This window comes from Perca fluviatilis, chromosome 13 (genome assembly GCF_010015445.1).
Source record: "Perca fluviatilis chromosome 13, GENO_Pfluv_1.0, whole genome shotgun sequence".
Lineage (NCBI taxonomy): Eukaryota > Metazoa > Chordata > Actinopteri > Perciformes > Percidae > Perca > Perca fluviatilis.
Genome location: NC_053124.1, coordinates 38,565,512 through 38,622,489, shown reverse-complemented (window position 1 = coordinate 38,622,489; position 56,978 = coordinate 38,565,512). Strand labels below are relative to the sequence as shown.

The 56,978-nt window shown below is 42.6% G+C and overlaps 2 protein-coding genes across 2 annotated transcripts; both read right to left on the bottom strand.

Moving 5' to 3' along the window:
* Positions 1–7,608: 7,608 nt before the first annotated feature.
* Positions 7,609–9,893, bottom strand: LOC120571044 (gastrula zinc finger protein XlCGF57.1-like). The gene has a single exon (XM_039819744.1). The coding sequence runs from the start codon at positions 9,776–9,778 to the stop codon at positions 8,186–8,188; it is 1,593 nt and encodes a 530-aa protein (XP_039675678.1). The 5' UTR covers positions 9,779–9,893; the 3' UTR covers positions 7,609–8,185.
* A 19,059-nt stretch (positions 9,894–28,952) lies between these two features.
* On the bottom strand, positions 28,953–48,669 carry LOC120571058. The gene is made up of 7 exons (XM_039819760.1): positions 48,616–48,669; positions 47,835–48,008; positions 46,870–47,031; positions 46,667–46,774; positions 33,291–33,386; positions 29,634–29,876; positions 28,953–29,117 (listed from the first exon to the last, which is right to left on the bottom strand). Exons 2-7 carry the CDS (start codon positions 47,980–47,982, stop codon positions 29,065–29,067), a joined length of 810 nt encoding a protein of 269 aa, XP_039675694.1. The 5' UTR covers positions 47,983–48,008; positions 48,616–48,669; the 3' UTR covers positions 28,953–29,064.
* Between the last annotated feature and the right edge of the window lie 8,309 nt (positions 48,670–56,978).

Here is a 56,978-nt window from a genome sequence, read left to right as displayed (position 1 = left end):
TGATCTTATCTAGTAATGAAGTGTTAACCACGGGTAACGCTTCTTTGAGTAGCCTCGTTGGGATGGGGTCTAAGAGAGAGGTAGATGGCTTAGCTGAGGATATCTTTAACATTAATTGTTGAAGGTCTATAGGATAAAAGCAGTCTAAGTATATGTCGGGAATAGTCGTTCTTTCTAGCAGTCCTGCGTTTAAAGGTGAACCGTTAGAAGTTGAGGTCAAAAGGTGATAGATTTTATCTCTAATTGTTATAATTTTATCATTAAAGAAGCTCATGAAGTCATCACTACTCAGAGCTAGAGGAATAGATGGCTCAGTAGAGCTGTGACTATCTGTCAGCCTGGCTACAGTGCTGAAAAGAAACCTTGTGTTGTTCTTATTTTCTTCTATTAGTGATGAGTAATAGTCTGATCTGGCCTTTCTTAGGGCCTTCCTATAGATTTTGAGACTTTCTTGCCAATCCAAACGGGATTCTTCCACTTTGGTGGAACGCCATTTACTTTCGATGTTTCGCGAGATTTGTTTTAATTTGCGAGTTTGGGAGTTATACCAAGATGCTAGTTTCCTTTGCTTCATCATCTTCTTTTTGAGTGGAGCAACAGAGTCTAAAGTCGTCCGTAGGCAGGTCATAGCACCGTCTACAAATGTATCAATTTGAGAGGGACTAAGGTTAACATAAAGGTCCTCTGTTATGTTAAGGCATGACATAGAGTCGAATGCTGTTGGAATATCTTCTTTAAATTTAGCTATAGCACTGTCAGATAGGCATCTAGTGTAGAAGCTTTTATCTAATTTAGTATAGTCAGGTAGTAAGAATTCGAAAGTAATTAAAGAATGATCTGATAATACCGAATTCTGCGGAAATATTATTAAATCCTCAATTTCAATACCATATGCCAGCACAAGGTCGAGAGTGTGGTTAAAACAGTGCGTCGCCTTGTGCACACTCTGACTGAAACCGACTGAATCCAATAATGAGTTGAAAGCAGTACTAATGCTGTCATTGTCAATGTCCACATGGATATTAAAATCACCTACAATAAGTACTTTTTCTGATTTAAGGACTAAACATGATAAAAACTCTGAGAATTCAGATAAAAATTCAGAATACGGACCTGGAGCCCTGTAAATAACAACGAATATAATTGGCTGTAATGTTTTCCATTTTGAATGTTGAAGATTAAGAATAAGACTCTCAAACGAGTTATAATTTAGCTTAGGTTTAGGATTAATTAACAGGCTTGAATCAAAGATGGCTGCAACTCCCCCTCCTCGGCCTGAGCCTCTAGGAATTTGAGTATTAATATGACTGGGAGGAGTGGCTTCATTTAGACTGACATATTCTTCATGGCCCAGCCAGGTTTCAGTAAGACAAAATAGATCAATTTTATTATCTGATATCAAATCGTTTACCAATACTGCTTTAGAAGACAGAGATCTAATGTTTAATAGTCCACATCTAATTTTCCTATTTTGTTCTATCGTTGCAGTCATTTCAATTCTAATTAGGTTGTTAAGTATAGCGCATCTTTTGTTTACCTTTGATTTAACCGATCTGAGCCGGGGGACAGACACCGTGCTTATTAGACTATGAGTGGGCGACTGCTCCAACGGAAGAACAGAGGGGCGCGTAGCACTGCCCCTCTGATTACTAATATCAAACTTGGGTTGTCATGGTTTATGTCTGATAAACTCGGTCAGATTTTTTGATATGAGAGCGGCACCGTCCCAGGTGGGATGAATGCCGTCTCTCTCAATCAGACCAGGCTTTCCCCAGAACGCCCTCCAGTTATTCACATAGCCCACATCATTAGCTGGGCACCACCCCGACAACCAGCGGTGGAAGGATGAAGTACGGCTGTACATTTCATCACTGGTCAGGTTTGGCAGGGGTCCAGAGAACACTACTGAGTCCGACATTGTCTTTGCGTATGCACAAAGTGACTCAACATTAATTTTAGTGATCTCCGATTTATGACCATTACCACCTACGTGAAGTATGATCTTACTGTATTTACGGTTCTTTTTAGCCAGCAGCTTTAGATGGGTTTCTATATCGCCCGCTCCAGCCCCGGGGACACATATGACCGCAGCCGCTGGGGCCGCCGGCTTCACATGTCGCAGTATAGAGATAATAACCAGAGTTGGCTTCTCAGCGGGTGTATCACTGAGTAGGGAGAAACTGTTAGAGAGGCGAAGATGCTCCGGTTTAGAGCGACCGTCATCATGTGCACTCCCTGGTTTAGATCTAGATCTAACGCTACGCTTCCCTCGGACAGTCACTCGCCCGGCTGCTCAGGGCCTGATTTAAACAATAAAGCAGAGTTGAGTACGTTTTTGCTGGAGCAGCAAACTAGCGTTTGGAACACGGGAACAGGCAGGTGTTATTTTATTGTTCACATCAGTATTATGCTTAGCTTGGCTGATTAGAGGTTTTAATTTGACTTGTAACTTTGCTTCATTTTGACTTCTACTCTAGCGGTCTCCCAGAAAAACTTCCCTGTGGTGACTGCAGCGGATGCGGAGGAACCCACAGTGCTCCCCCACCCCTCACAATATCCTAACAGCCCAGTGTCAAAGGTGGACTCATTTCTGGGCTCCATCATTTTCCAGGACCTGAAGTGGGAGTCCAACATCCTTAAAAAGGCTCAGCAGATGATGTACTTCATACGGCAACTGCAGAAGCATGGCCTACCACAAGAGCTGTTGGCCATCTTCTACACTGCTGCCATCCTCCTGCCTCCTCCCCTCTGGCAGGCGCTACAGATTTCTGCACACAAGAACAACCAGACACAAGAACAGCTTCTTTCCCTCTGCCATCACTCTCCTGAACTGCTGATACGTGGGGTCATCCCCACTTTGGCCATTCACCTACACATTACATAATTTATCATTCCAATATGCATCTTGCACAATACATTTGCACTCTACTCCATGTGTACTTGTATTGATATGTCTTATTTGTATAGTGTGTTTTTTGTATATTGTGTTTATGTGCCTATATGTATGTTGTCTCTATTGTACAATATGTGTCTATATGGCCAATAAAAATGATTCTGATATATTTTTTTTTTATTTTTGGTACCATGGTTGTTAAAGTTTGTTAAAGGATAGGGAATGTAAAAAAGAACGTTCCATAAACGTTCTGGGTATGTGTAATGTAACCAAAAACTTTCCATGGGAACCAAAACCTAACCAAAACCATAACCTTCAGGGAACGTTCCGTAACCAAAAACTGGGAACCATAAATTGTTAGCTGGGAGATCTGCAATCTGCATGTGATCTCACTCCAAGCTTTTGATAAAACTTGAGAACCCTGCCTACAGCATTTCTTAAACGCCATTTAGTTACTGTAAAGCTGAGAATAGAGCCGCTCTGCTGCGCAGATGTCAGTATAAACAGAGAGAGAACAGAGAGAGAGAGGAAGAAGTAAAGGGACCAAACCTGCTCTGTGTAACCGAAGCTGAGACTTTTATATTAAATAAGAACCTTTGTTTATCTAGACAACAGCCCCGAAATCACCATCACCAAACACACCAGACTCCATGTAAATAATCAGGACTTTTAGCGTGTATAGAGCCAGCATATCTCCACCAGACTCCATGTAAATAATCACTACTTTTAGCGTGTATAGAGCCAGCATATCTCCAAATGTAAATGGGTGAATTAAGGGTTTATTTCAACCAAACCAGAGTGGTGATTGTTGGAACAGTGGAAAGATGAACCAAGACGGCTTTTGGTAGTTTTATTGTGTTTCTGTCCACTTTGAATGCAGTGTGTTTTACGATGATAAAAGTCCTGATTATTTACATGGAGTCTGGTGGGTTTGGCGAAGGCCTGTTAAAGAGCGAAGATTACAATAGATCTTATGAACAAAAGCTTATTTCCATACGTCCTATCGTCATATCGTTGCTGAGAGAAGAGATCCCAGGAAGGAGAGAAAGATCAACTGAAGGTTTAATGACCAAACCTGCTCTGTGTAGCCGAAGCTGAGGGTTGTAAACAGCGTCCAGTAGCTCCCGTTGTCGCTCGTTCTCCTCTTTTGAACGACAAAGTTCCTCCTCGTACTCTGCTATCGTTCTTTCAAACAGCCCAAATATCTCTTCAGCAGCCGCAGTTAGTCGCTGCTCCACCAACGCTCTCAGCATCTGGACTTTACACATTTTACCTCTTTCTCTACACAACAAACACACTCTGCTAACACTCCTTTCTGCTAGACGCCATCTTGTTCAAAGTGTGAAGTTAGCCGCAGTGAAGACTACAGCTTCCGGTGCAGATTAGTTGCTGAGCTTCAAAATAAAAGTCCGGAAGGGTTTTAAGCTTCTTTAGAGCGAACCCCAAAACCTACTTGTTTAGAATGGCTTTTAAAACGTAGCAGTGGTGTGACAATTTCCCTCTCCTCCTCCTGTTTCTATGTCACCTTTTCTGATTTTACGGTTTTCTGTTTCATTCTTTTCATTGTATGATATGTTGTATTATTCTTGGTTCCTGATGTAAAGCACTTTGGATACCTGCTGGTTGCTGTACAGTGCTATATAAATACATGTTGATTGATTGATTGATTGATTGATTGTTGATTTAGAAAAACAGCAAGATAAATCATTAAAATACACATCTGAAGAAACATATTTTATTGCATTTTCAGAGCTCTGAAAAAACTATAAAAGATGATGGTAGATGATGTTTCCCTTTCCTTTTAAATCTGGACCCAACTTGCCCATGGATTTGGGTCTACTTGACCGAGAAGTTTTCTTCTTGGAGTGTGTTGTGTTCTGTTTTTGTTGTTTGTCTGAAGGTGAAGTTAATGTTCATGTTTTTATTTGACAGTTCATCGTCATATAAAATTAGACTAATCTGTCAACTACTTTAAACCTACCTATTTCCTTCTTTTCCAAATATTCTAACAACTTCACCTCCTTATTCAACACATTCTCACTCCCATCTCGTAAAATATGGACGTTTGGTCAGGTGACCTTTGTGGTTGTTATTGACGCTAAAAGTCTCCTTTAGCGTCACATAACACACTTTATCTAAACGCGCTTGGTCGGGACTATTGCCGTCCCTTTTGACGCAGTTAGGTCGTGGGTGGGCTTACGTTTCCGTGACACACGGGCCGGTTGGGACAGGTTTGTCCGGACACACAAGCTGCATCTCATAGCCCTTAAATTGCCTCCTCGACTCCTCCACTAGTCACCCTTCCTCGCGTCTTAGTCCCTTGCACCAAGGAGGCACGGGAGAGATCATGGAGGAGAGGGCAGAGGGAGATGAGAAGTCGAGGAACTATCAGATAAGAGGGTGATGAGATTCAGCTAGAGCAGTGGTGTCAAACTCAAAGCCTGCGGGCTGAACACGGCCCCTCGCAGGTTTTAAAACGGCCCGCATAACAACTTAGGATCACGATACATTTATTCTAGTTGTGCGCCAAACCCCAAAAAGAAGGGAAACTGTTACACAACACTCAGAGCAGAATTTTGGCATATTTGCTGACCTTGAGACTCAGAAATCCCCCCAGCAGCAGAGAGTCTAATATAAATAATTAACAGGTTGGCTGCTTTTAAAAATGTAATCTTTGTTTTGCTTGGTTTGCTAAACTCTAGGATGACTGAAGAACTTTTTTGCTGACTTTTGTAGAGCTTTATGTCGACAAAAAAAAAGTGACAAAAGTGTCAGAGAAAGTCAAAAACTACGAAAAATAACCCTAACCCCCCCTACCGGCAAAATAAGCGACATGCAGCAATACAGTCAAAGATATTTGACTTTTCCCAAAAAAAGCATGTCTGGCCCCTGATGTGATTCTCATTTTCCAGGGAGGCCCTCAGTTAAAACGAGTTTGACACTCCTGAGCTAGAGGCTCTGCCGTCGTCTTAGTAACACCTCCGGTCCAGCTATGCTCGGGACCTTAAATGTCCGAACTCTTTACAGAAGTATCTGTCGGGCACATATTGCTTCAGATTTATTTAAGATGTCACTCAATGTCTCTCAGTTGGACTGATTTATATACTTTGTTAAAAAAAAAAAAGCGCCAAAAAGGTCAACAAAACAAAAACGTTAAAAGAAGCAAAAATGTTGAAAAAGCCCCCTGCTTCAAGAATAAAAGATTATGATGTTACTTTAGTGTCATTCAGTTTTAGAAAAGAAGAAATGTTGGAAATATTAAAATAATTTCAACAAAACTGACATTATTGGTAATATTTTATTATCTTTCTTGGTAGTTACAAAGTGACATGCTCATTAAACTAACATGAAAAATGATCACAATAAAATATATATTCAGCTGTTTATGAAATGTGAATGTGTCAATATATATATATTATACAACAAGTATATCCGACCAGACAATCTGATTGGTCAGCTAGACATTTAGAACGTCCTCAAATCAGCATGACAGCACACCCAGAGCATAAGTAACTATGCCATACTTCAATACAACTTTAAGGTACTTTTAATTGAGTATTTTTATTTTCTCCTACTTGCCTATTGTACGTTATACTGCTCTATTTTTACAGCTTTAGTTACTTTGCATATTCATATTAATCATACAAAACATTATGAATAATTATGAAGATGAGACTTTATCGATCCGGTGGTGAAATTCACAAGCTAGCTGCCAAGTCAAACTTCTGCTGTTACTTTGTGAAAGTAACTCAAACGTAATGCAAAAGTAGTGCATAGCATTACAATTCAGAGACAGTAATATTGTAATATAACTAATTACTCTCAAATGACAGTAACTAGTAATCTATAATGTATATACATTTACATTTTGGAAGTAACTTGCCCAACACTGTTCACAAGTTCCCAATTCGAAAATCAATCAGGTTTGGAAATGTCAGTCCCAATCCCTTGTATATATATATATATTTTTTTTTTTTTTATTATATATATATATATATATATATATATATATATATATATATATATCTTATATCTTTGATACATCTCTTATATCTTTGATATGAAGAGATTCTCAGAGCATTTGACAAGCAGGAAGCAACCATCAACAACAAAAAGTTCCAAGAAACATATAAAGGGTCGAAAGCGCAGAAAAGACACTTTTTTTAAAACGTTTTTGTAGATTTCTTTCGTGCCGTTTGTCACTTTTTGCTTTTTTCTTCTACACTTCCGTTAGTGATGATGGACATACTACGGGCAGGTTTTTAAACTGTTGGATGTAAAAGAGATTCCTCAGAGAACTTCTGCTGTAAATTCTCAGATATTTTATAATGCACCAGGTTCATGTTTACATTAAGAACTGAGCCCCAAAAAAGTTAGTTTACTTCTACATCCTACAACATTTTTGGGGCAACAATAGAGATTAGCTGTTGTTATGGAGACGTATTAGGTCTGGTCTCTCGGTGTGTTCTGAGGAACTTTTTGGACCAACTCGGGGAGAAATAGAACCGACGCCTATTTTTCATGCACGCCAGCGTGTTGGAAGCGTTTCCAGGCAAAATAGAATAGGGAAAGACGTTTATATGTCGTTTAGACATGAATACATATTCATAATTGACATGTTGATGTTTGAAAGTCTCAAGGTTTTGACATTAATGCAGATATAAATGTAATTTAAAATAATAATAAATAATTATCGATTTTCAAATATTGCACCTGTTAATCCAGAAGGAAATTCTGTAGCCTATTTTACTGTAAATAAAGCCTATATATACTGAACTGACGTAATCAGATCAGTATATATTTATGTTTATGGAAAACATCCATGTGTACAGACAAGGCCGCTCACGCCACGCAGCCAGTGTGCAGCAGGCCTTAGAACACAGTACCGAGGCGAGGAGCTAAACCTAGACGGAAAACCCCCTTAGTTGTATTCACGGAAGTCACTTATATTTTATTCATATATCTTATATTTTAACTTGTATACTAGGGCTGCACAATATTGTGTTTCATCGTCTACATCGCGATGTGCGCATGGCCAAAGGCACTCTTCTTGCAAATTTACAAAAGAAAAAAGCCTTTATTTAAAATGGAAAAATACTTAAACGGTTATTTCATGTCGAAATCTTAGTACATTAAAAAGCAAATAGAACTGGGCAGCTTGCTGAGTGCCTTGGACCTTTTTTCTATAAAGATCTATTTTAAGAATCCGTTTTTTTTAGCTGAGTGAACAGGTTTAAAACCTCGACAGTTACCTTCTCTGGTTTAGATTCGAGGACGTATCTCCTGCCACCGCTAGGGCGCTAACATATGAAACGCTCCTGTGGCTTGGATTAGAGGGGGGGAACAAACAAACGTTATCGTCGTGTGGTTTGGCGGACTGGTTGCTACCAGGTCATCGGCGCTCGGGCGGGGCAACAGAAGTCGTCTCCTGGCGGGTTTGGATGGACCGCGGTCCTCTCCATCAGCTCGTCTCGGTTTGGTTCGTCTCTGGCGGCGCTGCCGTGCCGACTGAGGACGATCACACTCGTGAGTTTGGAGCTGAGAGTGCCAGGTGAATCTTCGCTTGCAAAACCCACAGCTGAAGCGTTTCTCTCCCGTGTGCACGGCCATGTGTTTGTGTAAGTTCCCGCTCTCCGTGAAAGACCTCCGACACACCGAGCAGCTAAACGGTCTCTCTCCCGTGTGAGTCATCGCATGTCTCTTCAGGTGAGTCTTGCGGTTAAATCTTTTCCCGCACTCGGAGCAGCTGAACTGTTTCTCAGCAGCGTTGCACGTCCAATCAGGCTCTCCGGTCTCCTCCCAGTCGTCACAACTGACTTCGATCTCCGCTACGATAGACCGTCCGGCTTTATCTCCAGTCTCTGGTTGTGAGATCGTCGCTGGATGGGAGTTCCTGGCTGCTTCCGTTTCCGTCCGACCAACACATTTATGTTTCCTGAGCTGATACGGCCAAATAAATCGTTTGTCACAAACGCCGCAGCAGAACATTTTCTCTCCCGTGTGCCGTGTCATGTGGTATGTCATGTGCGCGTTCTGTATAAATCTTTTACCACAAACGGAGCAGCTGAAAGGCTTGTCCCCCTTGTGGATTCTCATGTGATTCTTCAGATTAGATTTCTGTCTAAATTGTTTCCCGCACTCAGAGCAGCGACTGACGGAACGAGATGATTTGTCCGTATTACGCTCAACATGTTTCAGAGAGTTTAAAGCTGACTGGGAGTCTTTTGTCTCCTTCCAATCAGCACTGTTATCAGTGTCCGGGTCTCCCTCCTGATTGGTGCACAGTTCCTCCTGTTCCTCTTTAATGCTTGGCGCCTCCGGCTGCGTTGTTGCGTCACTGACACAGGAAGTAAAAGGCGTCTCCCCTGTGTGATGTTTCATGTGGTACGCCAATTGTCCCTTCTGTATAAATCTTTTCCCACAAAGGGAACAGCTGAATCGTTTGTCTCCCGCGTGGATTCTCATGTGTGTTTTCAGATTTGAGTTTTGGGTAAATCTCTTCCCGCACTCGGAGCAGCTGAAAGCTTTTGCTTCTGTGTGAGACTTAATGTGTCTCTTCAGATCTTGGCTTTTTCTAAACCTTTTGTCACACTCGGAGCAGTTGAAAGGCTTCTCTCCTGTGTGGATTCTCATGTGTATCTTTAAACGTTCACCCCGGGTAAAAGATTCCTCACAAACTGAGCAATTAAAAGGTCTCTCTCCTCTGTGATTCATCATGTGTGTCTTCAGATGTTCTTTGCGGCCAAATCCTTTACCACACTCAGAGCAGCTAAAAGGTTTTTCTCCTGTGTGGATTCTCATATGTTTCTGTAAATCTCCTCTCTGTGTAAATGATTTCTTACAAACAGAGCAGCTGAAAGGTTTCTCTCCTGTGTGAGTTCTCATGTGTGTCTTCAGACTGTACTTGAAGCCAAATCTCCTCCCACACTCAGAGCAGCTGAATGTTTTCTTACGTCTTGAATCCTGTTTCAGAGAGTTTAAAGCTGACTGAGGTTCTCTGGTCTCCTTCCAATCAGCACTGTCATCAGTCTCAGTATCAGAAGAGTCTCCAGTCTGGTCTTCAGTCTCTGGTTGTAAAAGTAGATGTGAGTTCCTGGCTGGTTCTGGTCCTCCACAGTCCTCTCCATCAGCTTCTGTTTCCATGTGTTCAGTCTGTCTCTGTTGAAGCTCTGTTCAAGTGAGATAAAAGACAACTAATTTATTTGTGGGTCAGCGGAAGCTGCGAAGCAAAGTTTTTTTTTTACCGTAACATAATGAGAGTTAGAACAAGTTAGACATTTTCAGTGATAGATCCTTCACAAACTGATCAGTCGTGTTGTTTTATACTCCTAAAATAGAAATGAACCAGGTTCTCCTGTACTTTTATGCTCTTTACTTTTGCAGCTTGTTTCCGTTTTTCCCCCTAAAACCCTGTTACCGTTGTTCCTACCTTCCTCTTCATCATCTTCACTCTTCACAGGGACAGGAGTGAATGGGAACTTGGTGATATCAGCCTCCTCCAGCCCTTGAAGCTGCTCTCCCTCCTGACTGCTCCACAGTTCCTCCTGTTCCTCTTTAATGTGTAGGGGGGGCTCTGGCTCCTGCTGGTCCACACTGGAGCTACACTCCTGCTGCTCCTCTTTAATAACGATCTGGCTTTTGTCGTCTGGAGGCAAAGCTGAAACACAGACAGATATTAACGTCAGCTAAAGCTAACAGGCTGATTACATTTCTAATCCCCAGAGCTAAACACAATCTCATATACTGTAGGAAAAGATATTTTGTTTAAAGTGTAACTCTCGCAAAAATGCATCCTAGGGTATTTTTGTGAATGTACGTGAGTCAAACTTTAGTTTAAAAGCATAATTAGGACCGAATCACCACTTTTAATTTTCACCGTATTCTCGTTTTTGGGTCAAATGGCCTTTTGAATGGGATTGCTAGGGGCTCTCTCATGCTAGTCTCAAAATAGCTATTTTCGAAATACTAAGAAGGCTCGACATAACATGAGACTTTGCTTCAAGTATCACCAGGGGCTCTACACCTTAACGCAAGCACTGACAACATTGTTTGTGTACACAGATTTACTAAAAAGAGAGTTTTTGAGCAACTCACTGCAACTCACGTACATTCACAAAAATACCCTAGGATGCATTTTGGCGAGAGTTACGCTTTAACAGCGCTGATCCAGAACGAGAATCTGCAGAATCCAGCCGACTGTTTTTCTGCCTGATGTGAAGAAGTGTTAAGCTTTAGAGCGTGACTATTTTATATTAATGAAAGTCCGTTACATTCAAGCAGCTGCCGAATGAGTTGATACAAAGCTAAAAACTCTCTCTGTGTTTTCTGAACACGGCTATGTTTATTAAATGGTGTCGTCCGGCGACATTCGTCAAAAAAAGCTTCAAAACTGTTGAAAAAAATGACAAAATAAGAGACAAAAAAGTGACAAAATAAGACACACACATACACAATTTTATCCAGTTTGTATCAGATTGGTTTAAATTTATCATTTATTATAATAATTTCTGATGTTCTGTTTTGTCTTTTTCTTCTTAAAAAAAACATTAAAAACTACTGACTACAAAAAGAAATAATAGAAACACTTTGTTGTAAAAAAGTAATGTAACTAAATACATTTACTCCAGTACTGTACTTCAGTCCAAATGTTGAAGTACTTTACTTGAGTCTTTTCATGCCACTTTCTACTCTGCTACATTTCAGAGAGAAATATTGTACTTTAGTTACTCCACTACATTCATCTGTTACAGCTTTAGTTACTAATTACTTTAGTTACTCCACTACATTCATCTGTTACAGCTTTAGTTACTAGTTACTTTAGTTACTCCACTACATTCATCTGTTACAGCTTTAGTTACTAGTTACTTTAGTTACTCCACTATATTCATCTGTTCCAGCTTTAGTTACTAGTTACTTTAGTTACTCCGCTACATTCATCTGTTCCAGCTTTAGTTACTAGTTACTTTAGTTTCCACTACATTCATCTTCCAGCTTTGTTACTAGTTACTTTAGACTCAACTACATTCATCTGTTCAGCTTTAGTTACTAATTACTTTAGTTACCCACTACATTCATCTGTTCCAGTTTAGTTACTAATTACTTTAGTTACTCCACTACATTCATCTGTTACAGCTTTAGTTACTAGTTACTTTAGTTACTCCACTATATTCATCTGTTCCAGCTTTAGTTACTAGTTACTTTAGTTACTCCACATTCATCTGTTCCAGCTTTAGTTACTAGTTACTTTAGTTACTCCACTACATTCATCTGGTACAGCTTTAGTTACTAGTTACTTTAGTTACTCACTACATTCATCTGTTACAGCTTTAGTTACTAGTTACTTTAGTTACTCCACTATATTCATCTGTTCCAGCTTTTAGTTACTAGTTACTTTAGTTACCCGCTACATTCATCTGTTACAGCTTAGTTACTAGTTACTTTAGTTACTCCACTACATTCATCTGTTCCAGCTTTAGTTACTAGTTACTTTAGTTACTCCACTACATTCATCTGTTACAGCTTTAGTTACTAGTTACTTTAGTTACTCCACTATATTCATCTGTTACAGCTTTAGTTACTAGTTACTTTAGTTACTCCACTACATTCATCTGTTACAGCTTTAGTTACTAATTACTTTAGTTACTCAATTACATTCATCTGTTACAGCTTTAGTTACTAATTACTTTAGTTACTTAACTACATTCATCTGTTACAGCTTTAGTTACTAGTTACTTTAGTTACTCAACTATATTCATCTGTTACGCTTTAGTTACTAGTTACTTTAGTTACTCCACTACATTCATCTGTTACAGCTTTAGTTACTAGTTACTTTAGTTCACTACATTCATCTGTTACGCTTTAGTTACTAGTTACTTTAGTTACTCCGCTACATTCATCTGTTACAGCTTTAGTTACTAGTTACTTTAGTTACTGCTCGCTACATTCATCTGTTACAGCTTTAGTTACTAGTTACTTTAGTTAATCCGCTACATTCATCTGTTCAGCTTTAGTTACTAGTTACTTTAGTTACTCCGCTACATTCATCTGTTCCAGCTTTAGTTACTAGTTACTTTAGTTACCTACTACATTCATCTGTTACAGCTTTAGTTACTAGTTACTTTAGTTACTCCACTACATTCATCTGTTACAGCTTTAGTTACTAGTTACTTTAGTTACTCCACTACATTCATCTGTTCCAGCTTTAGTTACTAGTTACTTTAGTTAATCGCTACATTCATCTGTTCCAGCTTTAGTTACTAGTTACTTTAGTTACTCCGCTACATTCATCTGTTCCAGCTTTAGTTACTAGTTACTTTAGTTAATCCACTATATTCATCTGTTCCAGCTTTAGTTACTAGTTACTTTAGTTACTCCGCTACATTCATCTGTTCCAGCTTTAGTTACTAGTTACTTTAGTTACTCCACTATATTCATCTGTTCCAGCTTTAGTTACTAGTTACTTTAGTTACTCCACTACATTCATCTGTTCCAGCTTTAGTTACTAGTTACTTTAGTTACCTCAACTACATTCATCTGTTACAGCTTTAGTTACTAGTTACTTTAGTTACTCCACTACATTCATCTGTTACAGCTTTAGTTACTAGTTACTTTAGTTACTCCACTATATTCATCTGTTCCAGCTTTAGTTACTAGTTACTTTAGTTACTCATTACATTCATCTGTTACAGCTTTAGTTACTAGTTACTTTAGTTACTCCACTACATTCATCTGTTCCAGCTTTAGTTACTAGTTACTTTAGTTACTCCGCTACATTCATCTGTTCCAGCTTTAGTTACTAGTTACTTTAGTTAATCCGCTACATTCATCTGTTACAGCTTTAGTTACTAGTTACTTTAGTTACTCCGCTACATTCATCTGTTACAGCTTTAGTTACTAGTTACTTTAGTTACTCCACTACATTCATCTGTTACAGCTTTAGTTACTAGTTACTTTAGTTACTCCACTACATTCATCTGTTCCAGCTTTAGTTACTAGTTACTTTAGTTACTCCGCTACATTCATCTGTTCCAGCTTTAGTTACTAGTTACTTTAGTTACTCCGCTACATTCATCTGTTACAGCTTTAGTTACTAGTTACTTTACACATTAAGATTTCTGCACACAAAACACATGTAGTTTATAAAATCTGATGTTTGATTCTAAATGAAACTAGCCAACAATATAACGGCTTCAAGTCCAGCTGAGATGCCTTTTACTAAAGTAACAGAGTATTTTTACAGTGTGGTATTAGTACTTTTACTGAAGTAAAGGATCTGAATAATTCTTCTAAACGCTGCTTCCAATTAGGATAAAGCTAAAACATTTGGTCATTTTTATCTGCCAAAATCTTAGGCGATTAATCTCTGTAGCTGTATCGTATGGAAACTTTCCTACAAGTCAGCAGTTTTTGCAGTTTTGAGGACATTTGTCCCCGTAGTGTGTGAAGTTTCACCGAGACGGGAGACGCCGATGTGGCGTTGCTGCAGAACCACGCTGACCGTCGGCGGCCCTCTCGACTCCATCACCTGAAGAACATAAACAGAAGACAAATCAGACTTCATGTTACCGAGCCGGTGTCCATCACGCTCAAGCTGCATTCACATTAGGGCTTTGACTTTTGCCCAAAAATCATATTCAAAGTTCGTTTGTATATTAATATTAATATTCGAATATATTCGAATATTTATTAATAATATTTTGACCATTAAATGCCTTCAGTTTAAAAGAAAAATTAAGTCAGACCCTGGATTAAACACAAACAGTGTGCTTTTGACAGGAAGTTCGGAGCTTTTACCGTAGCCTACGTAAGTGGTCTGATGTTTATAGTGTGCTGGTGTGTGCGTGGAGCTTGTGTGTGTGTGTGTGTGTGTGTGTGTGTGTGTGTGTGTGTGTGTGTGTGTGTGTGGAGCTTGTGTGTGTGTGTGTGTGTGTGTGTGTTTGTGTGTGTGTGTGTGTGTGTGTGTGTGTGTGTGTGTGTGTGTGTGTGTGTGTGTGTGGAGCTTGTGTGTGTGTGTGTGTGTGTGTGTGTGTGTGTGTGTGTGTGTGTGTGTGTGTGGCGTTGTGTGTGTGTGTGTGTGTGTGTGTGTGTGTGTGTGTGTGTGTGTGTGTGTGTGTGTGTGTGTGTGTGTGTGTGTGGAGCTTGTGTGTTGTGTGTGTGTGTGTGTGTGTGTGTGTGTGTGTGTGCGCTGTTGTTGCCAACTTAAGCGACTTTTCAAAAGCGACTAGCGACAAATCTGGCGACTTTCTGTAAAATAAAAAGGATTCGCCAGTATTGTCCAGCGAGGAACGCCATGTATTTTTTTGTGGGGGGGAGAGGGCTCTCTCTCCTGTTGTGTGGCGCAGTTTGTGAGGAGCAGCCCCCGCCCCCCTCTGTGCTCTCTCCTCATGTGCAGCAGCACTGAGCAGCAGGTAGAAAGGGGAGGAGGGACAGGGTGGGGGACCGGTGTAGGTAGGAGAGACAGCAGAACGCCACGGGAGAAAGACGCCGCTGAGCTGGCCTGGCCCTGGTCTGGTCTGGCCTGGCCCTGGTCTGGCCTGGCCCTGGTCTGGCCCTGGTCTGGCCTGGCCCTGGTCTGGTCTGGCCTGGCCCTGGTCTGGCCTGGCCCTGGTCTGGCCCTGGTCTGGCCTGGCCCTGGTCTGGTCTGGCCTGGCCCTGGTCTGGCCTGGCCCTGGTCAGGCCAGCCAGTTTTCTTTGAGAATTAGGGGGGAATGCACCGCGACCGAGCCACGGCCGAGAGACGTGTAGTTACATTTCGAAATGCGTGAAAAAGCCTCAGAAATCTGAACTGAAAACAACGTTTACAAGCAAACACATTTACAAAAAATAATGCCCATAACAGGTTCGAATATTAAGGGCTGGCTAATATTCGTTCGAATATCATTATTTTTTTTAATATTCGAATGATATTCGAATAACGAAGTTCAGAGTCCAAGCCCTAATTCACATGGTTGACTTTTTATTTTTAAAGACAGAAACCATCTCCGTCCACGAGTTTTATCTCACAGATCACATAGTGAAGAAATAATAAAAATGAACATGCTAAGTGCTAAGTGCCTAAGGCCTCCTGCACACCGGCCGCGTGGCATGAGCGTGTCAGCTGCGTGCGTGGCGTGTCCATTTTTATTTCGGCTACCATCTTAACAGGTTAGAGCTTACACACTGCCTGCGTGACACGCACGTCTCTGAAAACGCGTGCGCGCTAGAAATAGGACAGACGCCCAGACGCTAGCAAGTTGAAAGCGTTTCCAGACAAAACAGAATACAAAAAGATGTTTCTATGTCATTTTGACACAAATACATTTAATGAATTACATTTTGATGTTTGAAAGTCTCAACGTTTTGACATAAATGCAGATATAAATGTAATTAAATTATATCAGACTGATGTCATGAAGTGGCGTTTGTGTGTATGTATGACACGCCAATTTGTATGCCGTTTTAGCGTGTTTATCAACGCCGTTTGGCCTCCATTGACCTCCATTACGTGTGAATTATCGCCGTACCGAGTAGTATGAAAGGACGTAAGTCCGAGGAAGGGTAAAACACAGGACTCACCCAGGAGAGAGTTTGTCAACCGTTTAAAAAAAATAATTATTTGTAAGCCTTCCCCAATGTTGGTCACAGTCGTGTTTTTGTGTTTTTTTTTAACACGCGTGTGACGTTCTCGCAATAGTACGCCAAGTGTTTACATCCGCTGTATACAGCGTAAACGTACACGTGGAAAGCTCAAAATGCGTACAGATAACACGCCATTTGGCTTTAGGAAAGTGGCGTGTATGTTTACGCAAAGTCATGATGTCATGTTGATTATATAAAGAATCAGTTATAATAACTTTCTTTCCATATAATGGAATGTTTCAGCTTGACTTCAGTTGGACTCGTAGTGCAGATGTAGGGTTAACACAGCGCTCAGAGCAGGATTTCTCTATTTCTGGGACAGCCCAGGGACTTTCCTCGCTGACGACGCGTTCTGGAGGGTTGCTGACTTGCTCTTGTTTTAGCCGAATCAGCAGCTGAAGTGGCCTGGGGGGGGGCTGTAAGAGCTGGCCCAGTGCCAGGTCGTTATCCTGACAGGGTAGAGAAGTGTGTAGGAGGAGAGAGCGAGACCTGGGACACTCATTGGGGGAGGATACAAACGTGCACGGGGGACAGATCATATCTTTGCTTTAACTTTGATCTTTTAACCAGATTTTAAACAACATTAAAGGGAAGGCAGACACTGTCAAAGAAAACAGAAAATACTTTGGACAAAGAACAAGAATGGAGAAAAGAAAGAGCAGGAATGTTACTGACAGACAGGCAGACAGACAGACAGAGAAAGAGACAGACAGAGAGACAGACGGATGGACGGACAGACAGACAGAGAGAGACACACAGAGAGCGACAGACAGACAGAGAAAGAGAGAGACAGACAGAGAAAGAGACAGACAGACAGACAGACAGACAGAAAGACAGAGAAAGAGACAGACAGAGAGACAGACAGACAGACAGACAGACAGAGAGAGACACACACAAACAGACAGACAGACAGACAGAGACAGACAGACAGACAGACAGAAAGACAGAGAAAGAGACAGACAGAGAGACAAACAGACAGACAGAGAGAGACACACAAACAGACAGACAGACAGACAGACAGAGAAAGAGACAGACAGACAGAAAGACAGAGAAAGAGACAGACAGAGAGACAGACAGACAGAAAGAGACAAATGTTGACGTTTTAGAGGACAGGAAACGCTGCAGCAGTGGGGATGGAGCCTGACTCATTAAACTACCAACATCGACATGGGGTGCCGGCTGCAGGCGTGCGCTGTAAACTTCCTGTAGGCGTGCGGCGTCCCACTCCGCTCGCATCTGTTGCGCCTTCTCTGCCCTCAAGGCCGCTGTGCGCGCAGCGTTGCTCGCCAAGCGCAGCACTCGCATCTCCGGCGTTTCCTTTGCTCTCAGTTTAGCCATGCGCGCAGCGTCGTGGGTCAGGCGTGCGGCTCGCATCTCTGGCGTTTCCTGCGCCCTCGAGGCCGCTGTGCGCGCAGCGTTGCTCGCCAAGCGCAGCGCTCGCATCTCCGGCGTTTCCTTTGCTCTCAGTTTAGCAATGTGTGCGGCGTGGTAAGCCAGGCGATCCGCTCGCATCTCCGGCGTTTCCTCTGCTCGGCGTTTGGCCTTGCGTGCCGCGTCGCCCGCCAGGCGTGCAGCTCGCGCTGCGTCGGACTCAGCTGCACGTGCACGGCGTTTGGCCTCGCGCTTCTGCTTAGCGGTTTGTTTAGGCGCCATGTTAGCGTCAGCACAGGTGGTCTGAAAGAAAGATCACATGTCACGGTCAGTGATTAAGTTCTGATGTCTCGCACACTACGCTCAACTTTCCACAGCGGAAGAGGAAACTGCCCCAAAAAAAAAAAAAGTTGCAGCAAAAACGGTCTGCAACAAAGATTTTATGTCACACACGCATGTTCACACACACACACACACACACACACACACACACACACACACACACACACACACACACACACACACACACACACACACACACACACACACACACACACACACACACACAGAGACACGCACACACAAATGTATGCAGGATAAAGAATGCGTTAGACCTATGTTAGATCTACTGTAGGCTACATATTCTATGTTATAAGGGTTAGATGTCTGTCTCCTGAACACACTGTAAAAACATCTCCTCACTATCTGCTCTGTGACAGCCCAGGCTCCACAGACGCACACAAAAACAAACTGCGCCGACCTGCACCACCAAACATAACGAACAGTCTTCCAGACAATAACCGACAAGAATTGTAAACAAATTAATACCATAACTAATTCCACTGGTGGGACTGTTGAGCTCTGGTTCAGACCGATACCTCCGGTTCAGGCTGGTCCTCATCCTCATCACGGGCTGTTTTCACTCACGGAAAATACTTTTCAATACTCATCTGGATTGAAGCAGCAAACATTCAGTGTGACAGTAAAAAATGACAACATTATTTATAATAAGTTTATGGTGTTTTGACCTCAACAACCCAACTGCATTTTACCGCAAACTTGCGACTAGTTAACTTTCTAAAGCGGGCGCGATCGCTGGTTTGCTAAGAGTCGGGTCGTGATTGTGAATGTGTGATCGTGTAAAGGTGTTCACCAGATAGAGACCAACCTTTGGTGAACTGGTGAATTTGGCCAGCCGTCTTCTCTCCTTGATGGAGACAGACGCTGTGTGCACAGTGGACTCGATGGTGTTTTAAGCCCCCAACGTCGCCTTAAAGGCACTAACCCTCACCTTAACCCTAACTATAACCATTGCTGCGCTGCCTGGAAGCCAACGTTTGGGGCTAAAAACACCAAACACTGCACGGTGGGAGTAGCTGTGTGTGTGTGTGTGTGTGTGTGTGTGTGTGTGTGTGTGTGTGTGTGTGTGTGTGTGTGTGTGTGTGTGTATTTGAGCGAGACACAAGTGACAGAGAGACGGAGGAGAGCAGGGAAAGGAAATGCAGAACAACGTGTTATAAATAGCGGTTAAAGTATATTGAAACGCAATGTGCGGCGGCCGGTGTTGATAGTGAGGCGCACCGCCACACATTAGTCCATGTGTGGGAAACACTGGTGTTTCTTTAGAAATAAACAACGGACAAATAGAGTCTTTAAACGCTTCAGATGTAAAGTTATTCTCTGTCAAAGTGACGTCAGAATGAATGGGAGTCAATGGGATGCTAACGGGAGGTGATGGCTTGGTAGCATCAAAATGGCGCCATAGGAGGTTTGAGTTCTGAAGCGAAGCTTACCCCCCCTTGGAAATATCTTACTGGGACACTTGATGGAACTGAGCCATCGTTAAGGTGATCTATTTCAACTGTACTTTTCCTACTATGACAAGTCAACATGTCTGCTGTGAAAAAGGTCCAGGTGTGTTCGTGTCGGCCGCTGTCCATTTCCTAAGATTCTAAAATGCAAAACATTTTTGGGGAGCTAGTCTCCGTTTTGTTTGACTTCGAACGTCAACAAGAAGTGACGTCACCCGACATCGCTTAGAGCACCTTTAAACAGCTTACTTAACCACTCAAACAGTGTCATAACATACATTAATCATTAGGCCTATTAGATATGCTGTCAATGTCTGAGAGAAAATAACCATGTACGCATGGCGCTACTGCGCTACTTATATTGATTATGAACGGCGAAATGATGACCTACATTTAAAATACTACTCTCTCTTCCAGGACATTCAGGTGAATCGGATTTTACATTTAGTTGGTAATTAGAGCAGCGTTGTTATTTCTTCTTCTCACACACACACACACACACACACACACAGGGTGGGGGGAAAAAAATCGATACAGCATAGTATCGCATTATTTTTCGTGGCAATACTGTATCGATACAGACATCAAGTATGGATCTATTATTATATATGCGTTGATCAGTTTGTCTGCTTGATAATCCCATTTTGCAGCAATACAACTGAAGTGAGATGAACAAACAGAGAAATGTATCTTTTTAGATAAAACAGATGCTGACAAAGTTTCATTTGAAATTGGGAAACATTTGAAGTTGGAAAAAAGGTAATAAAATGCAATACATCGCAGAATATTGCAATATGTTTGAAATCACAATAATATCGTATCGTGACATAAGTATTGTGATGATATCGTATCGTGACATAAGTATTGTGATGATATCGTATCGTGAGGCCTCTGGTGATTCCCGCCTCTAGAAGGAAACGTGACACGCGGGACAAGATGGCCGGTCTCCTGGGTGAAAGTCCCGTGTTTGACCCATCCCCCCCCGACCAACTGTCGGCCTTTCATACTACTCGCTACGCAGTGGTGTAGTCTCCGTGATACGCAGCTATACGCAGTTATACCCACTAAGAAAGCTCCAGGATTTCCATATACCCACTTTTAAAAATGCCCAATGACACGCTACAACATACAGACCCTTTCCAAAAAATTTGAATATCATGGAAAAGTTTATTTATTTCCATAATTCCATTCAAAATTTTAAACTTCCATAGATTATAGATTCAGGGCCCACAACTTAAACGATTTCAAGTATTTAGTTGTTTATTTGTACATAATTTGGGCTTCCAGCTCATAAAACCCACGAAAACAGGATTTCAAAAAATTAGAATACTGTGAAGAAATCACCATTTACTTCTCAGTTTTTGCAGAAAAAAAACAAATTAGGATCAAAGTACCATATTTTGATTGATTTGATATCAATCAAAATATGGTACTTTCAAAACGATACGTCAATCTTCAATACTTGGTAGGGAATCCCTTTGCCTTAATCACTGCCTCGATGCGCCGTGGCATTGAGGCAGTGAGCCTGTGGCATTGCCTGGGAGTTATGGAAGCCCAGATTGATGCTTGCTGTCAGCTCTTCTTTGTTTTTGGGTCTGGTGCCCCTCATTTTCCTCTTGATAATACCCCATAGAATCTCAATGGGGTTTAGGTCCGGCGAGTTGGCTGGCCAGTCAAGCACTGTGATGGCATGGGCATCAAACCAGGTTTTGGTGCTTCTGGCGGTATGGGCAGGGGCCAGGTCCTGCTGGAAGATGAAATCTGCATCTCCATACAGATCCTCAGCAGAAGGAATCATGAAGTCCTCTAAAACTTTCTGGTAGACTGATGCGGTGACCTTGGATTTAAGAAAGCAGAGTTTACCAACACCTGCACTGGACATTGCACCCCAAATCATGACTGAGTGTGGAGATTTCACACTGGACCTCAAGCAGCTTGGGTTCTGTTCCTCACCCGTCTTCCTCCAAACCCTTGGACTTTGATTCCCGAATGAAAGGCACACTTTACTTTCATCGGAAAAGAGGACCTTGGACCACTGGCCAACAGTCCAGTCCTTCTTATGGTGATTTCTTCACAGTATTCTAATTTTTTGAAATCCTGTTTTCGTGGGTTTTATGAGCTGGAAGCCCAAATTATGTACAAATAAACAACTAAATACTTGAAATCGTTTAAGTTGTGGGTCCTGAATCTATAATCTATGGAAGTTTAACGTTTTGAATGGAATTATGGAAATAAATAAACTTTTCCATGATATTCAAATTTTTTGGAAAGGGTTTGTACTTTCCACTCTATGTTTTATATATTTTCAATTGTCGTCTGTGTTTTTAGTCTTGGCGTAGGCTAAATAAAGGGATTTCCACCGTAAATTGGTGCATAAAAGTTATCTGAATACAGGAAATGAAGTCTTTGACGCTCAAAAAAACCCTGGGGGAGGACACCCAGACCCCCCCCTTCCCCAAAGGCAGTTTCTGGCCCATATATATTTTTTCATTTCATTTATTATTATATATCATTATATAGGCCAATATATTTATATACAGTACAGAATACCCACCACAATACATTAGACTACACCACTGTCACTTCGGTGTAAATTCACACGCAATCGCAAGGTAATGGAGGTCAATGGAGGTCAAACAGCGTTGATAAACACACTAAAAAGTGAGTATGCGTCCTGATAACACGCCAATAATGGCATACGAATTGGCATGTGTTACACATGCCAATTTATGAGTTCAGTCTGGGTACAGGATGGGCCAGTGTATTCTACGCTAGAGGAGGTAACTAAGGGAGCATTGAAGCACCTTTTCTTATCTCTTAGACCAGTGGTTCTCAAATGGGGGTAAGTGTACCCCAAGGAGTACTTTGGAGGACTGCAGGACTTTTTTTTTTGATGCTGTTTTTGAAGTTGTCACTTTTTTTTTAAAGTTTTTGTCGCTTTTTGTCACTATTTGACCAGTTCTTGCCTTCCTTCCTTCTTTCTAATGTTTTTTTTTTTTTTCTCCAAGTTTGTCGAAGTTTTGTCGCTTTTTTCAAAAGGTTTTTGGCACTTTTTTTGAAGTTTGTCTTCCTGATTTTTCACGGTATGAGGCCTCCTGCACACTGGCTGCGTGGCGTGAGTGTGTCAGCTGCTTGGCTTGTCCGTTTTTATTTCAGCTCCCACGTTAACAGGTTAGAGCTTACACACTGCCTGCGTGACACGCAAGTTTGTCGCTTTTAACATAGTTTTTGTTGCTGTTTTCAAAGTTTTTGATAGCATTTTCCACCTATTCTTGCCTTACTTCCTTCTTTCTACCGACTTTTAAAAAAGTTTTTGTTGCCTTTTTCAGGCATGTGATTGGCTAAGGACAAAAAAGCAGGAAAATATACGGTGCACCCAGTAATAGTACCGTTTTGATGGGTGATTTAGCAAATACAATTACACTTTATGTTGTTTATGTTGCAACAGCTAATAAAGACCTAACTAAAGACCAGAAGTAAAATTGGGATTTGTTCTGTGGGGGGGCTCACCTTAGGGGGGTCCGGGGGTATGCCCCCCCGGGAAAACATTTTGAAAAATAAACCATCAAATGACACTTTCTGGAGAGTTTTGTGCAAAGCAATGGAGAAATTGAGTCTTACATGATATGTGCAAAACTGCCAGGTTAAGAGCCTATACTTTGCATTGTAGTAGTATCAACAGGTATTAGGGCATTTAGCATTTACATTACTGTTAATCAGTCATCACTTGATTACACACTGTATTACCTTGTTATGATATAAGAAGTGATCCATACAATGTGCCAATAAACATAATGTGCCACATGAAGAGACAGTGCAGCATATGACAGTAGCAACAGCTGAGAAGATTTGGGTCTGTGGTGACCAGGTCCACCTCACACAAACTTCCTTCTCCCATTCTCTCTCTTTACTACAAGACACACACACACACACACACACACACACACACACACACACACACACACACACACACACTTTAACCCCTGGCTAAAACTTACTATTTGAGAATATACAGATTATTATTATTATATTATTATTATACAGACGTGTTCAGGTGAATCGGATTTTACATTTAGTTGGTAATTTGAGCAGTATGCTTCGTTCCTCTTACACTTATTTCTACACACACACACACACACACACACATACACACACACACACACACATACAAACACACAAACACACACACAGAGACAGAGACACAGACACACACACACACACACACACACACACACACACACACACACACACACATACACATACACACACACACACACACACACATACAAACACACAAACACACACACAGAGACAGAGAAAAAAAAAAAACACACACACACACACACACACACACACACACACACACACACACGATTTAAAAAAAAACGTCTGTTCATGTTTAAAATAGCATCTCGGGTCTTTTTTCTCAGACTGACGAACAGCTAACGCAGAGCCTGGCTCTGAACTAGCCCTGGTTAGCTTAGCAACATTAGCCTCATCAGAAAGTAAACCAACCTGTTGTTGTTGTTGTCGGCTTCATTCCCGGTTCTAACCCCCCCACAGAGCAGCAGCAGTATCCGGGTTCTTACTGAACTGAACTAAACTCTGACGGCTTGTCTTTCTGCCGTTATTCAGTTTCAGCTAACGGTTCACTCTGCTAACACAACTCACGGTCAAACCGGCGGAGAAATACACTACCACTTCCGGGAATACCCTTCAAAATAAGAGTCTCTGCTAACACAACTCACGGTCAAACCGGAGGAGATATACACTACCTCTTCCGGGGACACCCTTCAAAATAAGACTCTTATGAGCCTTTACTTCAGTAAAAGTACTAATACCATATTAATTATCATTAATATTATTAATTTATCTCTACTAATTATCATTTCATTATCATCATTTTATCTAGCCCCCCTTTTCTTTTTCATGTGCACATGACACACACACACAGACACACACAAACACAAGCGCACGCACACACACACACACACACACACACACCTCTGCACTTAAGTGACAAGTCCAATAAACATTATTTAATCGTCAGATCATTTCAGTTTTCTTGGTGTTTTTATTAGCAAACAAACAAGACTTGTAACTGATGACCTGTACATTTGTAGCATTTTATGATTTAAAAGAAATAAAATATTGTAGTTACAATTAGAATAAAACATTTTTTATGAATTTATTTACTTGTAATCCAAAAGGCACTAGACCGAGAAATCAAGCAATAAATATTAGAAATAAATATTTGAAATAAAAAAGAAGAAAACACAAGCTATCAGTCAGGAATTAGGAAATAATATATAGATATTCACACAGATGTAAGGCTTTCGCATTTTACATATTTTTGGTATAGTATCATTTTGTTTTGAAGTGCTCATATTATGCTTTATGGGTTTCCCCCCCCCCCCCTTTCCTTTATTGTATTATATATATTTTTGTGTCTAGCAAAGCCCTAAACGAACCAAACTCCATCTAGAAAACAAGCATTTTAACTAGGGCTGGGTATCGTTAAATTAAAATTCCGATAACGGTATTGATTGACAATTCCTTGACTTCGATACAGGTTCCTAAATGATACTTTTTTCGATACCAATTTTATAAAACAAAAATAAATTAAAACATTACAGCACAAATCTTTTAAATTATTTTTGAGCTCCGTCTCTGTGTTACATAGAGTTTTTCCTGCGTGTCTCTACGACGTGTTTGACGTTAGACAGTCGACATTATTAGATCTTGGTAGAAGCATGCTGATTGGCTCACTGACACCGATGAGATCTACTCCTTATGGTTTGAAATTGGGTATTGAATGACAATGCATTTTTAGAGACTTGATACTTAAGAGGCAATTCGGTCGGTGCCTAAAAAGTATTGAATTCGGTACCCAGCCCTAATTTTAAGTTTAAGTTTGCTTGTCGTCTTGCTTTTTAGCACCAGTATTAGAAAAACACCAAACGATACCCAACCCTGCTCAAAGGTCATCTGTAGTTATCTCTGTTAATATGGCTCCATGAATTCAGGATGTGATCAAAATCGGACCAAACACACGGATGGTATTTGACAAGCGACTTCCTATTGAATCCTTTTCCATAAACGCTGCACCTAAACCGTTTCTCCCCGGTGTGGATGGTCATGTGCTCTGTCAGGTGCACCTTCGGTTTGAACCCTTTGCCGCAGACGGAGCAGCCGAACGGTTTCTCTCCCGTGTGACTCCTCATGTGGGTCTTAGGGTTGCCCTTCAGGCTGAAAGTTTTCCCGCACTCGGAGCAGGTGAACGACTCCTCGGGTGGAGGCTTTCTGCTCCGCGGCGACTCGCCGACACAATTGCGAGTTTTCTGCTGCGTGTACCACGGGAGTCTGCAGCTCAAACTTTTCTCCTTCGTGTGCACTGACAGGTCCAGTGTCATGCGTCTTTTGAGCGTGAATCTTCTGTTGCAGAACGAGCATTTGAATGTTTTTTCGCTGCTGTGAAGCTGAAGAGTTTCTTTCTGGACATCATCAGAGTTTGAACCAGATGGAGGCTCTCTACTCTCAATCTTTAGTTCTGAACATTTATCGTCAGCGTCTGGCTGTGAATAACTTTGTGGACCCACGTTCCCCGCCGGTTCCAATCCTGTGGGAATGTTGTTGTTGATTGTGTCGCTAACACTGCATCTGAACGTTTTCTTTTCCTGTGTCGATCCTCGTTCGTCCACTGTCATCCCCGCTGTATCTGAAACGCTTTTTACAGAAAGGTTTTGCAACAGAAATACAGTTAATATCACCAACATTTCTCTTCAGAGACGTTAAAGCTGACTGAGGGTTTCTGGTCTCCTTCCAATCAGCACTGTCATCAGTCTCAGGTTCAGAAGAGTCTCCAGTCTGGTCTTCAGTCTCTGGTTGTAAAAGTGGATCTGAGTTCCTGGCTGGTTCTGGTCCTCCACAGTCCTCTCCATCAGCTTCTGTTTCCATGTGTTGAGTTTGTCTTTGATGAAGCTGTGAGGACTGAGCTTCCTCTTCATCATCTTCACTCTTCACAGGGACAGGAGTGAATGGGAACTTGGTGATATCAGCCTCCTCCAGCCCTTGAAGCTGATCTCCCTCCTGACTGCTCCACAGTTCCTCCTGTTCCTCTTTAATGTGTGTGTGGGGGTCTGGCTCCTGCTGGTCCACACTGGAGCTACACTCCTGCTGCTCCTCTTCACCAACAATCACTTTCTGAATGTCTGGAGGTAAAGCTGAAACACAGACAAACAGCTGTTAAAAAACTTCAAGCTTCAAACACAGAAATGTTGCGTTGGTTGAGAAAAGTGCCAAAAGTGTTGGAAAAGTAACAAAAGAGTCACAATAGATGACAATGTAATAGTTTGTAACTAAAAGTACAAATTCTCTGATTCCAGCTTTTTAAATGTGAATATTTTCTAGTTTCTTCCTCGGATGAATCACCTGGAACAGATTCCTTGTTGTTGCTGTTGTTCCGCCGGACGGCCGCAGTGATCCTCTGCATCCAGGCGTCTCTGACCCTGTCCTCGCTGCAGGCGTCTCTGACCCTGTCCTCGCTGCAGGCGTCTCTGACCCTGTCCTCGCTGCAGGCGTCTCTGACCCTGTCCTCGCTGCAGGCGTCTCTGACCCCTCGCTGCAGACGTCTCTGACCCTGTCCCTCCATCCAGGCGTCTCTGACCCTGGCCTCCATCCAGGCGTCTCTGACCCTGTCCTCCGCTGCAGACGTCTCTGACCCTGTGTCCCTCGCTGCAGGCGTCTCTGACCCTGTCCTCCCGTTGCAGGCGTCTCTGACCCTGTCCTCCGTTGCAGGCGTCTCTGACCCTGTCCTCGCTGCAGGCGTCTCCCCTGTCCTCCCGTGCAGGCGTCTCTGACCCTGTCCTCGCTGCAGACGTCTCTGACCCTGTCCTCGCTGCAGGCGTCTCTGACCCTGTCCTCCGTGCAGGCGTCTCTGACCCTGTCCTCCGTGCAGGCGTCTCTGACCCTGTCCCCCGCTGCAGGCGTCTCTGACCCTGTCCCTCCGTGCAGACGTTCTGACCCTGTCCTCCTGCGCGTCTCTCTGACCCTGTCCTCCCGTGCAGGCGTCTCTGACCCTGTCCTCCGTGCAGGCGTCTCTGACCCCTGTCCCTCCGCTGCAGGCGTCTCTGACCCTGTCCTCCGTGCGCGTCTCTGACCCTGTCCTCGCTGCAGGCGTCTCTGACCCTGTCCTCCGTGCAGGCGTCTCTGACCCTGTCCTCGCTGCAGGCGTCTCTGACCCTGTCCTCCGTGCAGGCGTCTCTGACCCTGTCCTCGCTGCAGGCGTCTCTGACCCTGTCCTCGCTGCAGGCGTCTCTGACCCTGTCCTCCCTGCAGGCGTCTCTGACCCTGTCCTCCGTGCAGGCGTCTCTGACCCTGTCCTCGCTGCAGACGTCTCTGACCCTGTCCTCGCTGCAGGCGTCTCTGACCCTGTCCTCTGCATCCAGGCGTCTCTGACCCTGTCCTCTGCATCCAGACGTCTCTGACCCTGTCCTCCGTGCAGGGGGCTCTCTGACCCTGTCCTCTGCATCCAGACGTCTCTGACCCTGTCCTCCGTGCAGGCGTCTCTGACCCTGTCCTCTGCATCCAGACGTCTCTGACCCTGTCCTCCGTGCAGGCGTCTCTGACCCTGTCCTCCGTGCAGGCGTCTCTGACCCTGTCCTCGCTGCAGACGTCTCTGACCCTGTCCTCCGTGCAGGCGTCTCTGACCCTGTCCTCGCTGCAGGCGTCTCTGACCCTGTCCTCCGTGCAGGCGTCTCTGACCCTGTCCTCGCTGCAGGCGTCTCTGACCCTGTCCTCCGTGCAGGCGTCTCTGACCCTGTCCTCCGTGCAGACGTCTCTGACCCTGTCCTCGCTGCAGGCGTCTCTGACCCTGTCCTCCCTGCAGGCGTCTCTGACCCTGTCCTCGCTGCAGGCGTCTCTGACCCTGTCCTCGCTGCAGACGTCTCTGACCCTGTCCTCCCTGCAGGCGTCTCTGACCCTGTCCTCCGTGCAGACGTCTCTGACCCTGTCCTCGCTGCAGGCGTCTCTGACCCTGTCCTCCGTGCAGGCGTCTCTGACCCTGTCCTCGCTGCAGACGTCTCTGACCCTGTCCTCGCTGCAGGCGTCTCTGACCCTGTCCTCGCTGCAGGCGTCTCTGACCCTGTCCTCCGTGCAGACGTCTCTGACCCTGTCCTCCGTGCAGGCGTCTCTGACCCTGTCCTCGCTGCAGGCGTCTCTGACCATGTCCTCGCTGCAGGCGTCTCTGACCATGTCCTCGCTGCAGGCTTCTCGGATCGTGGTGAACGCGAGCGGAGGGACACTTTGGGGTAGCTGTTCCCGCTCAGCAGGATGTCCGCTCCGAGCAGGAAGTCGCCGGCCGACATCCCGGATTTAAAGTTCGGGTGCGACGTCCAGCTCCAGACGATGTGACCCCGAGGACAAACCTGAACACGGAAGAGACATTTATTAATTAAAATCTTAACAAAGCAGATATCATTTCCTGTATTCTGTGGCTTTAAATCCTTCCAGAACCTGGTAACAGTGTAGTTCAGAAAAATGTCTTGTGCCTCTTTTTTTCAAAATTTTGGTCACTTTTTTCACCATTTTTGTCACTTTCTTCAACGTTTTAGTCACTTCATTAGACATTTTTGTTGGTTCCTAGTTTTAGTCACTTTTTTTAAAAAAAAATTCAAAAGTTTTGTTATTTTTTTTTATTTTTTGTTTATATTTTCAATGTTTTGGTCACTTTATTAGACATTTTTGTTGGTTTCTAAATAGTTTTTTTCGATGTTTTTCTGCTGGAAATTAGATACAACGCAGCTTTAAGGAGCTTTAAACTCGTCTGTGATTATGACACAGTCTGTTGTCTCAGCTCAAAGCTCTGTAAACTTCATAATGATGATTAACGAGAAGATGATGAGGTAATGAGAGTTACCCATTGAACGACGAAGGCGGTGCACCTTTGTTGAGCGCTGCAGTGAAACGGGCCGGGGCTGTGGCACAGTGGGCCGGTCCGCGGCGCGTGGGGACAGCATTTGACGGGAAGCTGAACCAACGCCGCCAGCTGACGGACGCTCTCTTCGTAAGCGATGGACGCCCGGGAACCAACGATGTCTTCGTCCTCCAGGAGCCGCTGAGGCTCCACAGGAAGCTGGAAATCATCCGGCGCTTGCTGCTCTTCAGCGGCGGGGACGGGATGATTACTGTGGGACAACGGGCAACATAAATAAGATGGGTGTGTGAAAAATAAATACTGTATTAACCCTGATTAGAAGACGACCCCATCTTCTTCAAGAAAAATACTTTTTAAAGACCAAAATCATTTTATTTGAAAAATAACGATATTAAAAACACTCTGAATTAACTAATAGGTGTTTCATGCTTCTTGCGTTCAGCGCGGTGCAGACAGCTATATAACGCAAACGCAGCCAAACTGGGCGCCTGTGCGCTGTCTGAGCGCCAAGCTGCGCACGTCCCAGATTTTGTAACAGCGCAATGATTGGCTACAGGAGAGAAGAAGGAGCTCAATCTTTTAAGATTGAACATTAGTCTGGGGAGTCTGCTCTGTATTTTCTACTGCACAAGAAGGCATAGGACTCTGTACGCAATTGGATAGTCCTTCAACCAATGAGACCAACGATCTGGGTGACGTAGCAGCGACAGCGGCATCAACGGCTTGCTGACCTTCAGTGGCCGTCATGTTGAATGCAAACAAGAAGCTGCTTGGTCGCTTCTCTATCGTCATCGTGTTAAACCCGCCAATAATGCGCCAGGTGGATAAGCCGGTTTGTGATTGGTCCCCGCAGATTTGTAACGGAAGCAGGATAGATAAACATACAGGTTTCCAGCCTCAGCTGCAGGGAGAAATCAAACCCCCGGCAGACCCAGTCTAGATCTGACCGCAATCAGTATGAAAGACCAGAAGTTTGGCTTTTGTTAGAGATGCACCGATAGACCGGCCGGTGACTGGAATTGGCCGGTTTTCACGGGCTCGGCCATGACCAGTGACCGGCAGGTCAGTCTGACATATGCCGATTTCATGCCAACTGACAACATAAGTCATATGAGTTACAGTTCTCCAGGACGCACGCACACACAGACGCCACAGCACGCTTTCTTTTTCCTTTCTCTCAACTTTTCCGCCGTGTGTGGCGTGTACTGGCTCACGGTGTGAAGTGTGTGTCGGCGCTATTCTCCCACATGTAGGGAACCTCGTGAATTAACCTGCAACTGTCTGCTGTTTGGGAATTATTCAGCGTGTGTGCAGAAGATAACAAGTTTACAATATGCAACACGTGCAAGGAGACAGTAGGGCGTGGAGGGACGACACCAAAAACCAGAATCACATTTTTTTTGTTGGATATTGGATGTGAAAAGAAGGAAATGGTTCTAACATTGCTCTTTAGATGTGTGTGTGAGTTTCCCACACCAGGAGTAATTTATATAGTTCTATTTCATAGTGATCCATTATCTGTTCAACACATGTTCTATTAAAGAAAAGATAGAAAATAAATATTTGTGTGTTCTGTAAAGTGGTTAGAAAAAATTTAATTGGAATCGGCTGAAATCAGAATCGGCCTAGAAAGTTGTAATCGGTGAAGCTCTAGCTTTTGTTTTTAACATCTTTTAAATAAAACCATGCTTTCAATATCTTTAGGATGGAATTGTCACATTTCAAATTAACAAAATGTAATCACATTTATTTAATACGTGTAAGACAATCTCACTTTTTCAGACGCATTTCCAGCATAAAAATCTGTCTTATCTTCAGGCTAATAAGGTGAAACAGAGAAAACAGGCAGCAGGGAAGAGGAGCGTCGCAGCGCTTCAGAGGGAACACGCAGTCCCTCCAGAAAAACGCAATTATGCGATCGCATAATTCAATTTTCGCATTTTTTCAAATACGCCGCACTTTCACACCATAAATTGCAAAATATGCGGGGCTTCCATGATTTCATAATCCCTGCATTTTCGTTGCAAAAAAGTCCCATAATATATCTCAGCAGAAATTTGAAAAATGTTGTGTTTACTTCACACAAGAGCAGCCATTTTCCCCTGTTGCCATGGGGGGGGGTCACCTGCTCTGCCTTTGAGAAAATGAAAGCTCAGATGGGCCGATCTGGAATCTTCTCCTTATGAGGTCATAAGGAGCAAGGTTACCTCCCCTTTCTCTGCTTTGCCCGCCCAGAGAATTTGGCCCACCCATGAAAGAGAGAGAGACATCATGGCTTTCAAACCAGCAAAGTGGCAGTTGGTCAAGGCCACACCCCCACCCTCCACCTTGCCCCTCCCCCCCCCTCTCCTCCTCAATAGCTACAGACACAGAAATGGCACATACTAAGGAAAGCTCATTGTGGGACTGGCTCTAGTGGCTGGAATTCTGCACCAAGGCTGAATTTCGGGAAAGAGACTTCAGATACAGTATTAGGGGACCACTAAGGTCTATATAAAGAGACTTCAGATACAGTATTAGGGGGCCCACTAAAGGCCCTATAAAAAGAGACTTCAGATACAGTATTAGGGGACCACTAAGGGTCTATATAAAAGAGACTTCAGATACAGTATTAGGGGACCACTAAGGTCTATATAAAAGAGACTTCAGATACAGTATTAGGGGACCACTAAGGTCTATATAAAAGAGACTTCAGATACAGTATTAGGGACCACTAAGGTCTATATAAAAGAGACTACAGATACAGTATTAGGGGACCACTAACGTCTATATAAAATAGACTTCAGATACAGTATTAGGGGACCACTAAGGTCTATATAAAAGAGAGACTCTCAGATACAGTATTAGGGGACCACTAAGGTTTATATAAAAAAGACTTCAGATACAGTATTAGGGGACCACTAAGGTCTATATAAAAGAGACTTCAGATACAGTATTAGGGGACCACTAAGGTCTATATAAAATAGACTTCAGATACAGTATTAGGGGACCACTAAGGTCTATATAAAAGAGACTTCAGATACAGTATTAGGGGACCACTAAGGCCTATATAAAAAGAGACTTCAGATACAGTATTAGGGGACCACTAAGGACTATATAAAAGAGACTTCAGATACAGTATTAGGGGACCACTAAGGTCTATATAAAAGAGACTTCAGATACAGTATTAGGGGACCACTAAGGTCTATATAAAAGAGACTTCAGATACAGTATTAGGGGACCACTAAGGTCTATATAAAAAGAGACTTCAGATACAGTATTAGGGGACCACTAAGGCCTATATAAAAGAGACTTCAGATACAGTATTAGGGGACCACTAAGGCCTATATAAAAGAGACTTAAGATACAGTATTAGGGGACCACTAAGGTCTATATAAAAGAGACTTCAGATACAGTATTAGGGGACCACTAAGGTCTATATAAAAGAGACTTAAGATACAGTATTAGGGGACCACTAAGGCCTATATAAAAGAGACTTCAGATACAGTATTAGGGGACCACTAAGGTCTATATAAAAGCATCCAAAGAGCACCATGTAATGGGACCTTTAAAAAAACGTGCCTCATAATCAAGGATTCTTGCCCGCAACAATCACAAATAAACTCAGCATTTTTCTGGAGCAGGAAGAGCAGTAGCGTCACAGCGGTTCAGGGAGACTTCTTACCGAGCTGAAGCTGAAAGTCGCTCAGCGCCGGACGCTTCAGGAGGCAGACGTCCAGAGAGAGTCGACCTCGATGGCACCGGAGGATTCTTTTCGTAACTGGAAGAAAAGAAAAACAGTTCAAATCATTAGTGTTGCTTTCGTCAACAAACCTTTATCACGTGACGATAAACGAGACAAGAGACGCAACCTAAATGCCGGTCATGTGACGATTACTATAATTAAAGGTCCTATGACATGGTGCTCTTTGGAGGCCTTGACCAACTGCCACTTTGGAGTGAAGCAGAGAAAGGGGAGGTAACCTTTCTCCTTATGACCTCATAAGGAGAAGATTCCTGATTGGTCCATCTGAGCTTTCATTTTCTCAAAGGCAGAGCAGGATACCCAGGGCTCGGTTTACACCTATCACCATTTCTAGCCACTGGGGGACCATAGGCAGGCGGGGGGACTCATATTAATGTTAAAAAACCTCATGAAGTGAAATTTTCATGCCATGGGACCTTAAAAATGTACAATGCAATATTGTTGACGAATAAAAACAAGACTAAATGTGGTTTACAAAATAAAAACTATGCTAAAATGTCATTTTCGTTGACCAAAATGAGACGAGACAAAATGTTATAACGTTATTTTGTCTCGGTTTAGTCGCGTTATTATTATTATTATTATTATTATTATTATTATTATTATTTTGCAGTATTTCTGTTTCCTGTGTCTCACTTCAGGGGCTGCATCAGGTTGCACTGCGCAGACGCAGGCGACATCACTTCCTCAAGCCCCCACTTGCAGCAATATTTTTGTAAAATTTGAAGAAGATGCAGCTGCGGTGAGTTAACGTAAACGACAACAAACAAAATGAAGTCTGACACAGAGAAAGACTTATTGATAAGGGTGTCAGGATTTCGGTGTGCTATTAGTAGTACTATTGTAGTTGAATAACTTGCCTTTCCAGATTAAATGTCTGTTCTTGGTCTTAGATTTTGTGAAATAAATATCTAAATAAATGGACTTATAGTCCAGTGCGACTTATATATGTTTATTTCCTCTTCATTATGCATTTTTGACTGATGCAACTTATACTCCGGAAAATACGGTATCTATCTATCTATAGACATCTATATACTGTATATATATATATATATATATATCAATCTATCTATATATCTCTCTATCTATCCATCTATATATATATATATACATCCATCCATCTATATATATATATATATATATATATATATATATATATACAGTGCCTTATAAAGTGTTGGTCCCCTTGAACTTTTCGACCCTTTGCCACATTTCAGGCCTCAAACATAAAGATATAAAACTGTAATTTTATGTGAAGAATCAACAACAAGTGGGACACAATCATGATGTGGAACGAAATTTATTGGATATTTCAAACCTTTTAAACAAATAAAAAACTGAAATATTGGGTGCAAAATTATTCAGCCCCCTTAAGTTAATACTTTGTAGCCCTTTTGCTGCGATTACAGCTGTAGCGGAGTCAGCGGGGTATGTCTCTATCAGTTTTGCACATCGAGAGACTGACATTTTTGCCCATTCCTCCTTCGCAAAACAGCTCGAGCTCTGTGGAGGTTGGATGGAGAGCGTTTGTGAACAGCAGTTTTCAGTTCTTTCCACAGATTCTCGATTGGATTCAGGTCTGGAATTTGACTTGGCCATTCTAACACCTGGATATGTTTATTTGTGAACCATTCCATTGTAGATTTTGCTTTATGTTTTGGATCATTGTCTTGTTGGAAGACAAATCCCCGTCCCAGTCTCAGGTCTTTTGCAGACTCCATCAGGTTTTCTTCCAGAATGGTCCTGTATTTGGCTCCATCCATCTCCCCATCAATTTTAACCATCTTCCCCTGTCCCTGCTGAAGAAAAAGCAGGCCCAAAACCATGATGCTGCCACCACCATGTTTGACAGTGGGGATGGTGTGTTCAGGGTGATGAGCTGTGTTGCTTTTACGCCAAACATAACGTTTTGCATTGTTGCCAAAAGTTTGATTTTGGTTCATCTGACCACAGCACCTTCCCACATGTTTGGTGTGTCTCCCAGGTGGCTTTGGCAAACTTTAAACAACACTTTTATGGATATCTTTAAGAAATGGCTTTCTTCTTGCCACTCTTCCATAAAGGCAGATTTGTGCAGTATACGACTGATTGTGCTATGGACAGAGTCTCCCACCTCAGCTGTAGATCTCTGCAGTTCATCCAGAGTGATCATGGGCCTCTTGGCTGCATCTCTGATCAGTCTTCTTATTGTATGAGCTGAACGTTTAGAGGGACGGCCGGGCCGTAGATTTGTAGTGGTCTGATACTCCTTCCATTTCAATATTATCGCTTGCACAGTGCTCCTTGGGATGAAAGCTTGGAAATCTTTTGTACAAATCCGGCTTTAAACTTCTCCACAACAGTACTCGGCCGCTGTGTGTTCCTTGTTCTTCATGATGCTCTCTGCCTTTACACGGACCTGAGACTATCACAGAGCATGTGCATTTATACGAACTGATTACACACAGCTGGATTCTATTTATCATCATTAGTCATTTAGGTCAACATTGGATCATTCAGAGATCCTCACTGAACTTCTGGAGAGTTTGCTGCACTGAAAGTAAAGGGGCTGAATAATTTTCCACCCACTTTTCAGTTTTATTTGTTAAAAAGTTTGAAATAGCCAATGAATTTCGTTCCCACTTCATAATTGGGACCCACTTGTTGTTGATTCTTCACACAAAAATAGTTTTATATCTTTATGTTTGAGGCCTGAAATGTGGCAAAAGGTCGAAACGTTCAAGGGGGCCGAATACTTTCGCAAGGCACTGTATATATCCATCCATCATCTATCCATCTATCTATCCATCTATATATCTATCTATATCTATATATATATATCCATTTCTCTATCTATCTATCCATCTATCTATATCTATCCATCTATTTATCCATCCATCCATCCATCCATCGTCTCTATCTTTCATAACAGCTGTTAGCCGTTAGCTCTGTGATGAATTAGCTACAGTCAAAGTCTCGTTCTTAGCTTAGCTTAGCATAGCTACAGCTGTTCTCCCAGATCGATAGCATCGGGAGCAGGTAGTTATTGACCCTGGTGGTCACTATGGAAACACGTTATGACTCACGCGCAGAGCAGCAGCAGAGCGAGCTCCGAGTCCAGCTGGATTAAAAAAATCAATGAGTAAGAACAATAAAATATATAAATAAATTATATACAAAAGGAAAAATATCACTGATAAAAAAATAAATAAGTAAAAAAAGATATATTTATATACAAACATAATAAAATACATATTTTTTATTAAAAAAGAAAAATGAAATAAAATAAATGGACAAAAAAATAAGCAAAAACATGTCTCCCCAAGACATAGACATGTTTTAGATAATTTTGGGGGCTTTCTTTTAAAGAAAATAAATTATTCAAAAGTACATGAATAAATAAATGAAAAATGAGCAAAAGATAGAGTAGAAAAGAAATGTAAAATAAGAAAGTGTCTGAAAACAACCAAGACTGATAAAAAATACTAAAATTATATAAAATTAATAAATAAATATATATTTTTTATAAAAATTAAAATAAATTCAGAATCAGGAATCAGAAAAAAAGGTTTTATTGCATAAGTACACGTATGTGGCATCTGCCTTGGTGAAAGGCAACAGATGGAGGTGAACCCCTTCACTATTAAATGGTTGTTTCTGACAGACAGGGAGCAGCAGGTCAGAGCCAACTCTACTCTTTCTGAACACAAGTACAGGTGCTCCTCAAGGCTGTGTAAGCTCTCCTTTACTCTTTACAATACACACACACACACACACACACACACACACACACACACACACACACACACACACACACACACACACACACACACACACACACACACACACACACACACACACACACACACACACACACAAGTCCTGTGTTGAAAAGCCTATTTGGTGTCCAGTAGTACCGATGCAAAATTGTATACTGAATAAATTTCCCCCTAGCTTCCTTGATATATTTACCATTAGATAATGTTTGTTTATGTAACTGTATATTTATTGTGAGTTTATGCGCGGTGTCACCATTTTGTTTCTCTCGAATGCCCATTATGAATTTCTCCTATAGGAGACAATAAAGGCTTATCTTATCTTAACATGAATATAAAATAAACAATAAATACAAAAAACAAATATATACATATAAAATATGTGTAAACTGCTGCTTAGGAAAAAAGAGGCCTAATGGGTTGAGGGCAGAATGTGCAAAGAATATATAGTATGTGCAATGGGCACCTTTTAGTTTAACATGAAAAAGCCGCGAAATCCCCATCACCAAACACACCAGACTCCATGTAAATAATCAGGACTTTTATCATCGTAAAACACACTGCATTCAAAGAGGACAGAAACTAAATAAAAACTACCAAAAGCCGTCTTGGTTCATCTTTCCACTGTTCCAACAATCACCACTCTGGTTTGGTTGAAATAAAACCTTAATTCACCCATTTACATGTGGAAATATGCTGGCTCTATACACGCTAAAAGTCCTGATTATTTACATGGAGTCTGGTGGAGATATGCTGGCTCTATACACGCAAAAAAAGCTAAAATCCTGATTATTATTACAATGGAGTCTGGTGGAGATATGCTGGCTCTATACACGCTAAAAGTCCTGATTATTTACATGGAGTCTGGTGGAGATATGCTGGCTCTATACACGCTTAAAAGTCCTGATTATTTACATGGAGTCTGGTGGAGATATGCTGGCTCTATACACGCTTAAAAGTCCTGATTATTTACATGGAGTCTGGTGGAGATATGCTGGCTCTATACACGCTAAAAGTCCTGATTATTTACATGGAGTCTGGTGGAGATATGCTGGCTCTATACACACTAAAAGTCCTGATTATTTACATGGAGTCTGGTGGAGATATGCTGGCTCTATACACGCTAAAAGTCCTGATTATTTACATGGAGTCTGGTGGAGATATGCTGGCTCTATACACGCTAAAAGTCCTGATTATTTACATGGAGTCTGGTGGAAATATGCTGGCTCTATACACGCTAAAAGTCCTGATTATTTACATGGAGTCTGGTGGAGATATGCTGGCTCTATACACGCTAAAAGTCCTGATTATTTACATGGAGTCTGGTGGAGATATGCTGGCTCTAAACACGCTAAAAGTCCTGATTATTTACATGGAGTCTGGTGGAGTTTGGTGATGGGTATTTCGGGGCTGTTTCATGTTAAACTACCGTATTTTCCGCACTATAAGGCGCACCGGATTATAAGGCGCACCTTCAATGAATGGCCTATTTTAGAACTTTTTTCATATATAGGGCGCACCGGATTATAAGGCGCATAGAATAGAAGATACTGCAGTCAAACGTTTGACTGGGGTTACGTTATGCATCCACTAGATGGAGCTGTGCTAAAGGGAATGTCAACAAAACCGTCAGATAAAGTCAAACTTTATGAAGCGTTCTGACAACTCCGTTCACTCCATAGACAGTATATAATATCCTTATAGCATTTAAATCTAAGTGGTCCGAGAAAATGTCAATGGTCTCAACGTGGTCCCTGACATGTTGTCATCGGCTTGTCCGCTTCCATTGGCCATATCAGAGGCAAACCTGAACGGATTGGCTAATATGAGCTACCAATCGAAAGCTTAGAAGCTAGGGCATACGATGACGCCCACATCGATCATGTAGCAAGCCGGGCAGAGAAGCTAGCGGCGATGACAAGTGCGGAAATGGAAAACGCGTTTTTCCGTTGTGATTCGGCCAGAAACTTCAACATTGTGAGGCGAACAGATCGTTTTGGAATATAAAGCTTGGATATTACATTTCCTTGGACTTTTGTGGATTTATGAAAATCAAGTTTTGGCCAAAATACCACTTTGTTGCTGAAAGGACAACGAAATCAGGTATGGATGCACTCTCGACAGCTGCGCAGATTATGGCTGAATTGTTTTATTGTAAATTGTTTACTTTGTAACAGTTGTGTAACTGCTATAAATCATCGTATGCTTTGTATGTGGGCTTAAATTAATCATTAGAGGCTAAGCTTTCAATTGGTGTGTCGCATGGCTGTATATTTTGAATATTTAATACTTTAAAGTTATAAAAACGCGAATGAGTGGAAGTTTTATTGAGGTTACAGCGACGCAGTGTCCCGTCAACGGGGCAGTGATCCGAGAGGTTGATCCATATATAAGGCGCTCCGGATTATAAGGCGCACTGTCGTTTTTTGGGAAAATTAAAGCCTTATAGTGCGGAAAATACGGTAAAAGGATCTTACTCTTTAACTAAAAGCTCCATCTCTGTAGGGATCCATCCCATAATGTTGTCAGACACTTAGAATAACAACGTGAGTCTGTCAGCAGCAACAACAGAACTTTTAGTGGACTTTAACTGCTGAACAGCTTGGTTCTGGTAACAAAGTTACCCTTTAACAGTCTGCCGTCCTGCCTTCGCTCGGTCTCCGATGAAGCTGCGGCGACTGAACACATTTGTGTTTTTTGACCTGTTGCCGCCAGGTGAATGTCTTGTCACAGAGGCTGCAGCTGAAGCGTTTCTCTCCCGTGTGCATGTTCATGTGCTCCGTCAGATTCCCCGAGTGTCCGAATCTTTTATCGCAGAACGCGCAGCTGTAGGGTTTCTCCCCTGTGTGAGTCCGCATGTGCGTCTTCAGATGCGTGCTGGTCAGAAACCTCCTGCAGCAGACGGAGCAGCTGAACGGTTTCTCTCCAGTGTGGGTTCTCACGTGTCGGTTCAGATCTCCGACGGCACCAAATCTCTTCCCACACTCGGAGCAGAATAAAGATTTCTTGTCCGTTTTACGCCTCTCTTCACTGACGGGAACTTGCTCACGTTTCAGAGAGTTTGAACTTGACTGAGACTCTCTGGTCTCCTTCCAGAAGTCACTGTCAATGCTGTCTTCGGTCTCTGTTTCCGTGTGTTCAGTGGGTCTCTGAGGAAGCCCTGTTCAGGGGACACAAAAGAAAACAGTTTCATTTCTGGGTTGGAGAAAAAAGGCTTTGTCTGTCTGTCTGTCTGTCTGTGTATGTCTGTCTGTGTGTGTGTGTATGTCTGTCTGTGTATGTCTGTCTGTGTGTGTGTGTGTATGTCTGTCTGCGAGTGTCCGTCTTTATCTGTGTGCGAGTGTCCATGTCTGTCTGTCTGTCTGTCTGTCTGTCTGTCTGTCTGTCTGTCTCTCTCTCTCTCTGTCTCTGTGTGTGTGTGTGTGTGCGTCTGTCCCATTAACATATACAAACCTTAAGCGGGCTATGATCAGTTTGGCATCGGCAGAAACAGCCTGCGGTCCGTCTGTTTCACTCCACGCCGAGGCAGACGCAAACTCCGGTAGATTAGATAAACTGGGTTACATTATTTTAGTAATCGAGTATTCTACCGATTATTCCATCGATTAATCTGATAAAAAATACTTTTGTTTTATTGAAGACTAATAATATACAATAGTTTGGTTTAATTTTCGAAAAAACTAAGGTTTTATTGCCTACATTGCTTACAATATCATCTCTCAAAAAAGTGCATTTAAGTGCCATATTATATTGTTTTTAAAGAAATGCAATAACAACCTCAACTCTCTTCCGCCATCAGGTTATTGTATTTAGACAGTAGCCACTTTCAATGGGATCTGTATTAATATCTTTCATGATAAAGTATGCAGTGATGCCTATTATGCCTATTCTTTTCTTTTTCTTGTACTGCTATTTGTCATATCTGTTTAAATTATCAACTTATTAGCTGTCTGGCCTCTGTTTGTCTGTTTTTGGACATTTTGGATGTTGTTTCAAGCGACCAATTTACATTTCGAAGTCATGAAATTAGCATCAGGTTAAGACAGAAGGAAAAGAGTAGAAATGGAAGAAGAGGATATGTCTGTCACTTTTTACTTGTTAACATCTTGGTTTCTTGACTGGTTGTTGACATAAGTGTAGCTCTAATACAGTAAGGCAAGTTACAAATACCCTGGGGGCTAAGCCCCCCCTGTCTTTCAATCCTAGTGACGTCCCTGCTTCGAGGCAAATCATTTTGCATCAAGGATTTTTAGTAATCAAATTATTTGAGTTACTCGAGGAATCATTTCAGCCCTATTTACATTACAGTGTGTGTGTCTCTGTGTGTGTGTGTGTGTGTGTCTCTGTGTGTGTGCATGTGTGTCTATGTGTGTCTCTGTGCGCGTGTGTGTGTGTGTGTGTGTGTGTGTGTGTGTTAATCATACACACTAAGAAGTATCTGTGTATTAACAGTTGTATGACAGCATATTTTAACAGAATTGTCCATAGAACATGTTTCACAGTTGTATTTCTGTTTATTTGCATTATGGCACCAAGTGTCAAAATAAGTGTCAAACGTCCAAGTATAAAAAAACGCTGAAAAAAGCATCAAAAGAGGGGAAGCTTTGAATTTAGTAAAGAAGAGATTTCGTTTTCAGAACTTTGCTAACTGAGCAGCTGTGTCTGAGCCCTTTAAATAACAGAGGATGTTCTGTGTTCTAAGTGTAGCTGTGGGTACGCCAGCTGTGCTGCCTGCACCATCCCACATGAGCATGCGCAGATGATAATCCTGTTTGACGACTGCGCGATCTGTTCCACGCTTGCGCACCTTTTCACCGCGGGAATTTCCTATGGAGTGTGGAGGAAACTGCAGGTCTGCGGTGAGAGAAAGACTCAGACTTCATTCCACATGGAACCAACATGGTGTATGTTCATGTAACATGTAACAACTCCTTTATTATTTAGGATTGGCAACCACGTAAACACCTTGAACTTGCATAGCGTAAGCTACATTTAAAAACATCACAACATGCCCACACTACATGATGTCACAACAATAACAATGTGGCCAAGGCGTAGGACATGGACGTCGATATATGTGGTTTTTGGATCAGTGACAATAAGTACTTAATTGAAATATCTTTATAAAACAGACCCGCCGTGAACTGCATAATGGATAACAAAAAATAAATAAACAGGGCCATCCAGCTCTTCAATACCACACAATGGGGGAGGGGAGAAATGGACTTTTCAGCATGAGCCTGTCTCTCTCAGCCCCTACCCTTATATCACCTTGTCTGCTGTACACCTGACTGTCTTATAGGCTATATTAGCCCTCCTACACAATCTGGACTGTGGTCATAACATCTACATCTTATAACTTATTCCCTGTTATATATTGTTCTTTTTCAATCAGTCAGTTAATATGTCATAGTTAATATTTAATAATAATCTACTGCACTGTTCACTTTTGCACTACCACCATTGCACACAGTCTACCATAGCACCTTATCATGGTCATTGCATTTCTGTGAGTGCTTTTTATTTTTATTCTAGGCTAGGTGGCACTGCCACACAACACCACCAAGTCAGGGCGCCTGCGTAGAACCTTCCTTCTACTTCTCTCCTTAGTAGCGCGAAACCAAAACATGTCGAAGCGAACAAGAAAAGCTCGTCTGGAAAGACGAGGAGGTGGAGTTGCATGTTTGTCTGATGATGACCGGCACAGTCGACCGTGATAAGCCACAGCACAGCACCCACAGGAGCACTACCAATACCCTGAGCCACAGCACAGCACCCACAGGAGCACTACCAATACCCTGAGCCCCAACACAGCACCCACAGGAGCACTACCAATACCCTGAGCCCCAACACAGCACCCACGGAGGCACTACCAATACCCTGAGCCCCAACACAGCACCCACGGCAGCACTACCAATACCCTGAGCCAACACAGCACCACGGAGCACTACCAAGCCTGAGCCACAGCACAGCACCCACGGAGCACTACCAATACCCTGAGCCACAGCAGCAGCACCCACGTGAGCACTACCACACAGAGCCCCAACACAGCACCCACAGGAGCACTACCAATACCCTGAGCTAACACAGCACCCGACAATGCCGACACGAGCACCACCGGACACCAGATACCACCTGAGCCCCAACACAGCACCGCACGGTGCTACCAATACCCTGAGCCCCAACACAGCGGCACTACCAATACAATTTAACCGCGCCCCGGGGCACTACACAGCCTGAGCCCCAACACAGCACCACGGAGCACTACCAACCCTGAGCCCCAACACAGCACCACGGGGCACTACCAATACCCTGAGCCCCAACAGCACCCACGGGCACTACCAATACCCTGAGCCCCAACACAGCCCCACAGGGTGCAACCAATACCCTGAGCCCCAACACAGCACCACAGGGGCACTACCAATACCTGGGCCCCAGCGACCCTGAACCCCAACACAGCCGGAGCACTACCAATACCCTGAGCCCCACCACAGCACCCGGGAGCACTACCAATACCACCGCCAGGGCCTACCGCCAACACAGCACCCACGGCACTATCACCCCTGACCTAACCACCGCACGCACGCACCAATACCCTGAGCCCCAACACAGCACCCACGGGAGCAGCTTACCAATACCCTGAGCCCCAACACAGCACCCACGGGAGCACTACCAATACCCTGAGCCCCAACACAGCACCCACGGGAGCACTACCAATACCCTGAGCCCCAACACAGCACCCACAGGAGCACTACCAATACCCTGAGCCCCAACACAGCACCCACGGGAGCACTACCAATACCCTGAGCCCCAACACAGCACCCACGGGAGCACTACCAATACCCTGAGCCCCAACACAGCACCCACAGGAGCACTACCAATACCCTGAGCCCCAACACAGCACCCACGGAGGCACTACCAATACCCTGAGCCCCAACACAGCACCCACGGGAGCACTACCAATACCCTGAGCCCCAACACAGCACCCACGGGAGCACTACCAATACCCTGAGCCCCAACACAGCACCCACGGGAGCACTACCAATACCCTGAGCCACAGCACAGCACCCACGGGAGCACTACCAATACCCTGAGCCACAGCACAGCACCCACGGGAGCACTACCAATACCCTGAGCCCCAACACAGCACCCACGGAGGCACTACCAATACCCTGAGCCTCGCGGCACTTCTTCTACTGCTTGAGAGCGAGAGGCAGCGGGCAGAGGAGGCTGAAGCAGACCCTCCTCTCGCTCTCTCGCTCTTCATCCGCAACGTTGTCGCCTGCTCTGGCTCAAATGAATAGCCTACATATGGTCATCGAACTATAACAACCTTATCCACATTGTCGAAATCATTTAAATATTGAGTCATTACATTGACATTCTTTTTAGATAACAGGAGCCTATAATTTCTGTAGCCTACTCCATAACAACAGACTACCTGGACGCCTTTTTCTCGACTCTCTCCACACACCTGTCTTCAGACTTTTGCGTTTTTACCCTTTAGACGGTAACGCCACGGTGGAGCGTTTTTAAGATTTCCACTCTGGAGGGTGGTGTGTAAACAATGTAGATATAAATGTAATAAAAAATTTCAGAGACAATATTTTCAAATGTTGCACCGGTCATAGAGAACGAAATATTCTGTAACATATTTTGCAGTCAATACTGCCGACGTTGTCTTGCTTTAATCAAATCAGTAGGCTATATATAAAGGGTAGTAGGATACGATAACAACGTGAGTGACGGTCCAACATCAGCTGTAGGCTCTTTACAGCTACACAGACAGCCCACTTACCCATTTTTCTAAGTTTGCTGTCGCTTTCCCTCCTTACCCCTTTTCTTTTTTTTTACAAGAAAAAGAGCCGTGCAGATTTCTTTTTTTTTTTTTTTTTTAAAAACACACACATGTCATTTTGATAAAAAAAACCACTCCCAACGATAATGTTTCCTTTTTACCGTGTTTTTTTTTTTTTTTTTTTTATTTTTTTTTTTTTTTGTCGCTGCTTTTTTTATGGTTTTGTTTTTTTTTTTTTTTTTTTTTTTTTTTTTTTTTTTAGGTTCGTGGGTGTTTGTTTTTTTTTTTTTTTTTTTTTTTTTTTTTTTTAAATTTACACTGAGAGCAGAAAAAATAAAAAAAAATTAGTATTTTTTTTTTTTTTTTTTTTTTGTTTGATTTTTTTTTTTTTTTTTTTTTTGTGTTTTGTATTGTTTTTGTAAAGTAATTAAATTAGTAAATGAAAAAATAAAATTTTAAGAAACACCAGAGCAGGGGGGAATGAGAGGAAACACCAGAGCAGGGAATGAGAGAGGGGGAAACACGCCAGAGCAGGGGAATGAGAGGCGGAAACACGCCAGAGCAGGGGGAATGGAGGGGAAACACCAGACGCAGAAGGGGGAATGAGAGGGGAAACACCAGAGCAGGGGAATGAGAGGGGAAACACTATAGCAGGGGGGAATGAGAGGGGAAACACCAGAGCAAGGGGAATGAGAGGGGAAACACCAGAGCAGGGGAATGGGAGGGGGCAACCAGAGCAGAGAGGGAATGAGAGGGGAACACCAGAGCAGGGGGAATGAGAGGGGAAAACACCAGAGCAGGGGGAATGAGGGGGAAACACCAGAGCAGGGGGAATGAGAGGGAAACACCAGAGCAGGGGGAATGAGGAGGGAAACACCAGAGCAGGGGAATGAGAGGGGGAAACACCAGAGCAGGGGGATGAGGGGGAAACACCAGAGCAGGGGGAATGGGGGGAAACACCAGAGCAGGGGGAATGAGGAGGGGAAACACCAGAGCAGGGGAAAATGAGGGGGAAACACCAGAGCAGGGGAATGGAGAGGGGAAACACACCAGAGCAGGGGGAATGAGGGGGAAACACCAGAGCAGGGGGAATGAGGGGGAAACACCAGAGCAGGGGGAATGAGGGGGGAAACACCAGAGCAGGGGGAATGAGAGGGGAACACCAGAGCAAGGGGAATGAAGAGAACACAGAGCAGGGGGAATGAGAGGGGAAACACCAGAGCAGGGGAATGAGGGGGAAACACCAGAGCAGGGGGAATGAGGAGGGGAAACACCAGAGCAGGGGGGAATGAGAGGGAAACACCAGAGCAGGGGGAATGAGAGGAAACACCAGAGCAGGGGAATGAGAGGGGGAAACACCAGAGCAGGGGGATGAGGGGAAACACCAGAGCAGGGGGAATGAGGGGAAAACACCAGAGCAAGGGGGAATGAGGGGAAACACACCAGAGCAGGGGGAATGGGGGAAACACCAGAGCAGGGGAATGAGAACACCAGAGCAGGGGGAATGAGGGGGAAACACTATAGCAGGGGAATGAGGGGGAACACCAGAGCAGAGGGAATGAGGGGGAACACCAGAGCAGGGGAATGGGGGGGAAACACCAGAGCAGGGGGAATGAGAGGAGGAACGTAGCAGAAGATATTCCTTTTTAAACCAAAACGGTGTAAATGTAGCCTCAGACTCTTAAAATAAAAAACAGCTTCTCTTGAACTTCTGTTTTTTTTGTTAACGTTGTTCCTACCTTTCTCTTCATCATCTTCACTCTTCACGGGGACAGGGGTGAATGGGAACAGTTCCTCCTCTTCCTCTTTAATGTGTGGGGGGGGCTCCAGCTCGTCTTCTTCAATTGCTGCAGGAAACAGAACAGACAGAAAACAAAAACATTGTTCTTGCCTTTCTCTTTTTTTTGCAAGTTTTTGTCACTTTTTTTGACCCGAAACCAACCTGTTCTTTCTCCCGGCCAGGACACAGAGGACGTTTCTCCGGAGTGGACTCTTCTCACGTGTCTCTTCAGATTCCAAAACTTGACAAATCTTTTCCCACACTCGCAGCAGCTGAACGATGTCCTGTCAGTGTCCCAACCATCATCTTCCAGACCTGTTACATCTGTGTGAGATCAACCTGTTAATGTTGTTCTCACAGACACACACACACACACACACACATACATACAGAGAAACACACAAACACACACCATGAGACAGACACACCCACAGACAGAGAGACACATACACACACAGAGAGGCACACACACATACAGAGAGGCACACACACATACAGAGACACACACAGACACCACACACACAGACAAATACACACACACACACACACACACACACACACACACAAATACACACACACATACAGAGAAACACACAAACACACACCATGAGACAGACACACCCACAGACAGAGAGACACACACACACACACACACACACACACACACACACACAGACAAATACACACACACATACAGAGAAACACACAAACACACACCCACAGACAGACACACCACACACACAGAGAGAGAGACACACACACACAAAGAGACACACACAGACACCACAGACAAATACACACACACACACACACACACAGAGACAAATACACACACACACATACAGAGAAACACACAAACACACACACACCCACCCACACACCCAGAGACAGACACACCACACACACAGAGAGACACACACACACACACACACACACACACACACACACACACACACACAGAGACACAGACACACACAGAGAGGCACACACACATACAGAGACACACACAGACACACACACACACACACACACACACACACACACACACACACACACACACACACACACACACACACACACACACACACACACACACACACACACACACACACACACACAGTTCCAACCATCATCTTCCAGAGAGTTCAAAGCTGACAGACGTTCTCTGCTCTCCTTCCAGAAGTCACTATCCACACTGTCTCCAGTCTCTGGGGGGAGCAGTAGGTGTGGCTGGGAGTTCCTGGCTGCTTCCTCTCCATCAGCTTCTGTTTCCATGTGTTCAGTCGGTCTCTGGTCAAGCCCTGTTCAGGTGAGACAAAAGAAAAACATTTCAGGGTTTTTTGACCGTGACGTAAGTGACAGATCCTTCAGAAACTGATGAGCCGTGTTTTAAACTCCTAAAATTAAATACACCAGGTTCTCTAGAACGTTCATGCTCTTAACTTTAGCAGATTCCCCCCCCCCCAATAGCCTGTTAATGTCGTTCTGACACACAACAAAAAAAAACAAACACACACACACACACACACACACACACACACACACACACACACACACACACACACACACACACACACAATTCTTTTGAATGTACACATGTTCCACAAAAACAAGTTCCTTCCTGAGACTATTTAGCAGAGGCACCGTGGCTCCAAGACGATTGTGATTGGTTTAAAGAAATGCCAATAATCCAGAGCACGTTGTTCTCCCATCCAGGAATGCTGTGTGGACTAGCCAGACCTTCCTCTGCAGCGCTGTAGAGGAAGGTCTGGACATGCAAGACTAGTGTGAAAGGAACCCTACTCCTAAAATATATAAACCAGGTTCTCTTGAACTTTTATGCTCTTGACTTCTGCAGTCCCCCCCCCCATTTATTTCCCCTAAAAACCCTGTTAATATTGTTCCTACCTTCCTCTTCATCATTTTCACTCTTCACAGGGACAGGAGTGAATGGGAACTTGGTGATATCAGCCTCCTCCAGCCCTTGAAGCTGCTCTCCCTCCTGACTGCTCCACAGTTCCTCCTGTTCCTCTTTAATGTGTGGGGGGGGCTCTGGCTCCTGCTGGATCACACTGGAGCTACACTCCTGCTGCTCCTCTTTAATAACAATCTGGCTTTTGTTGTCTGGAGGCAAAGCTGAAACACAGACAGAAGTTAATGTCAGCTAAGCTTAGAGACAGACAGACAGACAGACAGACACAGAGAGACACACGGAGCAGAGAAAGGGGGGTGACATGCAGCTGAGGGCCACGACGCTGAAGTTGGCTTCCAATTCTGCGGTTAAGGGGAGATTTAAGGGAAGCAGTAGGCTTGCGTGTGTGTGTGTGTGTGTGTGTGTGTGTGTGTGTGTGTCTCCTGTAGGCCTGTCATGATAACAAATTTAGCTGGACGATAAATTGTCCTAGAAATTATTGCAATAAATGATAATATTGTCGTTCTGAGACCATTTTCATGTAAGATAATATAAACAACACCAGAGTAAACAAAAAATGGACTCTCAGTCTTTGTTAACAAAAAATGCACTAGAATAAAAACCAAACCTAATCGACAACAAAAAATGAAATGGAAATTTTTCCGGCCGCGATAATTTCCATTTAAAAATTATCGAGCTCATTTTTATTTATAATTAATCGATTTATTGCAAATTGCGACAGGCCTAGCTAAAGCTTAGAGATTGCAGCGTTTCCCCCAGAAAAGTTGTTTAGCTCGGTGGCCAGTGTGAAAATGAGACTCTAAAAAAGCCAGAAGACTCCATGGGGCCCTACATGAAGTCAGTGCTACAAGCTAACTGGAGATTTTAAAATATGACTATGTCTAAGTACCGGTTAAGATGACTGAATTGTCATTATGTTTTTGTATCTTGTATTTCTTCTTGCTATAGACACGCACGCGCACACAGAGACGCGCGCGCACACGCACGCACGCACACGCGCGCACACACACACACACTCTCTTTAAGCCTCAGTGGTTACAATACTGTGCTGTTGTGTTCCAAGGCCAACATCACTACTATGTAACAATCACCTATACAGTCCTAAGTGATTACCTATTAAATAAGAACCTGTGTTTATCTAGAAAACAGCCCCGACATCACAATCACCAAACCCACCAGACTCCATGTAAATAATCAGGACTTTTAGCGTTTACAGAGCCAGCATATCTCCACATGTAAATCGGTGCATTAAGGGTTAATTTCAACCAAACCAGAGTGGTGATTGTTGGAACGGTTGAAAGGTGAACCAAGACGGCTTTTGGTAGTTTTATTGTGTTTCTGTCCACTTTGAATGCAGTGTGTTTTACGATGATAAAAGTCCTGATTATTTACATGGAGTCTGGTGGGTTTGGCGAAGGCCTGTTAAAGAGCGAAGATTACAATAGATCTTATGAACAAATGCTTATTTCCATACGTCCTATCGTCATATCGTTGCTGAGAGAAGAGATCCCAGGAAGGAGAGAAAGATCAACTGAAGGTTTAATGACCAAACCTGCTCTGTGTAGCCGAAGCTGAGGGTTGTAAACAGCGTCCAGTAGCTCCCGTTGTCGCTCGTTCTCCTCTTTTGAACGACAAAGTTCCTCCTCGTACTCTGCTATCGTTCTTTCAAACAGCCCAAATATCTCTTCAGCAGCCGCAGTTAGTCGCTGCTCCACCAACGCTCTCAGCATCTGGACTTTACACATTTTACCTCTTTCTCTACACAACAAAGACACTCTGCTAACACTCCTTTCTGCTAGACGCCATCTTGTTCAAAGTGTGAAGTTAGCCGCAGTGAAGACTACAGCTTCCGGTGCAGATTAGTTGCTGAGCTTCAAAATAAAGGTCCGGAAGTGTTCCAGCTTTCCTCGCAGGAATATAAATGATTAAAACACACGTTTTAAGAAAGACAAATACCTTGTTACATTTTCAGGGCTCTAAGAAAACAAAGAACCAAATTAAAGATGATGGTAGTTTGTTTCCCTTTCATTTTAATGTGTCAAACAGAAGATACAAGTTTTGGTCTTGCAATATAATTTCATCTGATTTTGTTTTTTGTCTGAAGGTGACCATTTATTTATTTATTGTTTTTTTTCCCCAGCAATCTGTAACTTACAACAGTCAATGCACTGATAACAAGCAACATACAAAACAAAACATTGTTGCTTTTACGTCCACAAACTATTTTGGCTGACAGGGGCAAACACCCTGCAACTTAAGAAAACACACGCAAACAGACAAAACACAAGCAAATTAAGAAAACAACTTCATTAATCTGACAGCATTCAGCAAACGCGTTGCAAATATAGAAAAAGAAGCGATGAAAAAAGAAAAGTAGACAAACCCTGAAAACAAATGCACAAATAAACGCTGATTCCAGATTACACAATGGAAGTTGTCCAGGCCTCTAGAGGGAGTGCTAAGTGGAACAGCTTGATTTTCGACCTCACGGGGAGAGAGCGCTCTGCCTTTTTATTAGAGTTGGGTATGTCTGCAGCCTGGAGACCTCCCATCTCATGCCTCCCATCCATAGACTGTATATTAAATTAATATTATTATTAATATAATATAATATATTAATAATATACAGTCTATATATACAAGAAACAAACTGGACTGAAAAGTTGTAGGCTGAAGCCTGAGCTTATTACAGCTACCCTTTTTACATGAATTATATTCTTTCATACGAAGAACAACATATAACCCAGTAAAAAAGTCCATCCGTTTTTTGTACCACTTCTGTTTTATATTTGATAAGCAACTTATGTTGAAATATTTTTTTTTTTAAATCAGTCGATTGTGTTACACATTGTGGTTTAGTGAAAGTACATATTGACATAGACACAGTTCATATTGACATTCTCTTATTTGAAACAGCCTCTGGATACAGTCTGGCAACATGCTATTGTATACTTTGTACATTAGTGATGTAAGGTCCACAAGTTACATCACATGTCATGTAGCTGACACTTTTATCCAAAGCGACTTACAATTGCTATATATGTCAGAGGTTGAGCGCCTCTGGAGAAACTGGGGGTTAAGTGTCTTGCTCAAGGACACATTGGTTGATGTATTGCAGTGGGAATCGAACCCAGGTCTCCCACACCAAAGGCATGTGTCATATTCACTGCGCCATCTGTTCGCCATAATTTGCCCCATTTATGATTCTGATTGCTCTCTTTTAAAATAAGAAAATTGGATTTGTGATTGTTTTATATGTTTTCCCCCTAACTTCCACACCATAAGTTACATATGGCAGTATGAGAGATTGATATAATACATGTAATGAATTTGTATTAAGAATATCTTTGGTTTTGTTCAGAATTGCTATGGACTTTGATATTTTAGTTTTAATATGTGGTTTCCAGCATATTTTGTGATTTATGACAACTCCCAGAAATCTGTTTTCATATACTCTTTCTATTTCAATATTATCTAACATATGTCCAAAATTCTTAAAATTCCAATGTCCAAATATTATGTATTTAGTTGAATATATTGAATATATGAAAAAACTACAAAAGTCCCTTCATTAACAAAATGATAATGAGGTGTAAACAATCAATAAATTAAAAATAAAACTTTCCTTGACTGGGTTACAGGTGCATAGCATCGGTGACAGCGACACAGGATATTAAACTTGTTTCTTTCAACCTGTAATTCTTTGTCCTTTGTCACTAACTATTGCAAAAGGGTCTAAAATTGCCACTCATCTTTAGCCATGTTGATGTTCACTCAGTAGATTGTGTTTTTCTATGAAATGATAGAATCTATGGATAAAAAGCTTTTCTAATATTTTTGAGAAATGTGGAAGGAGAGAAATTGGTCTGTAGTTTGAGAAAGAGTGCTTATCTCCATTTTTATAGATGGGAATGACCTTTGCAATTTTCATTTGATTTGGAAATATGCCTGTTTGTAATGATTGATTAAAGATATGAGTCAGGGGTTTCGCTATACTATGTACAATGTTTTTAACTAAAGCCATGCCAATTCAATTACTATCAGTGGATTTCTGATTCTTGAACTTATTTACCACTTCAATTAACTATATTTCCTCAATTCTCCTCAAAAAAATGGTATTTGAATTTATTTTAATAATATTTTCATTTATATCCTCTGCTATTACTGGATCAACAATTTCTTTTGCTAAATTATAGCCAACATTCACAAAATGGTCATTGAATTTATTAGCAGTCTCCTTTGTGTATGTTATTAGTGATTGGTTGTTTTTAATAAAGTGGTCTGGATAATCTGATTTCCCAGTACCATTTTTAATTATGTTGTTGAGCACCTTCCATGTGCCCCGCGTGTCGTTTCTGTACAGTACTAATTGTTTATTGAAATAATGCCTTTTTATTTAATCTCAATATGCTAGTCAATTTATTTTATAGTTCTTATATTTATTTTCTGCTGCCTTTGTTATTGTAGAAACTGCTTGTACAATACTTTTTTTGTTTTTACAAGCATTTTCTAGTCCCCTAGTCATCTTCATATTTATTTGTCCTTTGTGATTATAAAGGGCAATTTTTGTCATACAGAGTGGTAAATGTAGACATGAATTCATCATAGGCTTTATTTGGGTCATGATTTAAATAGACCTCTGTCCAGCTTTGCTGCCTAGTGTTCTGAGCTATCCCGTTATGCGATTGGTTCCGAGGTGGTCACGTGTTTCGTGGACTCCATCTTTGATACCAACATTCATGTGATTCACATTGACACAGTGCAGGGAATAGTGGAAAAATTTAATAAATTATTTAAAAAATGACATAAATCACTGAAAAAATGCCCAACTGTTGTGCGTTTGGCTGCAATGAAAGACAGGGAAGGGGAAAAAGATTTCACAAGTCCCCCGTGAACCAAAAAGGCAAAAAGTACGGGAGCTGTTCATTATTGTGTGAGGTAAATGTCAATTTCTCTTCTCTTAAATATAACAAATAACATAGGACAAATATAGTAATACCATCGTTAATGTGTACCATGCTGTCAAAAAAGTTCTAACACTGCTTTATAAATGAATGAAGTTTGAAGTTAACCTTATGCTAGCGTTAGCTTTTTCGCTAACACTCCATGTACCTAAATGCTTGTGATTTTGCCACAGTCATAGATATGGCTTTTGGTCTCAACCGAGTCCAGATGTCTTTATTGTTTTCATAATAACATTGGAGGAAAAGTGAAGCACAGCTTGGACGGGGATGTTGTTCGGCTTTTCACAAGTTTAGACAGCTAGCTAACGCTACACCAACGTTTGCTAACGGTAGAGCAACAGCGTTAGCCTAGCCTGCTAGATAAATATTACGACTGCCTTCGGAGTTTCCTATATCTGCATCCACGTTGTCAACATAGGACCTGTGGCGTTAGTGCTCCATTTGTACCATCGTTTCATTGAATGAAATGTTAAGCTTCGCTCCTCTGAGATGGCTGGGTTTTTGTTACGTTACACACAAAGCTAGCTATAGTTAGCCTGTATGCTAGCGGACATTAGAAAAGTAAACACTGCTCAGAGACTTTAGGTGACGTGGTCACTCACTACAATTCAAACTCTGAAAAATGGGTAGGTGGGCTGTCTGTTTATAACAACCTTGTGTAGCTGTACACAGGGTTAGACTCAGGAGTTTGTTAAACCTTCAACCTGAAATACCACTCTGGTGTACCACACCGGTGATATCAAATGATTATATTTCTTTACTTTATTAGCTTTACCATGGCCTAATTAGTGGCATAGGAGACACAATACATGTCAAAAGACTTTAATCATTTTGGTGTCACTGATCATATTACCTTGGAACATAGCAATGCACAAGTGAGTTTTTATAGTTTTATACAGATCATAATATGTCCATCTCAGCTTTGCTTCAAAGAGAAAACTCCTCCTCTCCCTGACAGGAAACACCGTGCTAGGCTAACTTCCCTATGCTACCTCCATCACATCTCCCTTGGTTAAACTAAAGATAGCTTTCAACCTGCACTTCCTGTCTCGCTGACACAGAGAGAAAAGTCTCCTCTCCGAGACTGCTGGGCCTAAATTGTGCTTAAACATGATACACAAAATTAAAACATGAACCCAATGTGTATTGAATAAACATATTGATACATGATTAATAGTTAATCTTGCTAAACATACATTACTTAGAAAGAAGTGAATATATGTGTAGGCCCTATAAAATATTGGGTGGTTACATTTGTCTGATATCTTGATTATAATTAATTATATGACAGACATTACAAGACAAAACAATATCTAATAAAATATTTAAAATAAGAGTGTACTTTTTCCTACCACACAATATAATGTTGTCTATCTAGATGTTGATACAAAAAAAATTTTTTTTGATACTTGAGAAGTTTTACTTGGACTTAGAGGCACAAACATTAATCCATGTCACCAGTCTCAGGTTCAGAAGAGTCTCCAGTCTGGTCTTCAGTCTCTGGTTGTAAAAGTGGATGTGAGTTCCTGACTGGTTCTGGTCCTCCACAGCCCTCTCCATCAGCTTCTGTTTCCATCGGACCAACACATTTATGTCTTTTGACACGAGAACCCCAGGCAAATCTTTTGTTACAAATACTGCAGCTGAATCTTTTCTCTCCTGTGTGAGTTCTCATGTGTGACCGTACATTTTCACTCCGTGTAAAAGATGTATTACAAACACTGCAGCTGAAAGGTTTTTCACCTGTGTGAGTTCTTATGTGTTTCTTCAGGTTTCCACTATGAGAGAAAGCTCTACCACACTCAGAGCAGCAAAAAGGTTTTTCTCCTGTGTGACTTCTCATATGTCTCTTCAGATCTGACTCACGGTTACATTTTCTCCCACACTCAGAGCAGCTGAAAGGTTTCTCTCCTGTGTGAGTTATCACGTGTCTTTTTAGAGTTGTCTTGTAGCCAAATCTTTTCCCACACTCAGAGCAGCTGAATGTTTTCCTAAGTCCTGAATCATGTTTCAGAGAGTTTAAAGCTGACTGAGGTTCTCTGGTCTCCTTCCAATCAGCACTGTCATCAGTCTCAGGTTCAGAAGAGTCTCCAGTCTGTTCTTCAGTTTCTGGTTGTAAAAGTGGATGTGGATTTGAGTTCCTGGCTGGTTCTGGTCCTCCACAGTCCTCTCCATCAGCTTCTGTTTCCATGTGTTGAGTTTGTCTCTGATGAAGCTGTGAGGACTGAGCTTCCTCTTCATCATTTTCACTCTTCACAGGGACAGGAGTGAATGGGAACTTGGTGATATCAGCCTCCTCCAGCCCTTGAAGCTGCTCTCCCTCCTGACTGCTCCACAGTTCCTCCTGTTCCTCTTTAATGTGTGGGGGGGGCTCTGGCTCCTGCTGGATCACACTGGAGCTACACTCCTGCTGCTCCTCTTTAATAACAATCTGGCTTTTGTCGTCCAGAGGCAAAGCTGAAACACAGACAGAAGTTCATGTCAGCTAAAGCTTAGAGATTGCAGTGTTTCCCCCAGAAAAGTTGTTTAGCTCGGTGGCCAGTGTGAAAGTGAGACTCTAAAAAAGCTAGAAGACTCCATAGGGCCCTACATGAAGTCAGTGCTACAAGCTAACTGGAGATTTTAAAATCTGACTAATTCTGTATCGATAGTAGCATGCTATTGCCTAGTATCTGCAAGAGGTCTTACAAGTCACTTCAGAGATATCGTCAAGTCACAAGAACAATATTTGATGAAACATCAGATATATACAGAAATAGCATGTCCTGAAGCATTTCCACCATCTTGAATGATTTTCTTCTACTTGAGTAACCAAAGTACATATTTCACGCTGCCCTCACTCCGATTGGCAGTCGCTTTGTCGCATCACTCAGCATTTGCATGAAATAGAATTCTTGTCTACAGTGGCAAGGTCATCGCTTATAAGATTTATTTATTTGATTAGGACAATGCACATTAATCAACATTTCTGTAGATGCACCAGCGTTAGCCAGTCGGAAAATTTTCAACTGTAGTCCTAGTTGCATGCAACTTATGGTGGGAAGAAACCGGAGGACCCGGAGGAAACCCACGCAAGCATGAGGAAAACATGGGACAACCTGGGTTCGAACCCAGAACCTGCTTGCTCTGAGGTAGAAGTGCTAACCACTGAGCCACCATGCTGCTTGTTGCTTTTTCTCTGTATCTTGTAGCTAATGTGACTGTAGGGGGTTACTGGGTTAAGATGAGTTGTTTTATGGCGAATGAAAAAAAAAATCTCTCTCACATTATTCCATGTTATCAGTCTCAGGTTCAGAAGAGTCTCCAGTCTGGTCTTCAGTCTCTGGTTGTAAAGGTGGATGCGAGTTCCTGGCTGGTTCTCCACAGTCCTCTCC

Coding starts and splice junctions, on each gene's coding strand:
- LOC120571044 (XM_039819744.1), bottom strand. CDS start 9,778: ATGAGAACTCACACAGGAGAGAAACCTTTCAGCTGCTCTGTTTGTAAG.
- LOC120571058 (XM_039819760.1), bottom strand. CDS start 47,982: ATGGAAACAGAAGCTGATGGAGAGGAAGCAGCCAGGAACTCCCAGCCA. Junction 33,387..46,666: donor TGAAGATGATGAAGAGAAAG/GTAGGAACAACG, acceptor CTTTTCTTCCAG/TTACGAAAAGAATCCTCCGG. Junction 29,877..33,290: donor CGACTTTCAGCTTCAGCTCG/GTAAGAAGTCTC, acceptor GTTGTCCCACAG/TAATCATCCCGTCCCCGCCG.